Source organism: Gobio gobio (assembly GCF_949357685.1).
Source record: "Gobio gobio genome assembly, chromosome: 18".
Classification (NCBI taxonomy): domain Eukaryota; kingdom Metazoa; phylum Chordata; class Actinopteri; order Cypriniformes; family Gobionidae; genus Gobio; species Gobio gobio.
The window spans coordinates 27,560,248-27,632,336 of NC_137111.1; the positions used below are offsets into that span (position 1 = coordinate 27,560,248).

General features: G+C 38.8%; 1 protein-coding gene across 4 annotated transcripts; it reads right to left on the bottom strand.

Moving 5' to 3' along the window:
• Nucleotides 1-29,598: 29,598 nt before the first annotated feature.
• Nucleotides 29,599-54,958, bottom strand: pax2a (paired box 2a; the record flags this gene model as incomplete). 4 transcript variants are annotated; one of them, XM_079842529.1, is made up of 11 exons in its annotated part: nt 29,599-29,720; nt 30,075-30,161; nt 32,643-32,744; nt 39,900-40,020; nt 42,026-42,201; nt 47,935-47,979; nt 48,804-48,923; nt 49,065-49,150; nt 52,248-52,445; nt 53,117-53,282; nt 54,910-54,952. In XM_079842529.1, 11 exons carry the CDS (start codon nt 54,950-54,952, stop codon nt 29,599-29,601), a joined length of 1,266 nt encoding a protein of 421 aa, XP_079698655.1. The 4 variants fall into 4 exon arrangements, with proteins under 4 accessions (XP_079698655.1, XP_079698656.1, XP_079698657.1 ...); XM_079842531.1 differs by having other exon boundaries at nt 29,663-29,739; XM_079842530.1 differs by lacking the exon at nt 47,935-47,979.
• Nucleotides 54,959-72,089: the final 17,131 nt, after the last annotated feature.

Here is a 72,089-nt window from a genome sequence, read left to right on the forward strand (position 1 = left end):
TCTCCACTCCTGCGTGACAGCTGGGGACTAGGCCGTTGCTATGGTTATCACTCCTTCTGTTGCATTGCTGTGCCCCAGACTGCTCATTTGAGACAGAAGCAGTCCACCACCCAGACACGAAACAGCGATCTGCAGATCCGTAAACTTCCAGACAGGCGGATTTCTTGCCATTTCCCTCCCTCTCTCTCTCTCTCTCTCTCTCTCTCTCTCTCTCTCTCTCTCTCTCTCTCTCTCTCTCTCTCTCTCTGCTTTATTTATGGCATTTGGCTGTAACCGTACATGCTTTGTTTCACGCGTTTGCAACTTTTAATTGCACACAAATTAAAGCAATCGGCATAAAAATGGAAAGTCATTTTTGGAACACTAAAAGTAAATTCCATTCACTCGAGACATCCTTCCTCCAGTTTATATTGCTCTCTCTTACAGAGCACAGTATTGCAGATGGAAGCTTTCCAATTGATAGTGAGGCCACTGATCAGGAAAATTATTTCAAATAGTTTTCACCACTACCCTCCCCACAGCAGTGGCAGAGGAATAGTGAGCATGTTTATGGATGTTTTGCGAAGGGAATTTATTGAGATAATTGTAGGCATATTTTGCTGCATAATAATAATAGCCTAAATAATAATAGTAATGATAAAATGTGTAATATTAAACTTTGTTTTGTGTGCATTGTTTAAAATATAATATATAAAATACAATTTTGAATTTATTATATGAATAATACTGGTTATAATAATATATTGGTTTGTTTTAAAAGAAACATTGCACTTAATTTGGCTTAGCCTATCTATATTTCTGCCTCTTGTTACACATCATAACATTTATTTTTTTAGTTTAATTTAATTTTACATTTTATTATTTATTTTGTTTTGTTTTCATTTTTTTTATCACAAGCTCAATGCACTCCACATTTTGCGTAATGGAAATCCAGTCTGTGCAGAGCTCTCTACTGTGATCTATGAATAAATGTGTAGATATTAACTGGTTCTGGCAGTTTATTTCTAGAAACACAGTTTTTTTGCTAATAGGGGGACAGGCACATATGGATTAATTTTTGTCACCGCTGTCACTTTTAGCTCCAAATTAGTACATCCACCCTCCCTTTGTTAGAAACCCTGAGAGAGACGGCACTCCTTATCTCAGAATCTTCTCAAATCACAGAGCAACACAAGCAGACAAACAAAAACATTTCCTCCAGTGAGAGGCTCGTCTCTTGCAGGGCGAACATTAACAGCTCCGTATGCAGCTGTGCTTGTAATTGTGTTTTTTCTTCAGAGAGTCGTAAAGATGAACTTCAAAGACTTGGTTTAGTGCTTTAAACTAAAGGAGAACCATTCCGATCCCAAAGCGCTCCGCTTTCTCAATTACAGTCGCTTCTTGACTAGATATGTTTTAAACTGATGGGTTAGATGAGGGTTACTTTGATCTCAAGTCTCAAAAGTACATTCCAAACCTGTCCCACTGCAGACGTAAATAGAGCAAGTGGACATCCTTCTGGCAATTTATAGGTCTTCAGTTACCCCCGGTTGTCGTTGGCATGCCTAAACTCCGAGCCTGGCTCTTCCTATCAGCACCTGTTTGTTGCTGGGCCAAAGTGCCTGGGCCGTGGAGCATCTGGAAGTCCCCACAGCGTTAACCTGCCTTTAGCACCTCCTCCGTCATGCTGCCGGCCGGCCTGCGTGAAGGGTAAATTCAGGCCGTGCGGCGGCGGGCCCCACTGGAGCCTCAGACCAGCAGGCTCACATTAGAGGACATTTGTTCCACAATATTGCTGCCTCCTGCTTTCCCTAGGCTGGGCTCGGCGCAGAAGGTAGAGGCAGATATTTGGGTTGTGGCCAATGCATCTCCATAGCCACCTCGCTAGCACTGCAGGTGCTGAGCTGGGCTCCCCACTGCTAGCACTCAGGGTCCAGAGCCCACACCGCCTGACGGAACAAATGCCGGCCGCACGCCGAATAAACTTATCTTGCTTGCATGACAACACATACCCTCGGGTTAGAGCTCTGCGCTAGTTTTGCAAAGCAAGCGAGGTCAGGAGAACATCTTCGGCGCGAGGGGGAGGATGAGGAGGAGGGGTTCCTCCACAGACAGAAGAGAGGATGAAGGATGGCCTCCTTCTTGCATTCGTATTTGGCTCCAATATGCATTTTTGATAAATGAGCAGATACAAAGTGTCTTTTTAAAGGGATAGTCCACCCAAAAAAAGTCAGTGTTTATGTCATGTCATTCCAAATCTTAACTTTCATATGTGGAGCAGAAAAGTTGTCTCCGCGTTTTTTGTCTATACAATGAAAGTCAATGGTGCTCAGTGTTGTTTTGGACCCCGTTGACTTTCCCATTGTTTTGCTTTGAGGGTACCTAACAAGCTGTTATACAGGTAAGATTTTTGAAATTTTTTTCTGAGTGTATACAGTGAAGTGTCTTTTTTGTTGTTTGTAATCATCTGAAATGATTCGAATGCACAACGGAGACTCCATCCTGGCCGATTGCAGTGATTAAATGGGTTTTAATGTGAGATCAATGACTTGAGTTGAAGTATAACGGTGTTGGCATGTGTTGAGTTGAATGGCTCACTTCTCCCCTGCTTTTAGAGCCCAATAAGATTTCATCAAGGTCCTGATGTAAGGGTGCCACAGGCATGATTGATCACCCCTGGCAGATTACCCCCCACCCCACCCCACCCAATCCCGGCCGCGACCACCAGAGGCCAGCCGTGTCTGGGCGTAATGATTTGCAATGATCGGGGGTGAGAAGTTTGATGATGGATGAAGCTTTCTTAAGAGGTCAGACGGTCAAAGGAAAAAGAGCATTGACCATACGGGGTATTGACACAGGCCGCAGAGACTGAATAGCACGGTGCCGTATGTCTTTATCATAATTAAGTGGGGATACTTAACCCTGGAATGATGTGGTTCCTCTTGTCCATTGGGAGGCACGAGCAGGCCTCCTCAGGGAAGCTGTCCCACAATAGCCGGCCATATTGTCAAATGATATGCTAATGGTGATGACCCCTGGTTCGGAGGGCCTATTCCCACATCTGAGAGGTTACTCTCATGAACTGAGCCCACATAATGAAGTTTAGGATATCTTTTCATTATTTTTGTGTTGAATTTGTCTAATATGGAAAATGAAAGCTATCAGTTGGATTTTATCACTGAATATACTGTATACTGAATGAAAGTTTGTGTAGTTCGGGATCTGTTTTTGTTGATTAAATCCTCCCAGATCCAAATCTAGAATGGCTAATAAATAATAAAAATAATATAATATAATAATTGTATTTATATATATATATATATATATATATATATATATATATATATATATATATATATATATATATATATATATATATATATATATATATATATATATAATATTTTTATTTAATGGTGAGCGGTGTATATAAAATATGCCAATATATTCTGTATATATAAATTATACCAAAATGAGCCTGAAATCTGAAACAAAGGCAGTCATTGAGAGGACCCTTGACTATGCTGTTCTAGATAGTACATTGATTTTCTCAATTCATACATCATTTATTTTAGTTTCACTTCTGGGTTTTGGTTTGAAAAATTGTGTGGATAGCAGCGGATATTGATACAGTCCAACTGTATGAGTTTTATGCAGGCGCTGCCTAAGAAGAACCTTGGATTTGGAGGGGTCGTCGCTGGCACACATGAGTGCATGCATCAGAGAGCAGGAGTGCTCAGCCAACTCCCCCAAAAAGCCTGTCCCTCGGTACGGGGAATTACACGACCTCTCTCAGCTCACCGTAACCTCCTCATTATACACACACCAATGAACTCGGATCATATTTTCCTGGGCAGTGGGAAAAAATGGAAATGGGAGGGAGGGTGGTGCCATGCATTTGAACAATGCTTTGCTGTTTTTTAAAATGACTCCATGGAGAAGTTCAGATCCCATGTTACCGTACAGACATTCCCATTTGCATTTTTTGGTATTTTTGGAGTGTTTTTATGCCCCCCATTCGTAAAGCATAGAAAAAAAGTGCAAAACTGGCTCTGATTATGCAAAGTAAAATATAATATTGTGTCTTATGTTCGCAGACGTAATACTAAATACTTTCATATCAAATTTTTTTTCTTTTCTTTCGTAATTGTATTCAAAATGGCATCAATCTGAAAAGAATAACTAAAATATGTTCTGAATTGATTTTCAGTTTATAGTATTTGTCCGTTTTAGAGCAAGAGGATGATTGTAGTGGACACTGTTTATGAGCCTCCTGTGCTGTCTCTGTCCGTGGTCTCTCTCTTTCGTTCCCCCCATTCATTTTCAAATTAACCTCCTAATAGACCTCATCTGTCCATGGAGAGCCTATTAACTAAAGATCTGTTTTCATCTGCTGGACAACTTAGGACAGGAGAGACCCCTGCCACACCAGACCATGCAGCAAGCGGCGTCAGAAACAAAAATCGAATCAAAAAAGAAGTAATAAAAGGATTTCATTACATATAGTTAATTACCTCCCAGGCCCGGGCCAACCCTTTCCTGGCAAAAGAATTAGAGAACCTTAATTGCTTTATCACCCGGCCTGTGAAATCCAGCAATCAGGCGGCTTTCATTTAATTCGGCTGCCAGGGGACAATGGGGTGCGCTCTGCTCTCTACCTGCCCTGGAGCACAGGTGCACGTGGGGTGGAGTAGGGTGAGTCCCAAACTGGCAAATTTAGTGTCTGTGAATTAATGAAAATCAACAGCGGAGTCTGACGACTGCCCCTGAGGTGCGTGTTAGTGGAGGACGCTGTGCTTGAGAAGGAGATGACTAGTGAAGACCTGTTTCGGTATAGCGGTGAGCAGGCAGGGAAAACCTCACACTGGTCGCCTGAGGATAAACGGAAGGAACCGGGGGGATTTGGACAGCTAACGACATCCGAGCAATTAACAGAGACTGTATGAGAAGGAGGAAACCTGACAGTCTCTTGCATGCCAGTATGATTAAAAGCCATATATTAATTATAGAGACATGTTGCTTCTTTATAATAAAATGATTATCATATCATGTCTATGAATTATGTTTTACATTTAGGTCTACTGGGAAATAGGTTCCTACTCAAAAAAAAAATATATATATTTATATATTTCTGTTACTGCTGTAAAATTCAAAGATGGCTTGTCAAGAGCAGTTTTTGTTTGTATTTTTTGTTGAAAACGGGCACAAAAAAGGTCTTGTCACTTTTTGAAATATCCAATAGCTTTTTAGTTTAGATCACAGCTGTGAACATTGTTTGCTACACTCTTAGAAGAAAAGGTTAAATATAGAACCTTTTAGTGGTTCCCATAATTGGGTTTATTTTGTTTTAATTTGAATCACTAGAAAAAAATAACCTGTTAAACATAAACGTATTATGCGATCATTTAAGATATTTCTCCAAAGAGTTCTTTAAAATTGAGATTGACTCTAGGGTTCTATAGGGTTCACTGAGGTTCTATATAGACAGGATAACATATGGAAAAGATAAGTTAACAATATTGTTTTTTTTTCTCAACGAACACTATACATTTTTACAGAGGTGGACAAAGTACACAACTCCATTACTCGAGTGAAAGTAAAAGTACTACTGGTCGAATATTACTCTGTTACAAGTGAAAGTTGTTAAAAACTTTTTTTACTTAAGTAAAAGTACAGAAGTACTTGCTTTTAAAAGTACTTAAGTATCAAAAGTACATTTCCTTTTTTATGTCAATGCATTATTTTATTATTGTTGCATTGTTGTAAAAATGCACAGTGGTTTAAGCCAGTTAGTGATGCTCCATCCGACATGCTAGCATACGACCACCTAGAACTAATTTAAATACTTAAAAGTTACAAAGCTTTTTACAAAGCTGCTGTCGCTTTAAGGCAGAATGCACAGATCCAACACACTGATACACATCCGAAATTCCCCCCAACTGTTTACGTTCACTTAAGACATAATCAACTTTGTTACCGTGAATACTTTCCAAAATGAAAATTTTGACATTTTGTATGTATTGGTCTGTTTAAGTGCGAAAAACACACAAAAGAAAGCTCTATTCAGTCCTCGTGCTCTGGCATCCCAGAGACACAAAAACCAGACTGAGCTCTTTCATCAGGCTTTTTCAGATTCATCCATAAGTCTATGCTTCTCTTTCTCCCAAACATTTACAATTTGCAAAAAAAAAAAACTTTTAAAGAAGAAAAAAATCATCCACTGACTTGCAAAGCTGCTACAGAAACGACTTTTGACTTCGAGGACCTTGATAGAAATGTAGTGGAGTAAAAAGTACGATATTTGTCTTTCAAATGTAGTGAAGTTAAAGTAAAAGTTTCCCTAAAAAATAATACTTTAGTAAAGTACAGATACTCAAAAAGTGTACTTAAGTACAGTACTCAAGTAAATGTACTTCGTTACTGTCCACCTCTGCATTTTTATTTAATATGGTTGAAGTCAACTTATACACTGTAAACCTGAATAAGTTGGCAAAACTCAAAAAAATTGAGGCAATCGGTTACATAAAAATGTTTTAGTTAAGAAATGTAAAGTTTAAGTAAGCAGAACTTGCAGATTTTTACAGACTTGCAGACTCAAACATTTTAATTGCTCTTAACTTTAAATATTTGTGTAAGCTAATTCATACATTCAAATTAAAATGATCAACTTAAATATTTTTAGTAGTGGAAACTTGGCTAGCTTTAACTAGCTAATTCAATAAATGCCACCTTGCTAAGTGGTAACAATGCTTTGATAGCATTAGAATAGCGTAGCACTTGCTGAATGAGTGCAGCAATATAGAACATTTAACATACTGTATATCTGTTCTCAAACAAAGATCATGCTTTACTTGTCACCATGATGGTAACTAGGGATGCTCCGATCACCATTTTTTGCCTCCAATACGATTCTGATAGGCCTACCTGGGATTCAGTATCGAACGATACCGGTCACCGATTTACCTAATAAACAGTATGCGTCACTGTGTGGAAGAAACTGGGATCATTCTTTGGTGAAAGGCGTCATGCATGCTTGACTTAAACATTACTTTCTTAACTTTGTAAAATAAAATTACATACAGACACAAATGTAGTGAATTATTTATTAAATAATTGTGCACCAGTGCATTAATATCTTTACTAGTAGACATTCAAAGTCAGGCTAACTCCTTCTAGCCTGTCTCTACCCTCCTACGTACTTCTGCTCAATTTTAATTTTCCTTCAGTACTCCGTCTGGGATTTTGGTATATTCTCTGGTTTTCTTTGATCAAAATTTAACCGGTCCAATCAGCGAACAGAGGGAGTGGCTGAGAACGATGGCGTTGATTTTGTGTGCTAGTTTGAGTTGTAGTTCAGTAATAGCGGCGGAGAAAGATGCGAGCGAAGCCATTCATTCCATTGTGGCACTGCTACCGAATATCTAGAAATTAAAGCCGGAGCAAGAACAATCTTTGCTGAGAGTTGTTGGTGGCCATGATGTTGTGTTGATGAAGTTTTATTTTCCAGCTCGCTCTGTTAGTGGTGAAGGAGTTGGCTAATGCCCATTCGGACGGTAATTGTTTCTCGTGGGGTCGTAAGGTATTGTCGTCATTTACAGGGGCTAGTCAGTGATTTGATTACCATCCGTCTCCCACCAACCGCGTAAAAATCCCTGGCCGAATTACCAACTATTTTTAGACAAACACCAAGGTCGTGTGGTCATTTAATTGCTGTCCGAATCCACATCTCTCAGTTTTCGAGAATATATCACTTCAAAATTCACTGTTTATATCCTTTTTGACCACTGCAGAGCACCGTGTGGTTGCGCTTCGCTGTAATTTGAATGCATTTTAATCTAGATCTGATCTAGACTTGTATTTCTTGAAATGCTGGCAAGTACAAGAGCAATACATTTCATCACCGCTCAAAAAATAAAATGAAGAAAAGCACATACACATTTGAAATGGGCCGTTATTTACATTTATTCTATATTCATATATACAGCATTTATTCTTATCATACCAAGCATGTGACATTTTATTTACAGCATACAATCATGTTATTGACCACGTGAGCAGCGCATTCCCGATCACAAAACTCGCCCCTCCACCATGAATAAATCACCATCCGAATGCACGATTTTTAGGTTTTATCACTGAGGTGGCGTGCACATTTATTTTTACGGACTTCCACGCGAGAAACAGAGGCGAACGGCGCATGACATACGTCATGACCAAACGTTAGAGATTGGTTATGGCAGATCCAGAGTGGCTCTGGGCAGATCCAATAGTTTTAAACTTCAACAGAGTACCCGCCTTCAAGGAAGTAAACGCTTGTCAATGGACTGTGGCCAGACTCTCTGTACAAATGAAATGTAAGAGAGTCTGGTCGGACCAGGCTAAACTCCTTCATCCATGACTCATGACTTTGTCATGTATTCATGAATGCAAGTAAATATATTTATAGATAAATATATACTATACAATTAAAAGACATTTATTTTAAATGTATAGCACAGCTTTTTAAGAGGTAGCAACATATGATAGATAGGACAGAACAAGCAAGGCTATTAACAATCTTTCATTGCGCAAAAGTATTATAATAGGAAAGGCTCCAATACAGAGTGCATCCCGTGCGCTTGAACCAACAAGGAGTCACAGCGCAGGCTCCGTCCGCATTGAAAAGTTCAAAGCACAAAGGGAGAGATATTATTGTGTAACATACTGTATCTATGCAATAGTTTATTGAGCCTTTTCTTTTAACAGTTTTACATTTCAGTTTCTGTGCACGTGAAGAAAAATTATAGCACTCTCTACTCCAGTGTTGTGTGTGTGTGATCTAACAGACACCTGGGAGAAAGTAACTTGAATTAGAAACCGCAATAAACTTCAGCAAGATAAAGTCCTTTTATGCAAAACCATATACCTTTTATCTACAGAACAAGTATAATAATGGGAACATTGAATCATCTTGGAGAGTTTCATCGTGTTGACTGTCGTAACCGAAGGCGACATTCAGTTTGAATGCTGACCGCTACGATCCGGCAAAAATGGCCGTATCGGAGCCGACGCCCGATCCGAGTATCCCTAACTTAATTTTAGCATTTACTCTTCCTTTTGAATGTTGTTGCTAAGCATGATGAGAAATAGAAATCCCAGCCCAGTTTCAGTTAAATTTAAGTTTAACTGTATTAAAAGAAACAAGTTCATAAAACTCAAAACAACAAAACAATTCAGATTACTTAAAATGTGTGAGTGAACTCAAAAGTAAAAGTTCATTTGATTGAACTAATTTGTTTAATTTGAGTTGACTCTACTCAAACCAATTAATAATTTTTGAGCGTTAGGGTTTAGAGTGTAGGAAAACACTGAATTCAACTTCATGTCTTTAGAGTAGTTGTTTAGTAGCGATAAGATGTCCGGTCGGTTTTATCGTGCAGTCCCTTACTTCTTCATTTATCCCTGTGGTGCTAATAAGGTCAAATTTAAATACGAAATTCCTGACAGTACATTTTCTGACACTGCTACCTTTAGGTTCTGCATGGCTGTTTGAATCAAAGAGTGGTTATCTCTTATATTGAGCTGTTCTAACCTCTGTCCGGTCTGATTAAACAGACCTCTGTGGATTTTCTTGTTATTCAGGACCAGGTTTCAGGGTCACTTACTGTTGAAAACAAAAATGCACAGGCCAGTAAAAGACAGTACGCATGTTAAAACAAATATGAGTCCTTTCAAAGTTTTGATTCAAGTGTAAGGGTTGGCATTTCAATTAAAGTTGGACTTTAGGGGTTACTGTTTTGTTTTAATTAGAATTCTTTGCAATAACACTCTCGTGATGTTGTGAACTTTTGTTACACTTGCATGTACTGGATTTTCATTTATTTATTTATGGGAAGAGGTAGAGGGTTTTCAGGCAGTGATCTAGTTGTCTTTTTGAGCTCCAGTTGCACTTGGCTAACTTATAAAACTACAGCATTACAAAATGCTGCACTTGCCACATTTTTTAATTCTTTATTTATCAGTTCAAATGTTTGGGGTTGGTAAGATTTTGTAATGTTTTTGAAAGTCCTTGCTCACCAACACTGCATTTATTTGATCAGAAATAGTAAAAACTGTAATATGGTACAATATTATTAGAATTTAATAACTGTTTTTAAATAAATTTTTTTCAAAATGTAATTTATTCCTGTGATGCAAATCTGAATTTTCAGCATCTTTACTCCAGTCTTCAGTGTCTCATGATCCTCAGAAATCATTCTAATATACTGATTTGCCGCTCAAGAAATATTTGTATTATTTTCAATGTTGAAAACAGTTGTGCTGCTTCTTATTTTTGATACATAAGATACATTTACCTTGATACTTTTTTTTTCTTTGAATAGAAATTTCAAAAGAACAGCATTTATTTGAAATATAAATCTTTTGTAAATGTATTTACGGTGAGTGAGTGTTAGAGTGAGTGTTAGAGTGAGTGTTAGAGTGAGTGTTAGAGTGAGTGTTAGAGTGAGTGTTAGAGTGAGTGTTAGAGTGAGTGTGAGTGTGAGTGTGAGTGTGAGTGTGAGTGTGAGTGAGAGTGAGAGTGAGTGTGAGTGTGAGTGAGTGAGTGAGTGAGTGAGTGAGAGAGAGAGTGAATGAGAGAGTGAGTGTGTGTGTGGGGGGGGGTGTATTATATACCCCTTGCAGAATCTGCAAGGTGTTTATTAAAAAAATGGTGACCATTGATTTGCTTTGTTGCTTTTTTTTTTATTTAAGCCCTAATGAAACAGATATTAGTAATTCAAAATACACAAGTTATACAGTTCGAAAGGTTATGTATTTGTCCATTCCCTCTTTGTATGTCAATAACTGATTGTAGACTTGTAGTTTTTTTTTTGTCTTGTGTGTAAATATTGATTTAGTAGTTTCTTCTGTGCAGTGCTAAATAAAACAAGAACAATTTTGTATCTTCTAAATACTATTTTGTCTCTTATATACTCTCTCTCTCTCGGTATGTATATATATATTAGGGGTGGCACGGTTCACAAAACCCGCGGTTCGGTTCGTATCATGGTTTTAGGGTCACGGTTTTCGGTTCTGTACGGTTCTTGTTGTTGTTTTTTTTAATCGTTAACACTCCAGAAATTTACTTCAGCATATGATATATAGCTTAATCATCCACAATTGTTATATCATGTAGAAGTTGTTTCCTAACTGGCTGTCTACCGAGTCCGACACATTGGCGTAACATTTTTCATGTTAATCATGTCAATTTTGATCAGAACAATGCACTGTGGCTTTAATTCAGCTGACCTGATTAACAAATTTCATCATGAAGTGTTCCGTGTGTTTCCCAATCACCATATGACATCCAGCGCTGTGAAAAAAAAAAAATACACGAAAACAGAACAGTTTTTGCCCAAACTTCAAAGGCATGTTCAAATTATTAAAACTAGAAGCATATCTTAACTTTTAAATGTTACATTTATCATGTGAACTACTTATATACAACATGTTATATGCATGTATGTATGAGACAGAGGGGAATACGGTCGCATTTGTTGCAGATATATGCTGCCCATCATAAATCAAAGCATGAGACAGACAGGGGTCGGAGGAGAACACCGGAAAATGTGACACAATGGACAATATTTGTCTGTATTTGCAATACACGAGCCGCGGTTCAGCTGCGCGAGACAAACACTGCCAGTGTGTGTATGCACAATGGGCGCGCGGCTCCCGCTCTCCATACACACTGCATCTGCCCTGCCTGCTATACGTCGCTGGCGCATCCTCCAACTCCGGGCAGCCTTCCTTATCTCTCACTTGCATTTCTACACGTGACGTGACCAGCAGCACTCCACTTTTACTTTATTTTACTGTATGTCCACACACACACACACACACACACACCTACCTCTTATTTCGCGCGAAAAGGACACCCACTGTCTGAGGTAACATACGGGCACGAGGATACATTGCGCATGCGTCCGAACCGAGACAAGCGAACCGAACGGTTCGGGTTTTTTTCATGTACCGTGCCACCCCTAGTATATATATATATATATATATATATATATATATATATATATCTATATATATATATATATATATATATATATATATATATATATAGCTTGTGGTTGTTGTGGGTTTTAACTCACATTTAAACAGAACTCATTACACAGTCTCTTCATTTACCATCACCTTCTTTGTCTCAGCACTAGATAACCATAGATTGTCAGCCCTTGATTAAAACGTTGACTTTTTACTCAGAATTAACCTGATTATTGTAATTGAATGTAAAAGCGTGTAGCTCAGCACAGGCCATGATCAGTGGAGATGGATTAGGAGAGAAGGCTTTCAAATTGAATACAGTTTTCCCCTCTCAGCCCATTAATTGTGCCGTTTACCACTACCTGAGTAAGTGACCAGTGCTATTTAGTTTCTCTAATGATGATGCACAGTGGGCTTGGGTCGGAGATAATTAAAAAAAAAAAAAAAAAAAAACACTCGGCCTTTCTCTCTCAGCCTTTACTTTTGGCCCATTGACAGCTGAGCACAAACGAAATATTGAGCTGTCCTCTTGGCAGCATCCTGAATGCCAGCATCGAGTTCTTCAAATGGTCTCTTGTGCTATTTCAAGAGCTAAAAAAACGTATTGGTCTCTGGTCTTCTGCTCATGACTGACTGACGTTTTTAAATGTGCTCTGGTGTTGGGCAGTGTGCTTCTCTTTGACAGTTTTCAAAGTTTTGAGTATGCCTTTTTTTTCCCCCAAACACAACATTAACTTTTGTACTTTTCAATAACAACATTAACTTAATTTTTTTTTAGTAATTTAGGAATTTTTTTAATAGTAAAAATGAATCCACTGCAGTCCACAATACAATTTCATCACACTCATTTTTGGAGATGTCAACATAACAACATTGAATGTTGAATGTTGAAATGGGATGCGATTTGGCAGATTATCAGGCTGCATTTTACAGATTTAGGGACAAACCAGAGAGAGAGGAGGAGAAGAATCTCCTTTCCTGAAGACCTTTGTGAAACGTCTCTTGATCTTCTCTCTCTGTTTCAGCAAGTGTTTTGCTATTCCACACATGACCACAGGCTAAGTGACATCAAGCCTCATTATATTCATCACATGCCACATTTGTAACCTGTTAGGGGAGTAAATTGTGCTAAAATCAGCTGATGCCCCGTCTCTATCCCCACTCTCACAGAGAAGACGTTCTCCGCTATGAGAAGTGCAGCACAGGGTTAATTGGGTGGCTTTGGCCCTGTTATATTCTCTGCCGTTTCTGCCATGATGCCATATCTAACACATTTCAAAGCCTGACACCAGAATATATTGTGTCTGGATGAAAACTGCAGTTCGCTGATCTTCTTTGCAGCAAAATGAGGAATATGACATTTATTTGGAGAGGGTGGTCGGAGGTGCTGAACCTCATCTGTTGTAAACGGGTAACATGAACGGATGAGTCTGTTTAATGAACTCATTTGGTTTGCAGGAGAAATGACTTTTTAACCTGCATTCTCTAGAGTTGTTCTCAGCTAGAATTCAGGGATACATCTTCTGCTATCACGTCTTCTCTTGTTGTTTTAACCTATATCACATTGCGCAGTGCTGTTAGTCTTTATGTCAAAAGAAATAAAGGCCATAATTACAGATCTAGATAAAATAGAATAGAGAGTATAAATGCACTAGTCTTTACCAAACTGTATTATGGTTCAGTAAACAGCTACAAATCACACATTTTACTGCACATAAAATACACACTGCAAAAAAATATGGTAACACTATAAAGCCTTTATGTGTAATTCATTAATTATGCCTTGTAATGCACTTGAAAATTCATTGTGTGAACCACAGTTATAATACATTATGATACACCTTTAGAAAGTATAATGCATTAAAACACAACAAACAACCAATTTCAGATATAATAAGATGTGAATATTACAATTATTTATGAATAGATATAATGCATTATATTTGTACAATATGAATACCTTTTATAATGCATTATACATAAAGGCTTTAAGTAAAATGTTAACAAAAATACTTTACTTAATTAGCTTTTTTGCCTTGTTTTGCAGTAAAAATCAAAACATCATGGAGTCCAAATCATAAGATAATAAGATTGATTTTCATAGACTATATCTGCAAATGGATTTCATATTCCACTGGCAAAAATATAATGAATAAATTAATAAATGCACACACACACACACACACACACACACACACACACACACACACACACACACACACACACACACACACACACACACACACACACATTTTTAGAAATTACATGTATAAAAAAAAAATAGTATTCCAAATAAATACGATGGTCACTGAAAACAAGTTGTAACTTATGCTATATATTTATATATATGCAACAGTGCATATTGTTTATTTGGTAATTGTAATATAAGATATCTTAAATATTATCCAATTAACATAGAATAGAATAGAATAGAATAGAATAGAATAGAATAGAATAGAATAGAATAGAATAGAATAGAATAGAATATTTTAATCTTATATAAGGTTAATATCCATATTCAGGTGTGCTGGAAGCACGCTGTGTGTCAGTGAGTACAGGTGGGCATGTAAAGAAGTCTTGTCATCTTGATTTTTAAATATGAAATCTCACTTAAGTTCTCCAGAGGGGAAACATGCTTCACCCATTCTCTGCTACAGCAGAAGAGAGAGAGGCAGAGAGAGCAAGAGAAATTTATGCCGCCACCAGTGCTGAGCATATGCTGGAATAATTAGGGGGGAAAATCTTGCGCTTATGCAAACTTCCAATTTCCAAAAAAATAATCTGTCTCAAACAAAGGAAAGACCCCTATGGTGCTGGGGTCTATGGTTTCTGTCATACCTATTCCTGTGGGGTTTCACATGACAAAATGCAGAAAGTTGTTTTGTCCCTCTCCCTGTCATGTTACACCCCTTAACCGGAGTATTTTTCCCCCTCTCTCTCTCATCCTCTCTCTCTCTCTCTCTCTCTCTCTCTCTGTCTCTCATGTTGTCTTGCTGTCTGTGCTGTCAGCCCATAGCCTGGCACCTGCTCTCATGTTCCTAATTAGTCTCATTTAATTAATTATATTCTGCTGCACATCTCCTTATCTTCCTCTCGGTTCAGTTTTTTTTATCATTTACATTAGGCTGAGAAATGAGCTGCTCAGCTTTGTCTAATGAATTTAAAGAAATGTAGCCCCTTGTAACACCACTTAAAATAGTATGAATTCTAGCGGCTATGGTTACTTTTCGACCGCAACCCTCTGATGCATGCGATGAATGAATGTTTCTTTATTTGAAACAATATGTACAATGCAATATTACATTGCACAATAGTGTTTATTTTAGATAGTATTATGGATCATAATCAATAAATACATTTTGAGGATATATTTTAAGAGTTTTCTGCCCACTGCAATATAAATTAGAAGAATTATAGGTATAGCCAGCATGCATCAAAGGGTTAATAATTCATGCTAAGCCACGTGTCTTGTTTTCTTGTTTTCTTGTTTTCTAAGCATTGTGCGAAATGTTTCTTTCAGTAAAAAACAATACATTTTATAGAAAAGAATGACTTGCAGATTGAATTCTGCAATCCAGCCGACATCCATACGGTACAAACCATATTGTTTATACTTCTGGGCCTTTATCGTTGGTGTCTTCCAAATTTCCCATGCCAGTTTATTTGTTCGTCCATTTACCAGTCACTTAGAGTCAATCTGATATGCGCCCTCCGTTAGCAATCCCCACGCTCAAGGCCTCAGTGCTTCGCATTTAGTTACTGACACACTCATCCGCCGGCTCTTTACCTTACCTAAGAAAACAAGTCAACTTTAAACACGGCAAGTGAGCCGCAGTCAGGAGTGCGCTTCAGCAAAGACAGTTTACCTAAGCACCTTCTTTCTTCTCGGTTAGTTTCTCTATTTCATTTGTCAGGTTCACTCAGCTTGCATGCCTCTGTTGTCTATCAGGTTTACTGAAGGTGTGATAAATAGCGTTTTTTTCTATAGAGCAGCCAGAATTCAACTGGACCTAATGTGCTGACTTGAGACTAAGATTGGAGAGGCCGTGGGTGATCACTCATCATTTGATCTGCGATAAGGAATTTTGGTTAAGTTCCAGTAAAGTTCGAGTTCAGACAGATCTCAAGATCAGACTCACTGTGATGAGAACTCTGCTGGAAAAGCAATTGCTCAAATTACTGCATTAAACTCATAAATGACTTGATCCCGTGCTGTTGTTTTCCTGATAATCTCTATGCAGTCGACTATAATAACGTCTTCTGCATATGGCGTATATAAACCATAAGACAGTCTCATGGGGTGCTTCCATATTGGACACCTGCAATAAATAGACTCCACTGTTTGGCAGATCAGTCCTCAATCTTTTCATCTAAGAGACGGCTATGGAAGACCATCCAAGGTACTTGGGCTTTCATTCTGCCGATGGAAAAAGCGTCAAATTTCACTTCCTGGTGGTTGAGATGGGGTGTTCCGCAGATGCCTGAGTCCCAGCGCCTTCGGCTAGAGAAAGGGCCCCATCAATAATTCAGCCTCTGATCAGACTTTCCACAATGGGGAAGAACAAACTTTTGGCTTGCCGGCAACCACGTCACACTGATAGTATTTCCCATGCTTAGATAGCTTTGCATTGACCATATGGACATCATAATTACCAATGGGATGAGGCAACAGTCTCTTGATCACCAGGCCAAAAATCACACAACAACCTTAATTAGTTTGGGCTGCTTCAGAGCCCATCCTGGACTAATCTGGCGCTGTAATGATGTTTTCTGATAGGCAAGATACCATAGGTACTAATTATTTCTAATCGAATTTTGGAAAAAAAGAAAACGTGAGGAGAAATTTGAGGTGAATTGTCAAACGGTGATCTGCTTTGGATTTTATGGATTTAGCATTTTATATGTGTGATTTGACAGTCCATTTGCAATTTAGCTGTTTCAATTTTCTACCAAAATGAGCTGTACTTTCTTTACTGTTCTTGAAGTGCATTCTTTAGGCATGCTGGAGAATAGAATGAATACATTCCAGGGCTTATAATGATCGCCAATGCGACAAAAAATAAAAATGAGTGAAATAATTTAAAATCTAGTCAGCATTAGTGTCAGTCAGTAAAACTTGTTGCGCTTGTATAAGTGTTTATATCAGATGTCATGTAGTTTGAGTGGGCGCCACACATGCAAACATGAACACAGGTGTGTGATGTTTGATTTGCAAATAATTTACTCTTATGATCATGTTCTTTTTAAAAAGATTTGCAAAACCGCTTCAGTTGTTTGAATCAGAATCACTCAGTAAGTGAATCGTTCACTCCATAGCTCTATGTCAAATTGGAAGTGAGCTTTGAATTGTTATTGTGATGTTCATATAACAATATGTAATTAAAGATGGTTTCACTGAGTTTTTTTGTAATGTATTCATAAATTGTATTCTTTAAACATTCAAATATTTAAAAAAATATATATATTTGTTATTGGACCAGCATTAAAGGAATAGTTCGCCCAAAAATGAAAATTCTGTAACCACCTTCGTCATTCATCATTGGAACACAAATGAAGATCTTTTGATGATCTGAGAGATTTCTGTCCCTCTGTTGGCAGCTACGCAACTACCACTTTGACGCTTCAAAAAGTCCATCAAGAGATTGTAAAATGAATCCATATGAATTGAGCGGTTTAGTCCAACTTAATTTAGGCTTTTATTCACATAAACATTCGGTAAACAGAAGCTCAAGCATGTTCGCTTGATATGCGAGAACCAATGAGGTTCATTCTTGTGTGTTATGCAGCACGCTTGAGCTTCCTCAAGAACCAATGAGGTTCGTTCTCATGTGTTACGCAGCACATTTGAGCTTCCTCAAGAACCAATGAGGTTCATTCTCATGGGTTATGCATAGGGCTGCAACAACGCGAAAATACGTCGACATGCGTGAAATGCGTCGACACGTCGGCGTCACATTATTTACGTTCTAGAATAGAACAGAAGATCTAGAATAATGGCGGCTTCTGCTCCCGGGCATAGTGAAAATGATAATTTATCATATAAAGCCAGACCGCGACATTCAAAAGTGTGGGAGTACTTTAAACAGAAGCCGATTAAAACTGCTTTGTTCGCCCTGTAACACTGGTTTCACACTGCACACGGTGGCAGAGCAGAAGCTGTGCACGTGGAGAGTGGGTGCCACTCGCGCCCGTTGTGCTTTCACACTGCACGCGGTGGCAGAGCAGAAGCTGTGCGCGTGGAGAGTGGGAGCCGCACGCGCCCGTTGGGCTTTCACACTGCCAGTGTTCATCTCGCGCAGCTGAACCGTGGCGTGTGTATTGCAAATACAGACGAATATTGTCCATTCGCTCACATTTTCCGGTGTTCTTCTCCAACCCCAGTACGTCTTGTGCTTTTATTTATTATGGGCAGCATATATCTGCTGCAAATGCGACCTGGTTCCGCTCTGTCCCAAACACATATGCATAATAACTTGCTGTATATAGGTAGTTTACATGATTAAAGTAACATTAAAGTTAAGATATGCCTCTAGTTTTAATAATATAAATGTGCCTTTGAAGTTTGGGCAAAAACTTCTGGCAGCTTTAGTCGTTGTTTATACACATGTATATCTTCAAAATAGACGACTAGTTATACATTAACACTATGCTGAAAGCTTCTCTATGTGAAGTGCATTTTCGTTTACTATTGACACAAATCACTAAGTAAATCATCCTCAACTACTATAGTAAACAACTTTTCCTAATTAGGCCTACTCTATACATTTTATGATGAATAGTATCATTATACATGATGTTTAAAAAGCTTCTTGTGTTCATATATTTCATTATAAAATGGCTTAAGTACACTACCCTTCCTGAAATACAATTCATATTGTCATCATTCATTGATTTCATGTTAAAATAATATACAAATTCACTACCCTCTTTGAAATACAATAATCAGTAAAAAAGAATCATCAGATTAATCTGAAAAATAATCGTTAGATTAGTCGACTAATCGAAAAAATAATCGTTAGATTAGTCGACAGAAAAAATTATCGCTAGTTACAGCTCTAGTTATGCAGCATATTTTAGCTTCCACAAGAACCAATGAGGTTCATTCTCGTGTGTTATGCAGCACGTTTGAGCTTCCTCAAGAACCAATGACGTTCATTCTCATGTGTTATGCAGCACGTTTGAGCTTCCTCAAGAACCAATGAGGTTCATTCTCGTGTGATATACAGCACGTTTGAGCTTCTGCAAGAATCAGTGACGTTCATTCTCATGTGTTACACAGCATATTTGAGCTTCCTCAAGAACCAATGACGTTCATTCTCATGTGTTATGCAGCACGTTTGAGCTTCCTCAAGAATCAATGAGGTTCTTTCTCGTGTGTTACGCAGCACGTTTGAGCTTCCTCAAGAACCAATGAGGTTCATTCTCATGTGTTATGCAGCATATTTTAGCTTCCACAAGAACCAATGAGGTTCATTCTCGTGTGTTACGCAGCACGTTTGAGCTTCCTCAAGAACCAATGAGGTTCATTCTCGTGTGTTACGCAGCATATTTGAGCTTCCTCAAGAACCAATGTGGTTCATTCTCAAGTGTTACGCAGCACGTTTGAGCTTCCCCAAGAACCAATGACGTTCATTCTGTGTTACGCAGCACGTTTGAGCTTCCTCAAGAACCAATGAGGTTCATTCTCTTGAGTTGCAACATATTTGAGCTTCCTCAAGAACCAATGAGGTTCATTCTCTTGAGTTGCAGCATATTTGAGCTTCCTCAAGAACTAATGAGGTTCATTCTTGTGTGTTACGCAGCACTTTTGAGCTTTCGCAAGAATCAATGGGGTTTGTTTTCACTCAAGTAGGTTTGATTGAGCTTCTGTCTGTTGCTCAAAGATTAAATGTGAATAAAAGCCTAAATTAAGTCTGCTCATCATAAAGCGATCGAGTCTCTTCAGAAAATTTGGACTAAACTGCTCAATTCATATGGATTAGTTTTACACTCTCTTTATGAACTTTCTGAAGCGTCAAAGTGGTAGTTGCATAGACTGTCAACGGAGGGTTTCATCAAAAAGATCTTCATTTGTGTTCTGAAGATGAACGAAAGTCTTATGGGTTTGCAATTTTTCATTTTTGGGTGAACTATCCATTTAAAATTGACTCGACATTTAAGGGACACTTTGCTTGTGTTAAATATTCTTGACCAAAAAGATTAATATTTATAGGGTACAATTGGGATCACTTTGGAGCATCAGATTTGAACTAGTTTATAATAAATACATCTAGAATGCACACAAATATCTCTTTATCACAACCGGTTTACTATGTGTTGTTAAACAGATTTAACAAAGAATTTAACTACACTGTGTATATTGTAAAGAGCCGCTCAGTTTTCTGCCTTGTTTTTCAACTTTTTGAATCCAACAGCCCTTCCACTTCCATGGCCTCATGGAATACTGAAGTTTCTCAGTGGAAGCAGTGCAGTAGGTAATATAGTGTATTTTTCGCCATTTGTTTCATGAATACTGTTTTTTCAGACATACTTCTCATTTGACTTACTGCTTTTCACATACTGTATATAGTTGAGAATTAGGCATACCGCTATGGGTCACACTTTAGATTAGGGTCCAATTCTCACTATTAACTACCTATTGACTATAACTTTTCCCTAAATAAACTCCTAATTACTGTTTATTAATAGTTAGTGAGGTAATTGTTAAGTTTATTGATTAGGGATATAGAATATGGTCATGCAGAATAAGGCATTAACACGTGCTTTATAAGTACTAATAAACAGCCAATATCCAAGTTATATGCATGCTAATAAGCAACTAGTTAATAGTGAGAATTGGACCCTAAGCTAAAGTGTTACCCCGTATGTGTATATTTCCTGCTGTTTTACCAGATCAGCATGTATCCTCCATAAGGACTTTTTCAGTCCATATGGAAGTGGCCATATATATAACGAATCAGAGGCTATTTTCCTATAAAAGAGTATTTATAGTATTCAAAACGATGGGGTGGGATTCTATTCTATTAACCTGAGTGCAGTGTTAAAGGATCTGTTTATGGAGAGGAAATGACAAGAAATGGGGTTGACAGGCCTGGAGTGAGACAGTTAAATGCCCCTCGCTGCTTTGGATAATTAATAAATAAAGCACCAGGGGAGCCCTGCCATGCCTTTCTCTATGACAGGGGCTGTCTCCAGTGCGCTAAAGCATTAAATGACCAATTTCTGTCAGACTAACTTCCACCATGCACTCTCTCTTTCTTTCTCGCTTGCTCTTTTTCTCCCTTCTCTCCGTGGCTTCCTCCTCCGGCTCTCTCTCTCTTCTCCAAAGTAAGCTACTTTGCTCTCTTTGCACTGAGTTTTTCAGCGACTGATGGCTCTAGTTCATTTCTGCTGAATTAATTGGTCCCTGAATGAATTCTGTTGACAGGGCAATTCATCATGTGTTTGGCCTGACAGTGACTGGGTGTTGGGGAGGGGGTGGTGGTATAGAGAGGAACACTGAGCCAGGGGGAGGTTGGGGTTAGGAGGGACGATGGGGGTTGGTGCTTCTTCACTTTCTCTCCTTTTTCTGTCTTTCTCTGTCTCTGTCTTGCTCTCTTTCTCTACTCAGACACTTAACGGGCGAGATGAGCCTCGGCGTGGAGTCTTGTGGACTGTAAAGGGGGGATTGTGTGTTGTTTTAGCCTCTGTCTCCAACATTAAGGGTGCCCTGGGGTTGCAAACACACAAACCCCCTTAGGTAGGGTCTTTGTCGGCTTTCAGAAGATCTCCACTTGATTGGATGGTCGGGTCAAAGGAAAACTCTGCTCTAGGCGCTCTGATTTCTCATTTCCTTACAGGCTAGGTGACATAATCGCGCTGAGAAGCAGATTGCGGTAGTGCTTAATTACATAATGTGGCACACAATGGCCATTAGAAGCGATCATTTAGCCGTTGAAAGAAAATGAGATTTGGCTGCTAATGGAAGTGGCCAGATTTGGAGGCAGAGGGTCTCCGATCAGATGGGCTCCTGTAAGATTCCTGCGCTAATAATACAACTAATAAAACCACCCCGTTGTTTGGTGCAAAGGCCGAACCTGGTAGCTCTTAGCGCCACCCACACGGCGCTTTTTACAAAGCTAAATCAATCAGTGCTTGCTCATTAGGACGCTCACCAACTTATGTAACCGTCTCTTGGATGAGCTCACACAGCTTGGGCAAAAATGACCTCATAATCACAGCGCAGCCATCAAGACAGCGTCTGAGCGCCAAAGCCACTGTGCTCGCAACAGAGATGATGCTGGGAAAACTTTTTTTATTTCATTCCCATTATTGCCACAGGAAAGAAATCCAGTGTTAAATACATATTAAAAGGCGAGGTTAATTAAAAGTTGGATATATTTAGTACTTCGTATATACCTGCTACATACAGTCAGAGAAAGTCTGTTCACTCGGCGACCATATTTGAAATGCCTTCAGGCCTATTTACTTGAATCCTGAAATCTAAAAAACTACTCACATTTAAATAACATATTTGAAATCGGCAACAAATCTTATATAAACTGTCCAATAAATCGTGTTTCTTATGCTCGAATAGCATTTAAAAACTTATATTTCAGGCTAGATCTGCCAATGCTTATGTTACGCTTATGTAATGCTTACTATTCTTATAGCAACTTGAGCTTCTGACAGCAGCTACAGTGATACGATGATTTTACCAATCTCTGATTGGCTCTTTTATTTAGAAGTCGGGACTTATTCCGCCATATTGTGCGTTGCACTTTCTCCCCATTCATAAGTATGAGTGCACCGTCTTTGTACATCTAAAGTCTTTGATACAGTATACACTCACGTAAAGCAATATACAGCAAATCTCGGCTGCGTAATTGTTTATAATGTCGCAAAATATCACATAGCTCTTCACTTCTCTTTAGTAACTTTTTCCACAAACATACACAGTACACTCATGTCAAGTCAATTTATAGCAAATCTCAACTTCTTCATTTTTTTTGTTGCAAAATGATCAAATTAACCATATTATCGCCCATCTATGAAGCTGGATATATAAGTATGTCCAACTTTATCCGCATGCATACAGTATACTCGTGCATAATCTCAACTACTTGATTGCTTGTATTGTAAATGTAAATGTAACACTTTATTTTAGGGTTCAATTCTCGCTATTAACAAGTTGCTTATTCACATGCATATACTAGGATATTGGCTGTTTATTAGTACTTTATAAAGCACATATTAATGCCTTATTCTGCATGACCTTATTCTACATCCCTTAATCTTACCCAATACCTAAACTTAAATGCTACAAAAACTACCTTACTAACTATTAATAAGCATAAAATATGAGTTTATTGAGGCAAAAGTTGTAGTTAAAAGTTAATGTGTTCCCCATACTAAAGTGTTACCATGTAAACTATATTATCGACCAACTCTAATCTGCTAAATGCAACTATAAAGCATATTAAGATACACTAATACAGTGCTGGGTAGATTACAAATTGCAGTCAGTTACTGATTCCAAATTACATGGTAAAAAATGTAATGTTAGTAATGTAATTTAAATTACTAATTTTCGGTAATGTATTCTGACTAATTTTTGATTACTTTTTAGATTACTTTTGACCAAACTCATTTATCACATTGATTTGAATAGGATACTCTTGTACCATATTGATATATACAAATGCAAAGAGAAAGAAAATATATTCCATTCTTTGTTATTAATGACATTAAGTGCATTAAATGTTACATTACTTCAGGGTTTCCCAGAGTGGGATTTGTGATGAAACTGCAGGTTGGGAGTGAGTTTAATGGAAAACTATTAAGTAATTAAATTAATAAAAAAATGTGTTAAGATCATCAGAGATCCACATCCGAGATCCATGAACTTCCTTTTTATTATGATTTATTGTTATTATTAACCTAACTTATTAACTTAAAATCTAAGGGCTTATACTTCATGTAAATATATTAGGGCAAAGAGGTTCAGCTGACAAAAAAAGTTGGGGAATCTCTGCATTGCATGTAAATAGGAAATATGTGAATTTGTTCATTTTAAAGTGTTTGAAAGACAACCCTGGAAGACCCTCTGAACAGATATAAGCATTAGGCTTTTATTCCCAATTATACAGATATGGTACAAGGCTCTCATGACAAGATGCACAACTATCCAGAAGACACTCACAGATGTTTCAGATAGGAACAGGGCATGTAAAAAAATAAATATATATAATAAAAAATTAAGCAAAAGTAGGTCCCAAACATCAGATCTTTGGTGTCATTTGTATGCAAGGATGATTATTTTTTTTTTATTATTATTTATTCTTAATAGCAAAAGATTTGCAGCCTGATTTATCCACATTTTTCCAAAAGGTGAAGTCCGGAGAAATGACTAGCAGCCCAAAGTAGAAGAGTTTTGCGTGCTCAGACTCATTGCGGGCCTGTGTTCATTTCATGGATATTTAAAATTACACCCCCTGTTCTTAAGTAGCATGCAAAATTAGCTCTTGTCATCGACACTGTCTTGATGATATACAGTTCCTAAAAACTCTCCATTCCCAGATATCGTAGAAAATTTCATAATTAGCGTTGTCCCTAATGAGGTGGATTTGATTGACAGCCCCAGGTTGGCCTTTCCCCTCCCCAGCATCAAATATGACAGCAGTGATGATGACGAGCACATAGATGGCTGACAGGACTTAACAGTGAGTGCTGTCCAGTGCAACTCCTCTGGTGCTCCTTCTCTCTCCAGTGTGACACCCCATGACAGATGATGCCGTTTTCTCCCCATTCAAGCCTCAGAAAACAACCGACATTTTCCCATTTCTTATGAATAATGTGTCTACAAATCTTTATTGTTCGTAGGAAATTTACATAGAACTACATGGACACATTTTCCGTGCGATTACCAATGTGACTAATGCTTGATGAGATGCAGGCGATGTCACGCTGGCCTGTTTCGTGGTAACGTGTATGTTTCTATGTCAGTGATCAGGTTATTCTTGTAAAACCAGTGTAATACAGTCATACTGCAGTTCTGGGTTGTCAGATAATTGGAATAGCGCTTACATGATGTGCGTTTCTGTAGCATACATAAAGTTTATTTGGTTTACGCTTTATTTTAAGGTGTTACACTGTAATTATACATTTAAGTACTGAGTAATATTACTATGTATTACTATAGGGTAAGGAATAGGATACGGGATTACACTTTATTTTAAGGTATCATTCTTACAGTGTAATTATATATTTAAGTACTGGTACTTACTATATGGTTAGGGTAGGATTAGGGTTAGTTGCATGTAATTATGCATAATTTGCTGTTATTAATATGGTAAGTACATGTAACATGGACACTGTAAAATAAAGTGTTACCGGATTAGGGTTTGATTTGGGGTTACACTTTATTTTAAGATTACAGTATTACAGTATAATTATGTATTTTAGCACTGCGCGATATTAAGTAACTACGTGTACTTACTATAGGGTTAGGATTAGGAATAGGGGCTGGCTGCTTGTAATTATGCATAATTTATTACATGTAACATATGTAACACTGTACAATAAAGTGTCACTGTTTCTTAACAATTAGGTTTTTATTTAGGGCTGATAGTTGCACATTTTACTGCGAGTTAAAAGTTTATAATACTGTGAGAATGTGTTAAAGGTTTATCTTATAATTTCACAAGTTCCCACAAAAGTGCATTGATGTCAATTATAAACATTTAAACGTTCAGGATCTATAAACTGCAATGTAAAGTTCACTCTCCAAAATGAGTTGACGTAACCTGGAAAAATTCAGTTGAGAATGAGACTGAACCGTCATGCATTTGTTTGTATAGTTGTCTCCAGTAGTACTGAGCTCGGGCCCCTCGCAGTGTTTGAGGAGCCGAGAGGATGACAGGTGCTTTTTGTAATGCCTTGCTGATGAGAGCCAATCAGCTGATTCCATTCTGCTGCTTTTTTCCCCATCTCCCCTGTTGTCATCTGGCATGCTAAAGTAAAGATGAGCCTGATTGACAGATGCATCCGGGTTCACAGTTTATTGGTTCCAGCAAAAGAAGCAGATATGCCAATTTAGACAGGGGAGTGACAAAAAAGTTTCCATCTAAATGGAATAATTTTACCACTGGGAATTCTCAGCTGGGGGAAGAACAGAGGCAGGCCTTTTTCGTTATTTTAACAAGGGCTGAATGACAAACATATACGACAGTAAGAGGCTGACAGAACAGCAGCTTTTGATGCTTCACAGGGGAGCCATGAAATAAACAATAGGCAGAAAAATTGAATTACAGCAGGGTAGGATTGTCTGCTCGGGCTGGAGGAGAGCTGCTGCAGGCAGCAGTCAGCTGCGGAGGGAACCCAATGCATCATTAAATAGTCCACACTCTGTTTTACACCCTCACTGTGACGACTCCTCTCTGCTTCCGTTCCTCCACTGTTCCTTTTACTTGCTTACACTTTCGCTCTCGCTAATACTCTCTTTGCTCTCATTCTTCCTCGCTTGAACTTCTTTTATGTTTGCATCTCACTGTCTCTTCCAGCCTTAAATGTCCTCTTGTGTCCCCTTTGCAATGCCATGAAAGGGCATATTGATTTAAGAATATGAAGGAATATATATGTGTGTGTGTGTGTGTGTTTATTTATATATATATATATATATATATATATATATATATATATATATATATATATATATATGGATCTGTGTGTATATATAATATGTATGTGTATATATGTTGATTTTAATTAAAATAATTTTTTGAGTACATATTTTTAAACCAATATTACATATATCAGCACATTTTCAAGTACTGTTTTAAAAATAGGTATCATTTTTTACAATATTTTTTAATTAAAAAATAGGTATACTTTTATATTGCAATTTATATCTAATACACAATTAAAATCAACAATATTTTATATTGTCCGTTAAATATTTGGTTATTCTAGCTCTGTCTTCTAGCCTCACTTTATTTACTGGACACCGACAGATGCGATATTTTCATAACTAGCATTTATACAAACTGGATGTCTCACGGTTTGGAGTATCCTTGAATGACTCTTTCATGAAAGGGTTAATAATCACCACTACGGTCACAGGCTGACATACAAAAAATTTATTTCTCATATGCACAAAAAAAAAAAGAACTGGACAGAGGTGGAATAAAGTGATGGCTAAGGCCATGTCGCTTTTTGTTACATATTTTCATCAGACATTATTTTTATGCTTGCAACAAATTTTGCATTATTTTAATGACGGGAAAAATCTCCCCTTCTTGCTCTGCTGCCGTGGGCTTGTTTTAAAATGAAGAATTCTGTCAAGAACATGTTTCCAAAAGTGAGTGAATCTCTTCGTTCTATGCGGGACAGTAGTTTAACTTAATAGCTGAAATGATAAATTACATTTTTTTTGTATTGTGTGAAATAGAACTTGTGGTTGTTCTGTGTGTACATTTATGTACAGTTGTATTTATTGTGATTTTTTTTCTTCTTCTTTCATTTGCATGCTATGAATTTCGAATAATCTGGTCTGGTAGCAAAATAACTTTAACTTAATATTTGCAACAAAAAAAAATCTTGAATTGTACAGGAAGGTTCAAAGTACAAAAACAATCCACAAAACCAGGCATGTGAAATGTATTTGTTCATTTCTACAGGCTTATCCTCAACACAGGATTCAGGGATCATTTAAAATGAAGGGTAGAATTGAACGCAGTAATAAATCAGAATACAGAATACCATTTTACTTGATTTGCATAGAGACTTAAACAGTATGAACAAGTTAAGTAAATGTGAACCGAAACAAAACATACAAACAGCCGCACATGTGGTGATAGCATCTGAAACCCACCGAACGACACAGGTCGGGTTTCAAACTTTTTGTTGTGCGTCTCTGCAAAGCACAACACATTGAAGACACAAATGTAATGTCAATCTTTTTTTTTTTTTTTTCAATTCTCATATCTACAAATGGAATCAGTAAATTAGTACGATACTGCAATGGTGAAATGTAGATGATCTTATATACATAGAAGAATTGTTTTCACATTATACACAAATCATTCTACAAAGCAGCAGTTTGTTGCAAATGACATACCTTTAAGGAACAGAATTCACCTTTTCTGTGTACATTGCTGTGGGCCTAAGATGGATCTTTTCCTTTTTGTTCAACATTACCACATACAATCAGTTTTGACTACTATTAAAACATAATACTGTTTTATTGACAGATACAGCAAATAAAATATTAAATATCAAACTAAGTCTTTGGCAAACGTGGTATAAAGTACATTCACTTTACATTTCCAGGAGCGTATGTATGGACCCTTTCCATTTCTATCCTCGGTTAACATTTGGTGAAACGTTTGTTCGACCACACAGAGGAATTACATGCATGTCTACCTCTCAGGACCATAGCCAAACCATAAAAAAAATGACAAATGAAATTAAAAAAGCTGTAAGGCATTTGTTGAACTTGTTGTACAATTGACTGCTAATGATTACTTTGGTACTGAGTCAGTTAGAGTCGTTCTGTCTCAGTTACACGATACAAAAAAATGGTTCTTTTAAGTTTAAGGAATCATTTATGATCCACACGGAAGGACAAAACTAGTTTCTAACATAAAGCAAGTGGATTTTTGCCCAATGCTGCTGTCACTTTGTCAATTGGAGTAGACCTTTTTGCTTGAATACAACGCGATCTGGCAAACTTTCGAAGATAATTGCAATTCATTTGTACTTATAAATCCAGTAATGCAAAATAGTGCAAACGAGAAAAGAGCGGCACCGATTGTGATATTGTAGATTACACATGATGATAAAATGGAATATCCTGAAAAGGTATGACACACACAAATGCACACACGCACACAAACCATCAGCTAAACCAAAACAATAATTTAATATACGGTTTTCTTTTCAGGTCATTTACAGCAACAGGTAACTTCTTCTTCAGTGTCTGACCTGTTTTATCTTATCTTTTTTTTTCTGTTTTCTTTTCCCCCATTTTGATTGTGTATCACAGAAAATGTTAAATCAAGTTGGTAGTTTCATACCACGAGTCAGAGATGGCTTCTAAGACTGTTACACTTGTCTGTTTGACAGAAAATGGAGCAATACTGCAGTTTTCTGACGCGTCGCTGTTCTGTCCGTGAGAGGTAAGACACTAGTGAAATGGTGTAGGACATGGGCAAATTACTTTAAAGGCCTCAGGCAACCTTGTGTGTGTGATCTGTTAGTGATACTAAATACAGTATGTAAAGGAATGTATTGATTGATTTAAAGAGAGAACAAAAAAAACAAAACAACAACACATCAATTGTTACTTCGTATTTCTTCACACGGTTCGTCTTGTTTTATATCTTGTATAATATATATATTTTTGTAGAATCTTTCAAAGTCTTTCAGGAAATAGTTCAGTCATTGTTCAGCGATTTAGAGAATGAGAGCCTTAGTGTTGATGTTGCGTGAGGGGGTGGGGGGGAATAGTCGATGTCTGGGGGTTTTGGGGGGGGGAACCCGCTGTTGCTTGACCCTCCTAATCCGATCTCGGCCCCATGAAACTGAAGACCGCGTAGCCATCTTCAATCCCTCTGACCTTAGCGCCATTCAGACTGGTATGATATGGAGGCTGCGGCCATGGTCCTGCAGTTTGATTGGGTTGCCATGGTAACTAGTGGCGGTCATAGGCAGTGGCAGCAGTGGGAGGGGCGGAGCCCCGGGATGCGGCACTATAATAATAAGGGGAACCTGGAAGTTAACAGAAGAGCGGAGCGTTTGAAACCACAGCAAGAGCAACACTTACGCTCACTCCTAATGATTTTGCTTATGTAAAATACAATCAAACTATTCTATTACGTTTCTGAAACCTCGGCACACATAAAAAAAACACTTGCCAAGGGCTTATGCGCATCTTAATTTAGAGATGCAGTGTGTTATGACCTTGCTAATCAAAAAGAGAAATAAAACTGTAGCTAGTTTAGTAAAGCTGTATGCAAATAATGTCATTGTAAAATGTGATTATATTAATCCCACTTTAAAGCGACTAATCCCATAAGGGATAAGCAAAAAGGGTTAATACTCACTTAATAACGCGGGGTTGCTGAACCGCCAAGCTTCATTGTAAGTTGTGTACTGCGGGTGAGAGTAGGGATTTCCTGAAAAGTCGCTTCCTAAAATCAAACACAAATGACAGGTTAGCAATAAAGCAAATGGTGTATCTTAAAAGCATATTCCTGGGTTCAGTAGAACTTAAGCTCAACTGTCAGCATTTGTGGTATAATGCCCTTTTTTATCACTGAGGTCACACTGAGGAATTTATATTGGAAGTAAATGGTGCCAATTTATGGGAAATTGTAAAGCATTTTTCTAATTTCATGTTATTTGAGCTCTAAAGCTGTTCAAATCTTTTATTTTATTGTTGTTTTAGGGTTTTATTGGCAAAAAAAGTTGTTTTACATTTTGTGGCTTTACTTTAGAAACATTGAGTATTTTAACGTTTACACAGATTTGCCCCCTTGCCTCACTGTACAGTGAAAAAACATTCACTCTGAAATTGGGTTGCACTTTATTTTATAGTGTACTTACAGTGTACTTACCTTAGTACGTACTGGGTAATATAAATTAACTACATGGGCTAAGGTTAGGTTTAGGGGTAAGTTCAGGGTAAGTATTGTAATTACTATCATAAGTACAGGGCTGTAAAATAAAGTGCTACCCGAAATTGCTTGTAAATTTCACAAGGAAACAGCAGGTAACATTGAATTAAATGAGAAATTTCAAACGACTGAAATAGTATTTTCATGTTCATTTTTTTTTACATTGTAAGGGACAAATAAAAATGAATTTGGTTATATTCAACATTATTCCACCAATGCTTTCGATCGAGCTTAACTGAGTTACAGTAATGCTGTACTTGAAATATTGCATCACATTAGTTCAGCACATCAGAACTAAAGGAACTGGCATTGTTTCGCCGCTCTAGATGGCAGATGGCTCGCCCTGTCCTCTTTCCTACGCCCTGGTGCTCGGCCATTTTGGCTGAATTTGTTACATTAATCCTGAGCTGGGTTTTGAAGTTTCTTTTCTTTGATTCCGCTGTTGCGCTCTTAAGATTCTCTTTTCTTTGGCCGCACCAAAGCCTGGCTTCAAAAAACCTCCCCAATGGATTCGTTCTCGCACACACTCGCCCCTTTTTATACGGCCGAATTCGACTTTCAGGAAGCGGCCCTGTCCATGTCAGTGAGCAATGCTGTTGGTCCCCCACGTTTCTTTCTTTTATGAGACAATAAAGGCTGGGTTTTATATGAAGCTGGTGAGGAATGGCTTTTGCTTTAACAGTGTTTGGGGTCTGTCACTAAATCTTAGTCGTTCGAGGGCCAGATGAATGGAAGTGCACACAAAACCCATGGCTCTAGGATTTAAGAGGATTTCTCAGCCTGTGTGACCAATGAAAATGAATCTTTGATGAAAACATATTTGATGTACCTGTAAAGATATGTTTGCCCAGCAAATGAATCCTGTCACTGAATTAAATTTGCCCCTGCGAGCCATTCATGTTTGTGGGCCGTGGAAGCCCAAGACAGACTTGAATCTATCTGAGGCACTCAACGGTGACCGAGAGAAGAATCCCTCTCTGTGCCTGATGTAAAATATTTGTTTTCCAATTTTCGCACACTGCATGTTTGTGCTCGGGCCCTGCGAGTCCGACTTTGTGAGCGCTGATGTTATCCCCTGGCTCCGCGTACAATTGCATTTGCACTTTTCCAACTTCTCTGCGGCATCTCTCAGGCTGCCCGTTTGCATACGCATGTGTGCGTTTGTGCTGTTTGGGGAGAGGGCACCGTTCTTGCTGCCAGATTGCATCCTGTCCTGGCAGTGAAACTCAAGTCAGGTCCCTCCGAGAGATAGTGATTTAAATATTTACAGGCCTTCCCGCCCGCTGTTTTGTGACCCTTAACTGTTTGCTGTGAACCTGAACTGCAGGTTAAGTAGAGGGGAAAAGAGATACGCTCTGCAGCACTGGAGGCAGGGCTGGAGAAAGCTGTGTTTATCGATGGCCTGTGAGAGCGTCGAACGGTTGGGGAGAGGGAGGGAGGGGCGTAATGAGCGCTGGAACCCGAGTGGAACTGAGAGGAACTGTCCTATATCCCGCACTTATGTCCCTGATCACTTATTGAGAGGCGCTAATTTTCTCCTCAGCAGCCGATAAGCCGAGGCTCCTACTCGGGTTATTGACGAGTCAAGATCGAGATTCACACTGCCTGTCATTGTCTTTAGTTAGACTGCAATTCTGGCTCCTCATTAATCTTTTCTTCTTTAATATTATGCTCCTCATTAATATCATCCTGTTTAATAAACATTAGCATCATGGGCTTGTAGCTTTTGTGTCACTTCTCTAATAAAATGTTACCTGGTATTCTACACAAACATAGTCAAGCTTTTAAAACATAAAAAAGGAAGCTTTGGGCCAGTGATAATTGAATATTAATGCACGATTTCTTTTTGTTTTCCAAATGCAGAAGTGCAAAATCAGGTTGGCTTTGCATGACCTCAGGTTTCCTGAAGATGATCAATTGCAGAGGACTGTTCCCTGAAAATATTACGAGCTCTCTTAAAATTAACGTCCTCGTAAAAATAGTAATTACACTTACCAGGAACCATTCCAGCAAGTGTAGAGGTGGGGTAGCTGCCCTGCCCAGTAGGGGGAACGTGAGGTGGGTACCCTGGTAGGGTTGTGCTTGCCATGTCTCGACCTGTAAAGAAAGTAACATTTATAAGCGCACAAAAAAAAAATAGAATAAAATAAAAATTCACTAGGCTATAAGTGATGAAAGGGTGCTGGATATGTGATTATCCTAAAATCTTTAAAATAAAATAAAAATTAAATTGCTTCAAAAGTTTTACTACAATTTTTTAAGTTAGGCAGAATTTTTTGATTAATACCAATATTAGTATTATTTTTCATATGCTGTAAAAAAAGATCAGGTGAACATCACATATTTTGGCACATTACAACATAAAATTGATGCATAGAATAAAAGTGCTCTAGGCATTAAGTGTTACAGCATCCACATCAATAATAATAATACTCAAGCATAACCCTGAAACCATCTTCTCTGAAAATCTGAGAAGTCACCTCAAGCTTATTTGTTGTAGACAAATAACAAGAAACCCCACATGCCAAGCATGCATTGGGTAAAGTTCACCTCTCCTTAAATTCACAACCTGAGAAACTGTTGACCCTGCAGAAGCTAAAAACACCTCAACTGCTTTTTTTTTTCTCTTCTAGGTCGCTCGGCCTTTTAACTTCCTCTATTACACAGAGTGGCGCTGCTGGCCTGTTTTGACTGAAGTGTTTTAAATTGCTCGACAGAGAGAAGCACAGAATGCCTTCAGCCTGCTGGTGGCATTGCTGCTGCTAAAAAGCCCAAAACATCACGAGACTGCAGAGCGCACATTGCCTCCATATTCAGCTCTGTAATTGGAGGTGACGGCTAGCAATCCTGCTGGATGTGCTGGCTCAAACTTTAGAGCACGTAGGCCTTGGTAGGTCCCGACTGGACCCTTGTGAGGTTCCGCATCATTGTTTGAAAGGGGACCATTACGGGTCGGAGGGGGGGTGGGGGGAGCATTCCCCCGGTCTATCTACTAACAAGAGAGCTGCCAGTCAAACAGGCACACCAGGATGGTAAGCAATATGAAAACTTGTGTTTTACTGTGATATTGTACTTTTTGTTTAATTAACAAGAACTGAAGGCAAATTATAGCCATATTGTTTGTGGTTATTATCTAAAGCACAGGAACAAAATTTGCGCTTATAGAGTATCACATGAGACCCAATCGCACTCATACGTTAACAAACATGTTGAAAAATACTAGTGCACAGACTTTAATCATAAAAAAAAAGCAAAATCACAGAACTAGATACTAGAAAAGTGTTATCGGTACTTCTCAGGACGGTGCAGGACATGAGCTGTCACCAGAAACGCCATGGAATGTGCCCCAGTAGATTTGTACAATTTTGTTGCAGTTTTATACATAAGTGTATACTCTTTTTTTTGTTTTTTGAAAGAGGTCTCTTATGCTCACCAAGGCTACATTTTATTTGATCAAAAATACAGTAAAATAGTAATAGTTTTGAAATATTATTACAACTTAAATTAACCATTTTTTAATTGTAATATATTTTAAAATGTAATTAATTCACATGATGGCAAAGCTGAATTTTCAGTATCATTACTCCAGTCTCCAGTGTCACACGATCCTTCAGAAATCATTCTAATATGCTGATTTGGTGCTCAAGAAACATTTATTATGATCACTGTTGCTTAATATTTATTTGGAAAACGATACAATTTTTTCCAGGATTCTTTAATGATTGAAAAGTTTAAAAGAACAGCCTTTTTTGTTTTGTTTTTTTGTAACAAAGTAAAAGAGTCACTTTTTAATTAATATTATGCGTACTTGTAGATATAACTTACTCTCCCCAAATTTTTTAAGGGTAGTGTAACACTTAAATGAAAAATTAGTTAAAGAGTGTAGGGCACCAAATGACCTTGGACTGCTATTGGTGCCGTCTCAAAAAGAAACAGATGCATGATGCCTCTGGCTGTTTCCCCCATTTACCAGCGCAAGGTAAGTTTCTATTCTTTCTTTTCTTTTTCCTTTTTTTTTGTTGTAGGGCTGTACCTGCTATAATAGGTTGGCTTGCATACTGGCTGTAGCTGGGGGCATGATGGGCATAGGCACCGTAGCAGGGGGTGGAGGCATCTACTGACACGCTGGGCTGGAGGGGCAACAGTTCCGCTAGACCCGAGACTGCCAGTGAGGAAGGGGTGAAAGGAGCCAGGGAAGCCTCATGCGGCTCCTGCTTAACGCATGCGGAGGATGAATGTGACTCTGCCAGGTGGAGAAAACAACAAAAAAAAGCCACACACACACAATCAGACAATGCACAATCGCTCGCACTCAGCAAAAAAAAAAAAAAAAAAAAAAATGAATCATGACAGATGGAAGTACTGAATGGGAGCGGTAAAAGAAAAGGAAAATGAAGTTTGGCTGACAGTGTTTGGTGGTGCTGTGATGCTACATTGCGTTTAGGAGGAAAAGAAGGATTTATGTGAAGTTCCGACTGCCGTAGTGTTCTGACTCAGTTCCTCGGGTGTGTTCAGGAGTTTTAACAGAGCCTCCAGAGGCATTTCTACACGCACGAGGGGATTTGGTCATGGTAAGCCAGGAAATGTTACTGTGCTATGTGTGGGTTTTATGTGCAAAGACCGATCCACAAATAATTACATCAAAGATGCTTTAAAACTGTTGCCACACATATTTGTGGGCTATATATATTTTTTTTATCATTAGAGCTGTGCATTATTTCTGTAAACCTATTTGACAAAATAATGATTTATTTGTGTATATTTACAGCTGGCATTAGTACTCCCAGCAACTCTCAGTGAAACATTGCCTCTCACAATAAACATTAGGATTGATATTGTATTCCTTGTGGTGGCTTGGTACCTGGAATGTATCTCTACATATTCAGGAATTGCAACATTTGATCAAAAAATACTTTACTGTGGGCATTTTTGTAGATGTAAACATGGTCACTGATTTGTATCTTCATTAGACCATTTGAATCTCTTTGATTTTGAAGAAAAAAATAAAATCACATTTTCCATTACGTTGCAAAAATGTTTTTAATTCTAAGAAAAGTTACAGGCCAGCTGGCCAGTTTTATTTGACTAAACACAATTTTCCTTGAATTGTACCTGCTTTGTGAGTCTTAGTTTTGGGCCCTGCTTACTCACACGAACAGAATAGATTAGAAGTGAAAAATATCCTTTTTTTTTCTTGTAAACGGATCAGAGAAATCTTTGATTGAGCTATTTTTTCTCAGAATGGAATGCAACGTATAATTTGCTCCATAACAGAAGAGACTTTCAAAGTCTTCTATCAACTTTAAATTTATATCTGAATCTAAATAAAGCAAAATTTTTATACAAACCTGATTAGAATTATTTATCCGTTAAATGAGCAAAAAATGAGCAAATATAAACAGGTAAATCACTTACAAACAATATCTTGAATAGCATCAGCAAACAGCAGCATTGCTCGCAGATCAATCAAGCTCAAATACAGAGAAATTTCCCTAAGGTTCGGAGGTAAGTGTCGCATCTCCAAACAAAAAAGCCTGCGAATCGCGGCCCCTTTGCATAGCCAGCCTTAATATCATTTGGCTGATGAGGTTTGGCATTTTTCATCTTAGCGGGTTTGCCACTGCAGCTCAAGCAATCAATGTGAGTTCTGTCTTCATCTCTCTCTCCACTCATCCTCTTTAACATCCTCTGCTGTTAACATGGTCTGTGGGGAGGGCTCTCACAGCTTCATGATAGCCTCATTAGCTGTTTCCCAACTATTGTTGTTTTACAACTGAGCTATGTGCGGAGAGTCGCTCATTAAGATAAGGCCTCCTTGTTGTCAGATGCAACCCTGACAACCCGTCCTGACCTAACGCCAGGAAATCAGGCAACTTAACTGGCCTCTTTCCCACACAAATCAATGGCAGATTTTTCTTTCCTGTGCAGGTCTGGGACTCACAGCCGAATCTTCATACAGTGGAAGCAGGATAAACATGACGTCTTTTTAATCGAGAGACCCAATGCAGAAACGAGGCTGTTAGATGACTATATTTCAAAGAGGAAGATGATGGCCATAAAGCCTAACTTCAAAAATAAAAAAAAACCTTAGAGGCCAATAAAGGAGAAAAGGAAGAGAGGCTGTCGGAGGAATTAGGCCTCGCGTTTTCACGGCCTCTGCTTTGCCGCTGTAAAGCAGACAAGGGCGTTCGCTACACTGACCGAAGCCCAGTGTTCAAGATCACTGAACTCTGAAACTAATCAGAGGTGCTGTTGCTTATTGTCCTGGAAACAAGCAAGACCTGCAAAAAGGAAGGCTGTCAACCTCCTGATTACAGAGATGGAAGATAAACACTGGTCTGTGGAGGCGCATCACATCTCAACGTGAACCAGCGCTATAGAGTTCTCTACGTCTGTCTCGCGAATGCATGGTTTCACATGGGTGCTGTAAGAGAGAGAGGAATGACTTCTTTTTTTTGAAAAACCCAACAGTTCCAGCAAAGTCACCTGTCTGTGTTTTGTAACAGTACTGAAATCTTTGACCTCAATTTTCAACATTTTCTCACAAGCTCACAGGAAAAACGAACTGCCCCCCCCCCCCCCCCCCCCCCCCGATCAATTACAGCAATGTAATGTTTGGACGGCCAAATTGCTTGAATCCCCAATATAAGTTCCTAAAGTCATTCATTATCAAATGTGTGCTCAAAGGTTAGTGTGCTATTGTGAGGCTGAAATAAACATTAATTTGGGCTCTAGGGCCTGCCGGGGCTTCTGGTGACTCAAGACAGAGGCAGTTTGTCACCGGGCCACACATCAGGTACCACAGTCTAGCCAGCAGCGTGTTGTTTGCTGCTCACTGGAGAATAGCGGGCCACACTTAAAAAATGGCTCTCTGTCGGATATATTTCAGCCGGAGTTCATCAGCCGCATAAGCCGACACAAAGCAGTCTTTTCTTTCACTCTGCCTGCGTATGCTGCTTTTCTTTCTTACTTTTCTTGCTTGTTTTTTTTTTTTTTTACAGACATGGAGCTCTGTTGCTTTCAGGCCCGGGCTCTCAGTATTTTTTTCTCCCCCCTCCTCTCCTTCCATCTCTCTGAAGAGATTTGGAACAAGGGGGATCCCTTCAGCACCTGCTCAGGTTTTCAGCGGGTCGGAGGGGTGCCCATTTACACGGTACCATCCTACTGGCACCAGGAAGACTTCCATTATATGGCTCGGCAGGAACAGTGCTTAAGAATCCGCACTAGTCATTCATTGTGAAGGTATGTGCAAACGGCCTTTTTAAAAGGCTAGTCATATCTGGACAGCATCCAGACTTTTTACTGCAGTTTGAATAAATCATGCCATTGTTTTTCCCCCCCTCTACTACAGTTAATACATGAAAGTGTGGAATGTGCATGACTCATTGGGGCAAGTACTGGCCCTGATGACAACTGAAGGTCAGATTAGTCCCTCATATAACTCTATCATCTGTACTTTGTGCTATTTTATGAATTAATAATATTTATTTATTTTTAAAGTGTGTTTATATATTTATAAATGGTTATTAATATTTTTAAGTATGCATCTATTCCATTATTTAAAGGAATGTACTTATTTGTTATTTTTAGTGCATTTCATCCAACGTCATAAATTTCAATCCATTACATAAGCTATTTTAAAATGGCTTTTCCTTTAGGACTTTCGGTACAGAGCAGTAACCCCTAAAACTAATTGGGTAAACAGTTAACACAAAAAAACACGTCTCCTATGCCTCGTAGTGCCCTTAAAATTCCAATTTCTGTTTTGTAATGAAGAGTTCATTAATCATTCATCTTTAATAGATTATGCAAATCGCACGACATAAAATCAACAAGATCAATGGCAGTGTGAATTTTAATTGGCTCAGGAAAACATTGCTGGGAATGAGCATAATCTCCAGCTCTATCCAATGAGAGGGAGTAATTTATTCAGAAATGGCTCTCAGTGTAAATGCGTAGGGTAATTTAGCACCTCCTTTAACTCTGTCCTTATTCTAATTTCCAGTTTATCACATGCGAGTACACCATAACATTGCGTTATTGCGTCTTCGAACTGCTTTTCTTGCTTTTTTTTTTTTTTTTTTTTAAATAAATGAAGTTATTACTGCCAAAAGTCATTTAGAATACGACATGGAACAGTTAATATATAAGACTCTCAAGAAATGTCATTTGATCCTAGACATTCTCAAAGAGCTTTCGAACATAATTACAATTGTTTTTTTTGTTTTTTTTCTTCAGAAAATGATGAATTCAGGATGCCAGGGGTAGGTATTCTCATCATGCATGCATAAACCAACACTGTTTTGAAATCATTACAACAATAAAAACTTAAACAACCATTGAAAATCTCTCTAGCAGGGCCGTTCCTGTTCCAGAAGCAAGAGGTGGTCTACACTAAGACCCCCAGTGTGTCCCATCCCAGGTGCAAGAAAGGCCACCTGCCATGAGGGTGCTCCCTAGACCGAGACTGCTTTCATACAAAGGACAAAAACACACCTTTCTTCTCCAGAGGCCCAACTTTCTGGAGGGAACTCTACCTCCCACATATTACAGAGGGGGGAAAAAAGCCCTTTCTTTTCACATAACATTATCCAGCTATCATTTGAGAAGGGGGCACAGCAATTTTCAATCATCCTGTCCTCCGCCCACACAGAACTCATTGGCTTTGATGGCTCCTGCATAATTATGTGAATTTTATTAAAAGCTCAGCATATTAATCTCAGCCCGACAGTTGGCTATCAGTAAACTTAACCTTCTCTGAGGTAATAACAGCCGCAACAATGAAACAATCTTTCAATTAGCCAGGCTGACATTAACCACCGCATACCACAAGAAAAAAACAAAAACGATGCAACAATGAAGGCCAAACCATGCTAGACCGCCATATTTCTTTCTGGGAACTATGAGCTGAAGAAGTTTCCAGTACACAATAGTAAAGTGGTAAAAAAAAAGAAATCCATTGGTTTTTGCACGGTGAAACTGGCCGACAATTTTCCATAATCACTTTGAATGATTGGGTCTTGCATGCAAGTAACGGCGCCTGTCTGTTTCGATCGCCTCTTTCTTACACGGCCCCTCAGAGCAGGCAGCACTAATCCATCCACTTTAGATCAACATGTCACATTCCACTCTCACCTGTCCGCTCAACTTATAAAGCTCACTTTACCACAGAAAACAGTCACATAGACTAGAATATGAATGTCCTGCCAGTATTCTAATGGTCAGCTGGGACAGTCGATCCAGCGCTCTTACCTGTCACTACCGGGTAGCTCTGTGACACGCTGGAGCCCAAATCTGAGCTGACGCTGGTTGACAGACTGGGCTTGACTTCGTCCAGTCCAGGGTTCAGTGCTGGTAGCGAGTATTCATTAGCCTGCCAATGAGGGGAGGGGGGACACTTTAAGTAGATATATCTTGGGATCCAAGCATCACTTTTAGGTGTCCAATTAGAAAGCTTTCTGCCTGTGAGCTGCCAGTCCTGTGTTATTTTAAAACAATTTCTCTCCTCTTTCTTATGATTTAAGGAAGGGAAAGTGTTGTACACAAAGTACCAGGGATTTAATATAGTGGCGGCTCAGTTACTGTGGCTTTGTAAATGGGCACCTGAAATCCAGTTCTACTAAACTTGCACATTATTTCTATTTCCCCCAGTCAGAGAGACGTGCATGTGTGTTTTGGTGGAGTTAATGTGAACTGTGTGCGCATACATTAAGGTTGTGAGCGGGACAGAGAGAAGGATTTGGAACAGACTGAAAGGAAGGGGTGTCAGCTGTCTCTTTGTGCTTGACTGCAGTCATTCCCCTGACCAGCCAAGGGAGGAGACGGGTCCGCTTTGTTAGATTACCAACATGGCCTCGTTTCGAGACCATTTGAAATAGTTTTCTTTAGGATGAGAAAATGATGACACGAACATAAGCCCCAAAACAGCTCTCTATTATTATTTTGAAATGCTAAAACATTGACGCTTATGTTGTCTGGATTTGTGCGCTGCATTTGAGGTACTACGACTTTCTTCAAATAGATTTCTTTGTAACTAATTCAACAAACGAGAATAGATTTCCGGCTCCCATTGTTCCTCGCGTATTAAAGGGCGAGCATACATATGTCCGCTCTTATGCGTATACGTCTGCGTGCGTGTGTGCGTTCGTGCATTTGCGCATCACAATAGGCCTGTGTCCCAATGGGAAATGCTGTGACCCCAGACTTGTCTGTCTCTATTCCAGATAAACTCTAATTGTCTGCTACAAATGTTCAGTTGGCCAGTAGCGGATGTTCCTCTCTATTTGGTCTGGCCTCAGATGCACAACAGCTATTTTATCATGCAGATAGGGGCAAGTTGGGCGTGGGGCAACTGAAGAGCCATCTGAAAAGGATGACCAAATGGCTGGCAGAAGTGTGGGAGGGGTGAGCCCATTGAGTTTAGCATTTCCAAAATGGCTTTTTAATGCCCGGCCTCACACACCAGACATGGCTAATAGGTCCGCTCTTTCAAGAGTTAAAAAGGGGCCACAAAAACGGACCAATAAATGGGAATGTAGTCTGATTAATATTACATTAAATTAAAAGTGATTTTTCTGGACTGGTCCAGGGCTGTTTTTTCCCTCACGTTTAGCCTCTTTCCTTGCCTTTTTTAATACCTTCTTGGCTTCTCTTTGTGATTGCAAGTCATTTCCAATTCGTTTTAGTATTGATCTTCCAGTAGAAATCAGTTTTGTAATTAGCTGCAAATTAGGCCCTCTACTAGGGGTGAGGGCTGTCCCCCTGATTTATCACCAGTGTAATTCTCTGCGATCGGAGAGAAATTAAAATGAACTCAATTAGGCCACTGCTTTTGCTTTATGGGCCTCTACTTGGAGTTTCAAGGGAAAAATTAATAGTCACTGGTTGTTTGATAGTATAATGAAAGTAAATAAAGCTTATCTCTTGTAATAAGCCAAAAGCTTTAAATAAGAGCTTGTTTATACAAGGTGGTGTTTTTGTTTTTTTGGATTGTTTTTCGCAGCATCATTTTTCGTGACCGAAGATTTGTCAATTATTTTTCATATTCGTATCGGTGGATTCATGTTGATGCGCATTTATTAAAACTAAATTAATCTGGCTTTAATGCACCTTACACTATTTAATGCATATATTAGTGATGCTTGGGCAAGATGCATCATTTAACATTTGTCTGGGATTAAATCGTATGGTGACTTGATTTTACTAGTTTATCTTAGGGATTTTTATTCCGAAAAATAAATATCTGTCGTTTCAAATGAACTCTGCTGTCCGCTCACACTCCGCTTTAAAATTAGTGCTGCAGATTGTCTGACAATCTCCAGTTTTTGGTTAATGTATTAGTTTGTTAGTATTCGTCCATTTGCCTCAATATTACTGACCTGCTCTGGCTTGATGTGTTCTGACGTAGGGAAGACGTCGGGGTATGACGGCCGCTCAAACACCCGATCCAGAGCCTCCAGCTGCTGTTGAGTGAAGGCATCGGCCCTCAGGTGCTTCCGTAAACTCTCCACACTACCCTGAGAATCACTGTTTGGGCCAGAGCCATCTGAACCATCTATGAGAGGAGAGAGGGACAAGGCCACATGCTAGTACCAGTCGTTATGGTCCCATTGCTCCCCGGGGCAGGCACCCCGTCCCTCCCCCCGCACCCCACATAACAGCTACGTCTAGCACTGTAGTGCACCTCTCAGCACCGCTAGATGAAAGATTGGAGTATATCAGCTCAAATTCAGTCAGCGCTAGCCTCAAACTGATCCTAATAGCTGTGGAAAGATAGAGCACATGAGGCTGGGAGAGACAGAGAGGGAGGGAAAGATGTGGACGGTGCAAAGTGGGGGAGAGAAGACCCACACCTCCCCCATCCCAGATCAGCATCAGCACCGTCATCATCTGATAGGCCTGCAGTAATTGATGGATTGCCTTCAGAGCAAACATATACTTGTTGGGAACGTCATGTGTTTTAGTGTGAGCCACCTTGTTCTCTTTCCCGTCAGTGGGCCGGTGGAAAACGAAGAGCTATTATTTAAAAGGCACAATTTCCTTTAGAATGTAATGCTGCTTTCACTTTCAGATTGCTTTTCCCTGGAAAAATGGGAGGCCAGTCCCGGCTTGAATACAATTACGCAGCTTGACTGCCAGCTTATGTATTTCCCTCCATCTCGCTCTCTATAAACAAATGAACAGTTTCCCCTCAGACCGTGACCTCATCACCCTGCCGAAGCAGGTAGCCTTCCTTCCCCAGTGCCTCATTTTGCTCCTCCGGAAACCCCTTCGCAAACATTCGGCAAACGTCCGTGCAACCCCGGCAGCCGTATTTGCAGCCTCCCGCCTCTGGTGGTGGAGGGGCTTTTTTGCTCCCTTACAAATCTGTCATTCTAAATTTGCAGCAGATTATGTTCTCTCCTCGGCGAGAGCGTAGTGATATATGATATGCAAGGCCCCTATTGATTGCCTGATCTGGTGGCAGGAGAGAGGCGAAATGAACTTGAAATGAACATCATGCCTCAACTCATTGTGCGTATAATACTCTACTTAATCCCACATTTTTCTGTGCTATGGAATTCAATTGATCAATCATGTTCCACTGATAGTACCATTTCAGGGGCTTTATTGCCATTCTACCCGCCAGCTTGACCTTTTTTCAATGGCTGAGGCCACAGGATGAACTGACTTTCAGGAGAAATGGATCCACAGAGAGGTCTGATAAGAGGCTGGGAGATATTATGTGTGTGTGTGTGTGTGTGTGTGTGTGTGCATGCGAGTGTGTATTTAAGCTACACAGAGGTGACATTTTTTCTCTTCCTATTAAGTTGTGGTTGTTTTGTTTGTGTGTGTTTTTTCTCCTTGCATTATCTGAGTCATTCCATATCTGAGAGGAGGCGTTTTTTTAGACAGCTCCCTTGGGGGCCTTCTATAAGGCTGCGTGTTGTTGCCGTATAAACCTCAATTGTTCTCTTTGGTACAGAAGAAAATAGAGTCATTAATTACTTTCTATCAGCTGGTCTAAGTGCAAACTGCGATCAATAAGCAGGCATTTGTCATTTGCTTCGGTGCAGCATGTTTGCCATACTCAAAAGCCCAAAGCGAGCAGGGCCGCTAGTTGACACAGGGGACAGAGCTACGGTTTGAGCTGTGGGGGGCTGGGCTGTTCTCTGTGGCGTTACAATTATGGGAGATTTAGGTTAGATCAAGGTTAGATCAGCGTTTCACGGTGGAATTTTTGACATTTCACAGGGATTCACTGTGAATGCAGTAATGTTGTCTAGACTATGTATATAGCTCCGCTCCTGTTTACATCAGTGCTTGTGCTATATTGATTTCATTGGAACACTTGAGTGTGTTTGTTTTGACATCCCACTGCATTAGCACTTTGGTGCTATGGGACTAGAGCTCTGTCAGATCAGATAACCAGAGTCCATAAAACAGGCCTCCCATGGGCTTCCTCCTCTGGAGAGCCCAGTTCAAATAAAACTAAGAACAAGAGACAGTCAAGGGCTTATCATGGTGAACTTGTCATTTTAATAGATGCACTGTACGAAGTCAATGTCTGTGTGTGTGTAAGTGCGTTTGAATATTTAAAAAGTAAAATGTCCTAAATTTGTGATATGAACTCTTGAGAGAATATGTTAGGTTTTTAGGAAGTATGAGTTTAGGGTTGACTGGGTAGGTGTGACATTCTTTTAAGAGAACAGTGCTGAGTTTCCTGCTTTCATCTCATCAGATAAGGCTGGCTTGGATGAGAGAGCTTTTTGAAAAGCAAATGAGGGTCTCGTGACCCCTATGACCCTTGACCTGATATCACACGTCCCTTGTTTTTATGCATTACTTTTACTGTTATAGGGATAATTCACCCCAAAATTGAACTTTTATGATCGTTTACTCGCCCTCATGTTGTTCCAAACCTCTGACTTTCTACAGTTTTGAAGAATTGTAGAGTATGTTTTTTTTTCATACAGTGAAAGTCAATATGGTCCAAAGTTGTTTAAGGTTCTATTGACTTTTAATGTATGGATTTTTTTTAAAGACAAACAAGTCAGGTTTTAAACAACATGTGGGCAAATAAATGATGACAGAATTTTCATTTTTGGTTCCGTCCTATCAAAATGTTATAAATTCTGATTATAATTTTTTTTTGTTTTTAGCTTTTGTCCTAATAAAAAGTGAAATGTATTATACTTGCTCAAAACCTAGGAATGTGTGTGGGTTTACACTAATTATATATGCTGAAGAAGCGAATAGAAAAAGGTTTGGCACTCCTGTTTATGAAATCTACAGTGCGGCAAGACTGCACAGCAAGTAACTAAATCAGAAGAAGACAAGACAATAAGAGAAAGAACAAGAGAGAGAGATGGAGGGAGAGAAAGGGCGAGGTGGCGGTAGCAGCAGCAGCAGCACAACCGGGGCTGTTAATTTCCTGTTATGTTACAGCGTGTTTAAAGGCTTTATTAATTCAATTTAGCGTCGCTGAACAGTGTGCAGGCTGCCAGTAGGAGCTGCGCTTTCTCTCCTTTTCCTTTTTTCTTTTCTCAGGCTACCGCTGTCAGCATGGGTTTCTCCTCTCACCCATAACACACATTTCTTTACTGTACTCACACCCGGTCCGTCATTTAGCACATCGGCCTCATGTGACGCAGCGTTCTGGAACACAATTAATGAATGCGTATCTCCCTCGCTCTCACTCTCTTTCCTTTTAAAATCTGCGTAATGCGGCGCACCATTAATTCTCAGCGTCAACGTTCATAATTGACTTTTCTCTGACATGATGCCTCTTAGAGAGAACCACTCTGTCCTTAGATGTTTTGGTGCTGCAGATTTTCGTGTTTGCACTATCGGCCAGGCCGGGGCGGCGGGTCTGCTTGAATGCAGATGTATCAGCCAAGCGGGGGCATAGACCTTTTGTGTCCTTTGATAAGGAGCCCGGCACCTTCTTCTCTGCCGGTTACGCTCTGCAGCCTCGCTCAAATCTGGGCTTTCTCTTTCATACAGAGGCCATCATCATGATGAGATCGGTGGGATGTTCTTATTCGATTTAGACTGAGGCCAATCCATTTCTTGGTTTGGATGTATTTCATTTCTATTCTTTTTTAAAGTAGAATCCATATTGACACAATAGAATCTCACAAGCCATGAAATGGAAGCACAGGTTAAAGCATTCTAGCTGCGGGCCAAACTATTTTAGCATGGGGATTTGAAGTGTGTTGTCGCTCACTCTCAAAGCAATACTTTTAGATGAACAAACAAGCTAAGCTACAAAGTAAAACTTTTGCGTACTTGTACCATGATGGCACGGATGTAATCTCTTTATCAAGCTAACGTCAAATAAATATGCCGCTAGGCCTTATAAATCAACCCTCTTTCATGTGAACGCACGCTCCCACAGCTGATTCAAGCGTCAATCTGTGTTTTTGCATGTAATTTATTACAACCGGCCTACTCCCCCTATGTAGGTTACGTTTGGACTCATACAGATGGAAGAGAGCTGGGTCACACCAACCTGCTAATCAGCCGACGCAAGGACAGGTGAGAACGAAACGGCGTGGAAATACGCGCCTCGTGCATGTACGCTAGTAATTAACTCAGTTCATTCATTTGTGTCATTTTGTAACAAAGTATTAACTCTGACAAATGAGAAATCCCAAACAGGCTTAATTTCCCTCTTTTGCCATTAATGCATTTGGCAAGAGAGGCATTCTATTTTCCATAATGAGATACACAAATAAATCTGGCAATGGATTGAAGGGCCTGTGAAGGCAGCAATAAGGTTGAGGCGCATTCTCTGTGCTGGCATAATTGGTATCACTGCTTGCAGACATATAAACCAATCTTTACACAGATAGGGCTGTGTCTCTCTCTTCCCCTTTAGGCTATTTCTTTTGTCTCCTCAATAGCTTGCACATCCACGATAGAGGAAGGGGGTGCTAATTTGTGAATTAATAGCTTTTCTCTGCAGAATTGCAAATTCTCTTAAATGTCACTATGTTCAACTTGCAGGGAGCTATTGCCACCATAGAACTAATCTTGGGAGGCTCCCCCCCAACCCCTCCCTCTCTCCCTCCGAAGGTCCGCACCACGCCGAACGTCACCCGTAGCCGGCGAGCAACACGCTACTTTTAATTTGCAGTAACACATGAAAATGACAGATTAATGACTCTTATGACACCTGTGTCCCTGAAGCTCCTCTTGGAAAGACCTGGTGTACATAACGCGTGTCACACTACATTATCTCCATATCACTCTTGTAATGGGGACCCTTTTTTTTTTTAAAGGGCACTAGCATCATCAAATATAAAGACTGTGGATGCCTACGTCTCTTAAATCAAGCACTGAATGACTTTTTCTCCTCCCCGAACTGGCTGTTCTCAACCTCGTTTTACACGTTACGTGTTTCAAAGTGCATTTGCTCAGCTCTTCCTAAAAATCGGATTAGCATATTTCTGTTATGTCATCATCTAATGAAGGGAAGATTGGCTGCGCCCAGCCAAATAAGGCTCAGGTAGCCCAAGGCTGCTGGGCTGCTATGAAATTGAAACCATACACTGGCTGTCGCTCTGCCTCCCTGATGTCTCGGTGTGAAATAAGGGCTAAGTTTAAATAACACAAAGCTTTTTAGACATTTGGCACTGCATCAAATTACCAGCCATGAGCTCTTCATCAGGGACACGGCATGACATATGCCCTACAAATGTCTCGGCACACCTTGAGAGACCTGTGTAAGGTTGTATGATGCCAGGGGAGGGGAAACACATTGGCAACAACAGGAATATTTACTCTAGTTGCTATAATGAAAGGTAATCCTCGCTGAAACGGTATTAAATTTGATATTGCGCGCATGCAAGTAAACTCATGTTTTCCCGCCTAGTGTTTTATGATGCAATTACACTCAAGCTCTTCATCCACTCTTCATGTTGTGTCAGTTCCAATCAAACGAGGAATAACTACCGGCGCTGGCGTTTGTCTGGGTAATCCCCTCTCATCACGTTATGTCCTTTCTCTGTTTTTAGAAGCAAACGGTCTATGACAGAGACAGAGGAAAAGCCACACGATGGTCTCGGTAAGAGCAAATGTGATTTGCCACAGTCGCTTTCTCGCAGTGTTTATATATGATCCAGAGCTCTCTCCATAAAGATATCATTAAGCGTCAATGCGCTCCGTTTCATCCCCCTCCCCTCGACACACAACCCTACACGTACACGTGCACACACTCACACACACCCTCACAGAGCACTTGATCAGACTCGAGTGGCTCGTGATTGAGCAAGCAAGAGAAAGGTGGGCTAACAAAACTTACAATATCCTATTTTCCTCCCATCCAAGTGGTTGCCACTCCAGAGAACTAAAGAGATGGAAACATAAAAGAAGCAAGTAGCCCTGCTTTGATAAATGTTTTAAGAGATCATTTCCAACCACTTCAACCTCCCTCCCTTTGACTACAGCACTTTCTGTGTTCCCGTTCGGCCCCGTGCCACATGGATGTTTATTCACTAGCATTCAAAAGGCGATTGTATGAAGAGCTGATCAGCCATTAGGCCTCAGGCGGTATGTGCCCTCTCATTTATAAAAGGAGAGAGAATGTTGGCATGAGCAGGTTGGCAGTTCCCTTTTTGCTGCTATTTCAGTTCTTCAAAAGCAAAAATACACAGCCAGAAAATTGAGATCAATTAAAATGTCAGAATATGTCGATTATAAATCGCACATCAGGTAGTTTTTGCATTATATTCTGCATTTCCAGTCAGTTTGGAGCACATTTTTTGCCATTTCTTTGTCTTCATTTCCATTGACCTGTATTATTTACAAAAGCATTAAGCCGTATCCCTGACGCACTACCTAAGCGCTATGCTGTCATGATTCGGACCGAATGATAGCATGTAGGCATATTCTTGTTTGCACAGAGCTACTGTATCATCAAATAAAATGTGCTAGAGCCGTACAAACGCCATAGTATCAAACGGCTGAATGTAACAGTCCAATCTGCTTTACTACATAACAAGTCACTTGAGAGCGCTTTTTTTTTTTTCTTCTACAAAATGCTTTGTCCAGTGCTATCAAAATGCCATCTTCATCTCCCCACACAAATTGGAAATTACAGGGGGCTGTAGAGAGGCCTAGAAAAGGAGTGAGAAGGGAATAAAAGCGATGGAGAGAAATCCAGTCTCTTACCATCATCGCGTTTTCTCTTTTCGCCGTTGGAGCGAGGGATTCCTAGGATGCCATTAATAGAGTAGGACCCCACGGGGTCATTGGAAGCGCTTGACACAGGTGGGGAGGCTGTGCTGGGCACTGAAAGAGCACAGGAATAGGTTAACGTATATGGAGTGCTCTCAAGATCACCTTAAAAGAGAATGAATTAACATTAGGTCACAGGCATAATTGATGTCATTATGATTTTTATGTTTATATGCAAAATGTATGCTGTCTCACCTATAGTGTGTCCCGCTGTGCTGAGAGGCGTTCCTGTGCCGTCGGAGGATGGATGGAAAGGCTGCTGAACTTTGGTTCGAATTATCCTACGAAAATGACAGTTAAAAGAACACGATGAGTTGCGGGAGCAGCTGATTCGCTGGATCATTTTACGGTAAGCTTTCACATAGCCTGATGCGACCATTGCGTGCGTGTGTAAAACTCAAGTGTTGTTTTGGGGCCTTCCTATATAGATGCACTGATTCTGTCACAAATAACCAATTTTAGGGTATTAGGGCCAATCATGGAGTAGATGTGCGAGGCAGAGTGGGAGCTACCGCGGAGAGAGTGGATTCAATCAAATGGGATCCCATCTTTAGAAATATGATAAAGTCCCACTACCTCGAAGGTGTGATATGGGGGAAAGTCTTCATTGCACTTTGGTCTGAATGATCTTGCAAACAAAGCATGAAATCACATCAATTCACCTCAATGATGAGCTTCACTGCCCCGAACTGGCCTCAGCTTTAATAATCTCTTGCTCTCTCTCTCTCTCTCTCTCTCTCCCTCTCCTTCTTTATCTATCTCAATCTCTCCCTCTATCCTCCTCCTCACTGAAGCAAGTGAAGATTGCTTGTAGTGTGTGGATACTGACTTTCCAGATCCAACATTTTTTCCCTAGCACAAACATTCAGGAGTGCCAGCATGGATGAGGGCCTATTGATTGGGACTTGGGGATAAAAAAAAAAAAGTTGGGAATTAGAGGCAGAGAAGAACAGATGCAAATAGAGGGCTATAAATTATATGTGACAGGAAAGCAATAGTGTCTTATTGCTTCACCAAAGCCCACTGCAGCATCTGATGTCTTTAATCTGGGACACACTTTTGAGAGAAGAAGCTGTCACCTCATTCTAGGAACGCATTTATTCTCGTTGGCTACACGTTTTCACATTTGTATAAACTATAATATGGCTGTAAATTGAATTACAAAGGAAATCCTCATTCTGAATGTGCTCAGAAAATCAGTACTTATGACTAAGACTTGATTCAGTGAACTGATACACACACAAAATATTATTATTATTAATTGAATTGAATGGCAATAAAATGATTATTTTAAATTTAAATTGTCCTGCTGCCAAAAGAGCAAAATCTATCTTTCTGAACAAACACTATAACAGTATCTTGTGACATTTTTTAACATCCATCCAAAACAATGATTTAACCCTGTGTCTAGCGTTAACACAAATTCAATAGCTTGGATCCATGTTCTCACTATCGAATGAGCTATTTGGAAGGTGTGAATTAATGACTTGCCAGGGTGCTGAGAATTCCCTGTAGAAATATTAAAATATGAATCGATGCTATTGAAAGGACGCTTAGGATTCAGGCAATAGAAGGGCTCAGAACTGGTTGTGTGCCAGTGGCTTCATGCTGTGAGGAGGACACGGAGAACACCCCAGACAGTGTGTAATCTTTAATAATTCATGCAGAGAAAATGTGCTTAAAGCTGGGACATCTTCTAATGTCAACAGAGCAGAGGTCAACCTCTTAAGCGCTCAGTGCATGAGGGTCCTGCCTCTGAAGTCTGCCCACTGGGGAGGGAATACTTTTAGACAGGGTACAAGAACACCTGTTTGAAATGGCACAAGGCTTACATTTTGGCTGGACGACTACAGCTTGTTATAATTATAGGAAATGTTCAAATATTGTATTTGCATTTTTTTTTTGTACTTGACCGCTTTAAGCAGTCTCAAAGTTAAAGGACAGTGGTGCAGTACAATCCAGTTCACTTAAAAACACAGCCCACACTGATGTTTACTGTAGCAACATCTAATTTATTAAATAATACAGGCAAGTTTTGAAATAATTAGCTCAGGTGTGGTTTCATCCGATTTGTGGAGCATATAAAACCCATCTTTGTATGATTCAGAATAACAGTCCAAATAAATTTCAGTAACATGTATTAATTTCATACATAAACAGAGGTCGTTACAATGCCCTCCTCTGAGGTGATAACTTGAACATCATTGGAAACAAAGATTTAGTGGCTCTTCTTTCATGTCATTAATGCAGATTAAAAATGTACCACATACATGTGTTGAGACCTGTTCAAATTGCCCTTTTTAAGCAGCCATAGTGCATGAAATGAATTTTTTCAGCCTCTCTCTCCCCCGTTTTTTTTTTTTTTTTTCGGGGAAATGTCTTGTGCGAGTCGGCCCATGATCTCTCTTCAGCTCATTAAAATGTAATGCTTCTGGCCAGCTCTATGGAACAGTGCCTTCTAACCAAAGTTCATTACTCCTGCTTGCAGGTAGGCCTTTTTCACCTTGTTCTTCCACTCTTAAACCCCCTCCCACCGTCTCCATCTCACTTGGGATAGTCTTGCTAGCCTTTGTATTTTAATAAGAATGAGGATGGTAACTTAAGTCTATTTATTTTCAACTGACTGATTTATTGTAGGTAGGCATAGAAGTAAAGTAGGACTGGATATAATCTCCTTTGCATTATTTACGATAACATAAGGACTGCAGGGCCTGTTTGTTAGTCCTTGGTAAGTTTATAATTGACTAAAATTGCATTCAACTGCATTCAAAAAATATTTCATGCACTATTCTTATTTAATAATATTAATAATAATTTTGATTGATTAATTTTAAATGTTATTATTAATATTATTAGTTCAATTAAGATCTCTTTTTTCAACACTTTAAAAATAAGATTTTAATTTTCTTAGAACTATGAGATTCCGTATAAAGCAGTGAGGTCTGTTCGCGTATTTCCCAGTGCCACTGGATCTGGTTACAGGGTATTGATTGGTTTTCATCGAGACAGATGTGATTTTCGCGACCTCAACTATAGATCCTCTGCAGGCTGTGGACAGATTTGGGATTGAATTGCACATTTGAGACCACCCCGAGAGCAAGAATTAAAAAAAAAAAAAAAAAAAAATGCCAAAACATCACCCATGGAATAAGCATTGTAAATTAGAAACGATACGTAGTTTTCAGTACAAGGCCTCTAAAGGATTTTAAATTAGCTGAAGATAATTTGGCCGTTAGTGTTTGGAATCGCCGTTTTAACAGTCCCTGATGAAGGTCAGTAGAACGGAATGAACAAATAGTTCTGTTCTGTCAATGACATCACGCTTTTCAAATACATTTGAAATTGAAAATGTGAAAATGGAATTTCTAAGCGCTTTACCTGTTTATAGATGAAACACTCGGTACTGTGTCGTTGTCACAAACGCCCTCGGCCAGGAGTCGGTCTCGGATCTCCCAGGCGAACATTGTGGGATTCTGCCGCTTGTATTCTGCGATTTTATCCACAACTTTGGGCGTCGCCACTTTTGGTTTGGACCCCCCAATAACTCCAGGTTTAATACTGCCGGTTTCATAATATCTGAAAAAGATGAACGATATTCGTTATTTAAAAATTTCCTCACGTCATAACAATGGCGATTTCTTTTTCTAGCGTGTGGCATTGAGCATTATTTATCAACAGTGAGTTATGAATAGCTACGGCCCATACTTGTATAAGATTTAATTATATTTTGACTTTTTAATTATCAAATGTTATTTTTTTCCCAACCCCTGCGACGGGAAAATGTGTAATTTCTATTTTAACACGTACATTCAATAGATTTTGCGTCTTCAATTATTAACATTCGTAGGCTGCGATGTAAAATCGCAATCATTCATTTATCAAACGGTTTCCTCAGCGACTGATATATGTCCCATGCACCCCACGATTAATACATGCCACCAACACATCTCATAATTTCTAAGGAACATTTAAAGTGCAGAATACCTTATAAGATCCTTTTGATAGCTGAAAAATATTTCACAAAATTCAAAAATCTATAACAGTTTCCTAGAAAACATATCCTTCCTTCTTCACAATGAATTTAACATTACACCTTTTCACTAAAAGGAAAAAAAAACTTACTAATACGACACATTACAGTACAATAATGTTAATGATAAGATGTTTATTTACATGAAGCAATAACATTTGATTAGTATTAGCTCTTTATAACTGGACAAATTTGCTACATCTGTAATTTTTCGTACCTTCCGAGAATTTTGCTGACACAGCCATGGCTGACCCGTAGTTGTCTTGAGATGTCACAAGGTCTTACTCCTTGGTGCGCGAGCTCCACGATTCTTTGCCTGACCACGTCAGGTAGGGGTCTGCCATTCACAAACACCCCTCCTAGCTGGTTCACACCGCCGTGCCCTATATGGGATACAACAACACAGACACAAAAAGCATAACATTACATACATATAGAAGAAAGGCTGCGCCGTTAACATGGCTACCACACAGAAGCGTTTAATTTTCTGTTTCTCCCCTCACTCTCTCTCTCTTTCTCTCTTTAACACTCTCCGCATGGGAGCGCGCGCACACTCAAACACACACTACCTGTATGTGCACATGTGGACAACCATAAACAATTAGACAGTTAGCTATAAAGCATATATTAAGGGAGAAATAGGATAGTAAACGTATACGTAAAATGTTAAGACCTTGTTCTTTTTTGGTTTGTTTGAAGCCTACTATTTCTGTAGCCTACTATGACAATATTAATAAATTATCATCCAAAGGTTCACGGAACAGTAAAAATGTTTTCCTCATAGGCTACAGTTAAAACAAATTAAATGTGTACGTTGGACAGTATTTTTTTATTTCTAGTTTGTTTAATAATTTCCTTTATGTTTATACATTTGTCAGCACAGTGAATAACTATAAACTACTATAAATAGTATTATTATACAGTTGTACTGATGATGATGATAATAATAATAGTAATATATTATTATTATTATTATTATTATTACTACTATTATTATTATTATTCCACCACTCATAACCCTCTTTTTATACGCAATCATGATTGTAAACATTAGCAAAACGTCATGTGCTATTCTACCCACAAGACCCGCTGCAGTTAGGCAGTATATTCCTCTTCTATTCCATTGCAGCCAAACACATGTCGCATAGATTATGTTTCAACCTGTTTAATTTTCCTTGCACAATTATTGTAAATAATTAAAAAGAGCTTTGATAACTCATATTACAACCATGGAGTAGGCTACTGCAAAATAATTAAGAATTAATTATTTAAATTATACCCAGGCCTTCCGTTATCTTGTTTCCACGCCGTGTTTTCAACAAATACATTACAAATAACTCCTTTATAAAAAATAATATTGTGCATAATAGCAAACATTTTCTCTCTGATTTTCAAAAGAGCACATTTCATTTGATTGGAAATCCCGCGCTTTAAAATGTTGGCTACAGTTTTAACGGTCATTTTCTTGTCAAATAATTTAATCTTTGGCAATTTACATGGTATTTTCGCATTGGCACGTTAGATATTTCTGGCGATTTTGCTTTATATTTTTGCAGTAGCTACATCTCTTGTCACCTCGCATGTGCCAGTAATTTACTCAAGCATTGTACTTAAAAATAAGAAATGTATTGCGTGAAATATGCACGAACCATTTACGTTTGACATACAACGCAAAAATGAGTAATTTAAAATGAAACTACGCTAAATATTGTAATCGACTTTTTGAACGACTTTTTGTCGGAACAAACGACTAAAAGGCCGCTTAATACATAACAAGCGATCGCTGATAAAGGCTACGGTGACTACTTTCCGTATTCGCTTTACTGAGCGAGAAGTAGCCTAAGCTATAAAATATGAAAACAATTATTGAAAAACTTGGTAGGAGTGAATAGCTTAATGCGGACAGGTTGAAGTCTACAAGCCAACTCTGCGCTAAACAATTTAGACTTGATTTATGCTAAACAAGGTAGAGATTTTGAAGGGTGAAAAAAAAACTGATCTTTTACTCACGGTGCATCGCCGAGAAGGGGTCTGCTTTGCAGTGAATATCCATGGGATAGCAAAGGAAGGAAAGATAATCGACTGAGGTCGCCGTCTCGCCTTGATTATGTAGCTATAATTGGAATTAATAAAGATCGCTATCCGTTCAAAGCGCAGTGCTTCCGATGCCAGTGGAGGCTACAGGAGAAGTTGTTCAGCGAGCGACGAACTTTATCTCGTGCCGATCAGTCCATTCAATGAAGACACGAGGCTGGTCAGGTGCAGATCATGTCCTGCTATAGTCTCTCAAAAAATCTTTTACGCAGGAACGTTAGCGTAATCAGTCGTTCAGTTAATATTTGTTAGCTACATATTTAAGGGAACGCAAGCATTAGTGGTTGCGTCTCCTCCAGTGTCCTCTGGTGAAACTGCAGTGTAAATTCCTCGATATGGAGAAGCGTTTCTGGTAAAGTCTGAGGGGTACAGTCAGATTCGTCCGGGGATGACAGGAAAAAACATGGACACGGCGAGTGTCTCTCGGTCCCCCTCTCTTCAAGAATGGGATGTGCCTGTTAGAAGCTTTGGGCTGAGACTGAAACCCCTCTTCTCAGTGTGTCTGTTTCTAAAAGCTGCAGTCCACCGCCCCCCTCCTTCCCAGATCCCCCCTCGCATAGAGATGGATGACATGTCAGACAAAGGCAATAGATTCCAACACTTTGTGATTCGCCAACGCAAAAAGCTGGAGCACCAAATGAGGAGGTCTCTTCATCTGACACTTCGGAAGGGGAGGGATGCAAACAGGGAAATGAGGAGAGATGGGTTAAAAAAATCGAGGAAATTAAAAGACAAGTGGAAAGGAAGCGGTACCACCAGCGGCCAGGCATCGTGGTATTTCTAAACTGTATGTTGTCAAACTACATGAATCATGTTTGAATCATATTGGTGACCTAAACGTTGAGACTGAATGTATTTTTGTGTGCGTGTTGTTGATGTTGTCATGATGAGACTAGTTAAGGATGACGGAAGGTCTTAATCTTCATGTTTTCTATTTCTTCTGTATTTTTTCTCTCTTTTCATTATAGCCTATAGGTCTTGTCGGATGTTTTCATATTTTTCCGAACATCGATTATAATGCGTTGGCGTTAAATATTATTAGATTGTTAAGAAATATTACCCTCGGTTGCAGTATTTTTTTTCTTCCTAAAACAGGATATAGCCCTGCGCTGTTTTAGGAAATACGGAATATGTTAACAATACCTACCATTTAGCATAATTATTCGCAGTCTGCAGATATAAATAGGCCTAAAAATAGCCTATAATCTCAATTTCTGACAAATATTTGCTAGTGCATCTGACAGCTATCGGACAATGGATTATTACTATATTATCGTTGCATTTTCTTCTATAACAACACTACTAAGTTTGGCCTGTCAAATGTTAGTGAACGGATTGTCTCTTTTGACCATGCTGTTTGGGCTGCTGTATTGTAGGCATTTCTGTAGATGGCGCTGCTTAGTTTGCTTTATTTCATTGAGGGAGGCTCTTGAAGTTTGTTTTATGGCTATCCAACAAAATTCTTGATTGCTGATGATAACTGATGAGCTTAATGTTTGTTCATAATGTGTAAGTTTTATTTATTTTTCTTAGGCTACTTATTGTTTTACTTAAAGCTCAAATGTATAAGATTTTTTTTAGAACTGATATCGTTCTTGTTCTTCGTTGACTCGTGGCTTTGTCAGTTTGTTTATGCTATAGTTTATTAGAGAGTGTACGTAATATGCTTCACTTGACGTTTCACTTTTTTATTTTAAACCCTATCTATCTATCTATCTATCTATCTATCTATCTATCTATCTATCTATCTATCTATCTATCTATCTATCTATCTATCTATCTAGGCTACAGTAATTCGATATAAAAATTGTATATGTCTTATCTCAGAAAAAAAATATTTCAGAAGAATCATATAGGCTAAGTTTAAATCCTGAAATTCGTATTGAGCACGTTTCATTTTTTTCCACTTCTGAAGCAAGTGATAAAGTTAGCTTCCTATTTTAAATTTCATTTTTTTCTGGAAAATGTATTTTTAAACCGTTAAAATACAAATAGAATCGTATGCACTCATTTTACGTAAATCGCATGCATTCAATTAATTATTATAGCCTGTTATTATTGTTGCCATTATTATTGCTTTTACTGTTTTCGTTTTTAGTAAAATGGCACGTGCACATATAGCTGAATTTTAGCATCCTAACTGCTGTTTAAAACAAAACAAAAAATGTCTGTAGTAATTGGTAAAAAAAAAAAAAGCAGGCTTTGGCTTGACTGAAGAAGGCTCTTACACGTTTATAAAGTGTTCGCAATGTGACCGTTGTAGGTTCGGCTAAAAGAACAGGAGGCTATGTTATGTTATGCCTCCTGGCTAAATTTGGGGACGATTCTTCTTTTTGTTAGTATTTTTGGAGGGAGCTTCTGGTACAATATGTAACACCATGGGCTGTAATTTCACACTCGACTACACATTTCCCCTAAAGCTGCTTTTATTTCCCCGCAAGACCCCAGCTTTTTGCCTCCACTCCCCTTTACTATATTAGTTACTTCCTCTGCTAAATGATAGGAAAACTAATTGCAACTGATCATAGTGGCCATTGAATACTAAAGGCGGGCTGTTGGGACTTTTATATTTCACGTGCTCTGTTACAATTTGTTTTTGTTTTCTTCTATATGATATGCGTCCTATCACAGCTGGGCAAAGGGAAATGTGTAATAAATTGCAAGCGTGCCCTTTTAAATAAACATGTAAATATTTGTGGAGGTCTGCTTTAGGTGTGTCTTTTCCACATTTTGTATTCTTTTAGATCAGCCCTTTGTGAACAGGAGGTTTTACTCTTAGGATAACTATTGGGAGAGAGTGATCGAACGTGTCAAAAGAGAGCTAGACAGAAAGAGAGAGAGATAGGCCTACTCGAAGGTGCAGTGATATAGTGCGTCTGTTTTGACAGCCTCTGCTATACGCCACATAAGTTTGTTAGTCAAAATGAACAGCGATGAACGTCCAATGAGAACGCAGAAAATCACTTCTATTCGACTTTCCAATATTTCTATTTCCACTTTTAAAAGCCCATAGGTTTCAACTCATTCACTGTAGCTATATTGTCAACGTCACCAATCGATACTTTCCACTCCACTGGACCTGCTGTCCACGTCAGTGTGCTATAACCTAGCTGAATGCAAGTATCCTTAGCTTTTTATAGCAGGAGGGGTTATAATGAAATTTTAAGGAGTCCGATACGCTTACTGCGATTTTCAGTCGCTGGATTGCTTTAAAATAGCGTATTTAGTCGATAGGTATTAATTTGTCACAGACTGAAAAAAAAAAACAAGAATGGATAAATCTTTTTGTTGTTGTTGTTGTTGTCATTGCCAAACAATTTTTCCTTCGAAAAAAGTTTAAACTAAAAAGTATAAACAATCTCTGGTCAAGATCAAATGATTATCATAGAAATTAAATAGTTTGCCGAATAATATGCCTACTGGCATAAATATTAATATTAATAATAATAATAATAAAAATAGTAATATTTTTTTTGTGTGTTGCCCAAAATACCTAAATTATAACCTACACACACACAAAAAAATATCCCCAAAATTACTATTTCCGATATTGAGATGTTTTAAGATCTAGTAGGCTAATTCAATCAACAAAAATAAGAGGTTTCCAAATATTTGACCGCTGTAACCAAAACAACGTAACGGCGTTCACAACGCCAGTCATCATGATATCAGCTGTGTCTTTAGATTACCCATTCATGGTGTCTATAGAGTGAACAGATGGACCATCAATTGAGTTCTGTCCACAGCATCAGAGATTGATTTTGTACTTGCTTTTAATTTTACCATAATTAATTAGATTATTACAAGTGTTATATTGATCTTCACATTTACACCCAAAATAGAAAGGTGAATTAGCATATGATCTATGTTTTCAATTAAGCGAACTGCATAAACAACGACGACAACAATATTAATAACAACAACGACAACGCTATAATAATACTATTTAAAACATCAGTCTATTTGTGCGATAGTAGCTAATATTGCCATAAAACTATGCTATTGCAAAAGGGCTGACGTTTGGGGAAAAATAAATTAATATTTGAATTATGCTATGGGAAATCCCGCGGTAATACTATTATGGATTACAGTGAGCACTTGTGTCAACACACGGGCCCAGCTAATAACACCGCATAATAACATCATTCCAGCGTGAATCAGTTGCACTTTAAATGTACAGATTGGCAAGGCAAATGTCAGACTTTCCACCACGCAAATTACAACCGACTGCGCTTGCAACACTATAGGGTGGTCAATAAAGGTTAGTCGCTGGTCAAGTAGTTTGCGTTTGAAAAGCACTACACCTACTGTATGTTCTTACCTGAGCTGACGGCGACTCATCCCTACCGCTAGAAAATAAACACTCACACTGTTTGGCGAGACGAAAAGAGAGCCCTGCGCTTACCTGATCGACCAGAGCTGTGAGCCATGGCTTTTCCCTGTCTAATGGTCCGTTTCGTCGATGCAGCCCACTAGATCTGTCCGGCCTCCTGCGTTCCCTCCTCGGCTGGGCGTCCTGCCTCTCCCCGCTGCTTTTCACAACCTTTGACCGATCATCCAAAACTAAACGGTTTAGACGACAACAAAAAAGGAGAGCAACCTCTGCTCCACTGAACTAGATTGATAAAGGAGGGAAAATAGCAATCAAAGCAAATAAAGCGTTGCAGGTGTTATATAAAAAGAAAGAATAAAACTTGTCTGCTGGAAGTAAAGAGGGGACTAAGAGTATGGAGATATGCTAAGATCTGCACGCAGGAGTTTACGTTTAGGAGACTCAAAGGTATGACTTGTACCGATAAATATTCATGATCTTTTGGAAACATAACTATATGCTTAACGTGTGAGGGCTACTTAGAAACTTGACATTTTCTGATCGTAAACTTGCATGAAGTTTGCTCAGAAGTTAGGCTGCGTGAATGGTTGTGATAACTGATTCGAGCTGCTCATTGGCTGAACTTTAAGGTGAACCTGTTCTCAGTAGGAGGGTCTATAAACGAGCTAATACGGAATTTGAATTCATGTTAATGTATTATGAGGTCAGATTAATTACATGTTGTTGTATTAAGTAGGCTATTTTTGACGTGTGTGCGTGCGTGCGTGCGTGCGTGCGTGCGTGCGTGCGTGTGTGTGTGTGTGTGTGTGTGTGTGTCTGTCTGTGTCTGTGTGTGTGTGTGTGTGTGTGTGTGTGTGTGTGTGTGTGTGTGTGTGTGTGTGTGTGTGTGTGTGTGTGTGTGTGTGTGTGTGTGTCTGTCTGTCTGTCTGTCTAATTCGTTATATTAACTTTAAGTTTAAGTATAATCATAATAATAATAATAGGCCTAATAATAATAATAATAATAATAATACAGCTCTGGCAATATTGCACTATACTTACATCAATGTCAATAAAGCTATTTATAGATAGATAGATAGATAGATAGATAGATAGATAGATAGATAGATAGATAGATAGATAGATAGATAGATAGATAGATAGATAGATAGATAGATAGATAGATAGATAGATAGATAGATAGATAGATTTAATTAATTTCCAAAATTGTATAACATGGATCATCAATGATGTTGAATAGTTATCTCTATGTTGCATATTTAATTGCCAGATCAATTGAATTAACGCCTTTTATTACAGTAGTATGCAACTGCGCAGAAGTCATATACTTTACACTAGTGTTTCGTAAAGCTTTAAAATGAGTTAAGAGACTATAGCCACTTTACAGCAGAGTAATGCTTATCCTACCCGCCTCACCAGCCGGCAGAAAAAAAAGGAAAGGCCAAACTTTTCAGTTGAGCAGTCAAAGGTGTGCTCCCCCCTGTCACGGAAACAAGCCTTTACTCATTTGTTGGGGATGATAGTTGGTTGTATTTTAAACCAGTGCAACGTTTCCTGCTTTGCACTAGAATAACGTTGCATCTTATTCCTTTTTTTTTGGCAGTTTTGTTAGAATTCTAAATATGCCTATTGTATTTTTCGTTGAGGATATAATTAAGTCATTTTTTTGTTTGTGTGTTTAAAAATAGATTTGAATAGCCTATATTAATGCCAGTTCAAGTAAAAATCGTTAAAAAAAATAGGACAACTCTGCAAGAATAACTTTAAAGTTTAAAATAACATTTGTCGCCGAGGGATCAGATTTATAAAAAGAATCTTGAGAATGTCATGTCTGTGTTAAGGTTGAATGAAACCACTAGTCCTGCATTTCTGTTGCTGGCTTTATTTCTTAGAAACATTATAATAGTTACACGTCTCTGTCACTAGTAATTAACATTCAGGACAATTAAATTAGTCTGATGTAGAGCATTGCACATGTAACAAGGCGTCCACCCATGTTTTAATGAAATCGATTTCGCCGGCCCTCTGGCTTCAGTAACCACAATTCTGACGTTTTAGATCCCTAAACTGTGACAACAGCAGATTCACACAAAATGTTTGTTAACCAGGCGAAGTTGAGGCCATAATAATTTAATGTACAGTTTTATGTCTTTACCACGCTCTGTCGTACTTTTAGGTTTTGTAATAGGCTACGGCATATTTGCAAGTTACTTGTCTGTTAATGTTCCAGTTAGTAGACTTTATCATCCCGTTCCTCTTTTCTCTTCGCGTTCGCTCGCGCTGTTAAGCTCTGACGGAAGTTCCCACTCATCCGCTCTACTTATATGTGCATTTGTGAAGGGACTATACATGCATCTGCATCGAACATTTGAGCCATATTGCTCACAACATAATTCCGTGTCATTTTGCTACTTTAATGTACTGAAGCCTTGAGTGGCCGCGCGACTGTTCTCCTCGCATAGTTGGCGTTTTGCAATAAACCACATCTATGGTTTTTATGTCGAATCAGATGAATACGCGTGTTATTCGTTGTAAGAATGGTTCAATGCAAAGCTGATGTACAGAAATAAATATATACGAAAATTACTGATTTTATTAGTTTCTCAGTAGATACAATTATTTTAAATTGTTGTAGCCTGTGTTTTTCTTTTTCAGCAAGAGCTGGTTACTATTATTTATGGATTTTAGCTTTTCTTTTCCAAATGTTTGGATGAAGCAAATAGAAAGAGTCACAAAAAGAGATACATATTAACTTGAACATTAATTAATATATATATATATATATATATATATATATATATATATATATATATATATATATATATATATATATATATATATATATATATATATATATATATATATATATATATATATATATATATATATATATATATAATGTGTATATATATATATATATATATATATATATATATATATATAATGTGTATATATATATAATGTGTATATATGTGTGTGTGTGTGTGTGTGTGTGTGTGTGTGTGTGTGTGTGTATATATATATATGATGCTTATGGTAAATAATAAAAAATCAAATAAAAACTCATTAAAAATCTCATTAATTTATAAACACACATATTATGGTTAAAATACATTAATACAAACCATAATGTATTTTATTATTTCTATATAATGAGTTTCCAAGTGCAATTTGTGTGTGTGTGTGTGTGTGTGGTGTGTGGTGTGTGTGTGTGTGTGTGTGTGTGTGTGTGTGTGTGTGTGTGTGTGTGTGTGTGTGTGTGTGTGTGTGTGTGTGTGTGTGTGTGTGTGTGTGTGTGTTGGACCCTGAGGCAGCCCAGGGTGCTCTCAAGCCAGCTGCCACTGTTCAAAACAGACAGGAAACAGCTTCCACTAACACGACTGCAATATGGAAAGCAGCGACCTCCTCAATGCACCCCATGGCATGATTCTAATATCCCCCTTCACTCTTCACACACACACTTAAATACATGACTTTTGTTAAATGCAGGGTTAAATGGTTTAATATCTTACCCGGTTTGTCATTTTATATTTTCGACAGCATCATACGTTTGATATTTTGGAGATCATTCATAGGACCTTGACCTGTTTCAGCAGTCGCCCAGGAGCATTTGGGAATGTGTACCTGGAGTGCGATAGAGAGAGACTTTATTTCCCTGTGCTGTAGAGATGCTTTGTTTCACTGTAAATGTGTGTGCGTGTGTGTGTGAGTGCATATCTATTATCCTTCTGAGAAATACAGAGCCGCTCGGCTCCCACACTGGCCTCTGATCATCGCCCTGTAAATGCAGCCTGTCACCTTCAGTGGTGTAATGATCACAGAAACAGTGACCTTGATCTATGGCAAGCCATAACGGAGAAGAGCGAGCATCTCCCACACTCCGCACTCAGATATAACAGTGATACAGGGGAAGCCAAAGGAGGGTTCAGAACAGGGCCATTTGATTGGCAATAAAGGTTGTTGGAGTGTCTGTAATGGATGTGAGATCTCTCCTGTTATCATCCATTTGGATAGGGCATCGACTGAAGACGACGTGATTCCAGATTGAAAACTCAGGGAGTGGCTGATTATGGTTTTATTGCATAGTCCATTACACTGGTCAACACTACACACTGTTTCTCAAAGCAGAGGCTGTGGTGGATTAATGGGGCAGCGCTTCTGTTCTCTCCAGCCCCCTCGGACATACGCACCTTTCTTTCCCTTCAGCAAGGCTTTTTGAATATGTCCCAGTTCTTGCCACATTTAGCTTTAAATAAGTTTCACCCTCCCTTTTTTCTTCTTGGAAGAAGGGCGCAGTGGGTTCATGCACCCTGTGAGTTCAGCACTCATCATTTATCATCCCTCTCTTTTTTGGAAACGATGAACAATATTATGTCATAGACTCCTCTTGTGATGGAATCTATATTAAACTGTGTGAGAAATGAACATGTTGTCTTTATAAAGGCTGAATAACATTCGGGAAATGTTAAAAGGATAGTTCACCCATTATTAGAATTATCATCATTTACTCACCTCCATGTCATTTTAAACCTGTATGTAATTTTTGTGGGTTTTTCTTAAATGATTTGTTTATTTTGTCAATACAGTGTAAATCAGTGTCGTCCAATGTTTGTTTGGACCTCATGCAATATGTACAAAAACATTTGAAACATTCTTCGAGATATCTTGTGGTTCCATCCCATTCTCTTGCTCTCTCTGTAAACTGTACAAACAAAGGCAAAAAATGCCAAAAATAAATGTATATAAAAATGAATGTAATCATTTATTTAAATTAATATAATCAATTATTTATCTTTTGTATTCCAGAAGAAAGTCAAATGGGTTTTAGAAAAAGAGGGTGAGTCTATGATGACAGAATTTTGATTTTGGGGTGAACTTCTAAAGTAAAAGTTAGTTTGAACAAAATATGTTAACATAAACATTTTGCAAATGAAATATCTCAAAATCAGATATGGTGACAGAGTCAGCTGGCAAAGGGCATTAAAAACTGTTGTAAGAGACAATAAATAATGCAGGAAAAAGTACAAAATTCTCCCTGTGGAAATCTGGATGCTTTTGTGAAATCTGGTCCCCACAACAGCGAGCCCCATCAACTCATCTCCCCTTGCCAGCTTTTCATATTTAAAGCCAGTACGGGTTTAATTACCAAATGATGACAGTGTCATATGGTGCCATGATGGCACAGGATATGTGCGAGACACTGACTGACAGTAGGAAGCTGGAAAGCAAAACGGGGGAGAAAAAAAAATAGCTGAGACAGTAAAACATCTGTAATTTGCAATTCACTGGTGTTCAGTGGTTGCTCATGGATTAAAGATTAAAAACTATTGTCTAGCAGATGGAAGAGAGGGAGAGAGAGAGAGAGAAACATGGAGGGAGGGGGAGCTTCTAAGCAGCCCATTTACATTTGTATATAAGCAGCACTGTTAGGATAATCACATGGAAAAAATAAGCTGTCTCCATCACACACCCAAGGCAATGCCTCCATTAGCCCCATCTCCAGATGCAGATGCTTCTGTTTTCAGATCGATTTGTGGTGACAGCATGTTGCCCTCTGTAACAGCTTGGCATATAGTTTGGTACAAGTACGGAGAGAATCTTTTAGTTATTGTCTTTGAGATGCCACGTTGCTAAATGCAGCCATCTACATAAAACTTCCTATAATATGCAATACGCTGTGTTTCTAGCACAAAAAGTGAGCTAGTTTTTCCTCTGTTGGTGAATGAAGAGAGCAGCTACACCTGATCTTTTTGTAATTGTAATTAATTAGTGTTTTGTTAGTCTTGCTGTGCCTTAATTAGTTAGCACTGCCCAGTAGAGAGAATGAGAAACACTACCTGGTGCACAGCAAATAATTATTAGGATGGCTATAAGCTAATGCTTTCACTGTGAAGTTGACCCTACTTGGATATGCTCATAGGTTCCTTTGATGCATTCGGGTGTACGGGGGTAACGGGCAGCCTATTGGAGCGTGGCAGACCACCTGAGAGTTGTTTTCTGGACTCTGGGAGGTCACCTGACACCAGTGCTCTGGAGAAGGTGCTCAGCACTGGATTTCACGTGAGTTAAAGGACCTCTTCAATAAAACATCACCAGCTTTCAATGGTGCACGCTTGAGCTGCTTGTGTAATTGACTTTTTGACTTTTTTTCGGATTTGCATGGACTCTTCAAAAGTAGCTCACCTGATAAGTATCGCTCTGCTCCAAAATGACATTAGCTCTGTGTTATTTTACAAATAATACGATTTCTCCACTGGCTCACCTCTTAAGGCTCGTTCACACCAAGAACGATAATGATAACTATATTAGCAGCATCCTCACCATCGCCAATAAAGTTCTGTTTTTTATTATTATAAGAACATGCTGCAGTTCTGTCGTCTGCTGTTTTAAATTCTCACCCTCTTTAAAGTCGTGTTGATTGATTGGCCGTCAATGTTTTTAGCGTTCATCAGCTGGAAAAAAATCACTGTGAAAGTGATTCTGACGAAATCGCTCCTTATTTTTATAGCCTATGTGTGGTGTGGACTCTGCAATTCTTTTAAATTTAGGACAATTTTTAAAAATAGACCTAGTTATCAACCTTGGTGTGAATGGGCCTTTGGACAAGCTATAGAAGATAAATGAGAGCATTCTCATATCCATGCAATTCCAATAGTGTAAAGTAAAGGCATAATTCACCCCAAAAAGAAAATTCTGTCATTATTTACTTATATAATTTTACAAACAACATTGGACCCCACTTTCAGTTTCATTGTATGAAGAAATATATATATACCAGTCATAAGTCCATTGGGTCTATTTTTGGCAATAGCCAACAATACATTATATGGGTCAAAATTATTAAGTAAAGATCATGTTCCATGAAGATATTTTGTCAAATATTTTTAAAAATGTATTGTTATTAGTAATATGCGTTGCTAAAGGCTTCATTTGGACAAATTTAAAGGTGATTTTCTCAATATTCCCAATATTCTTTTGCACAACAAACCATACATCAATGACAAGCTTATTTATTCAGCTTTCAGATGATTATTTTTATGTTCCACAGATGAAAGAAATGTAAAAACTTGCTGTAAAAAACAGGACAAAAAACAGTAGCATACTGTTTTCCATTAAAACGGTAATATGCTGTAAAAAACAATGCATTCTGGGCAATATTTTTCACGGTAAGCAACTACTGTTAATTTACAGGCCATTTTCAACACTAATCTACTGTATTTATGCCTTATACGGTTTAGTACCCAATGTATTGTGGGAAGTAATAGCATAATGGCGCTGTAGGGTTGTTTACAGGAGTTTGAATACGAGTAAGTCTTCCTATCTGTGTTTGCGGCACTCATGAAAGGAATATGTGGAAAATTGAAAATAATTAATCGAAGCAGAGAGGAGAGGGAACTTTGAAATTGACTGCAGCGAGAAGCGTATTCTTTTAAAACTGGACCGGTGACTGTGTCGAGCGGGAAGAACTGAAACGGAAAAAGTGACGCCTGAAACAAACTTGTTAAAATGTTATTCGAAGTTATAAGATTTTGATTCCCTTAAGAGAACTGACTGCAGCAAGGAGAGCATTCTTTTAACATTGGAGGTTTTTGTCCGAGTGTTTTCTCTCACATCCAAATTACTCGACCGGTGACTGATAAGCTGGAACCGAATAAGCCAGAATAGCGCTTGAGAGTGCTTAAAGACCTTATGCGCCAGAGAAACAAGTCGTCTGCCATCTTTAGAATTTTGTCTTTGAAATTCTGTTTTTGCGGAAGCTCAATATATATTTCTATGGCATCGGAGTCGAAGAGTATTTAGCTGGTGTTGTGGATTTACTTATTGTTGAGTTAACGAAAGTTATCATGAGCATTATAATGTTTGAAGCGGATGTCATAACATGTCAGTAGACCAGGAAGATTTAAAAACAAGTGGCTCATTAATAAATACATAAGATCTTACCTTCATGCTGTGGAAATACAAACCAGAAGACAGAACACAACGAGCGCAGTGCTGAAAAGAGGCAGGGCTATATAAGGTCTAAAATCCTGCCGATTCACTTTAATACACAATTTATTCCCAAATTTCAGTGTTTATTAAAGGAACACGCTGACTTTTTGGGACTTTAGCTTATTTACCGTATCCCCCAGAGTAAATCCATACCCTTCTCATCTCCGTGCATGCCATAACTCTGTCTGACACACCCACCGCTAGCCTAGCTTAGCACAAAGACTGGAGGTAAACGGCTCCATCTAGCCTACTGCTCAATAAGTGACAAAATAACACCAACATTTTCCTATTTACATGTTGTGATGTGTAGTTACATTGTGTACTAAGACCGACGGAAAATGAAAAGTTGCGATTTTCTAGACCGATTTGGCTAGGAACTATTCTCTCATTCCTGCGTAATAATCAAGGACCTTTGCTGCCATACCATGGGTGCAGCAGCGCAATGATATTACGCAGCGCCTGAAAATAGTCCCCAGCACACTCCCTGTGCAAGCAGGTTGTCACGTTGGTAATGTTGACTGAGGTTAGCCTATTTTCAGGCGCTGTGTAATATCATTGCGCCTGTGCACCCATGGAACAGCAGCAAAGTTCCTTGATTATTACACAGGAATGAGAGAATAGTTCCTAGCCATATCGGTCGAGAAAATCGCAACTTTTCATTTTCCGTCGGTCTTAGTACACGATGTAACTATACACATCACAACATGTAAATAGGAAAATGTTGGCGTTATTTTGTCATTTATTGATTCACTTATTGATTGTTCTTAAATATTATTGATTATTAAACTTTTAAAATGCAAATTTGTTTAATTGTATAAGCTAAAACAGATTTTGAGTTTGTATTTCTTTTCTGCACTTTCTCTTAAAAATGTTCAAGTTGCTTTTTTTGTACATTTTGGGTGCTCTTGCCTATAAATAAATAAAAAAAATTATTAGCCTACTGTTGCCAGTGTTTTTACTGTCATTTCCTGTCTGATTTTAATTTCCAACCTATTTTGGGGTTCCTTTTTTACTTAGAGCTGTGTTTCCAAAATTACCCTAATTGGGTTGTTTTTACCTCACCATCTTTTATATTGTAAATTGAAATAATCACAGAAATGTACTGCATGTATTTTTCTACAGTAAATGGCTGTAAAGTAATTTCTCAGTATTAATACCGTAGAATTACTATATATTGAATGCGTCTCTGCTGCCAGTATTTTACTGGAAAATAAAAAATACTGGAAAATACTGAATTAAATTTTTACGGTAAAAAGCTGTAAAGGAATTTCACAGATTTCACACCGCAGAATTACAGTAGATTGCTGGCAACTCTGCTGCCAGTATTTTACCGTTATTTTGCAGAGATTTTTTTCTTTACAATGTTGGAATGACATGAGGGCGAGTAAATGATGAGAGAATTTTCATCTTTTTAATATAATTTAATAGCTGTTAAGGCCTCTCAAATGAAATATGAGATTGGAGAATACTATAATTGCATTCTCTCTGAAATGATGGAAGGCTCAAAGCAGGATGCTCTGTAGGTGAAATTTAACATGGGCAAACCATTTTAGCCATCTTAGGAGCGAGGTGACGAATCATTTCTGTTCTGAATGGATGATTCAGAGCCAGAGGTGAATCATACAGGGGTTTGTTTGTATCTGTGCCTTTGATCCCCCTCTGATAGTCCCTACACCGCACAACATCTGTCACGCCGCATGCCACAATCGCTCACATAGAGCTTTAGGTGATGCGGGTGTATGGTTATTCCTGCCACACGGTCCACATGGGCATCCCCAACGCCAACGCTCATTAGCAGGCAGGTGGCGTTAGAGCTTCGACTGGGGCCGAGACGAGAAATAGAACCTGGCAAACTGGGTTGTACGTCCGCATCGGGTAATCCCCGCCAGATTGCCAGGATATCAGAAGTGACATCACAAAGCCAACAAAAATTAGCATCCCTAATGGTCTGCCAGGCCAAACATTATTCTTCATGATGAGAAGCAGTCATGCCTGCCCAGGGCTCCTGATGATTTGGCCAAAAGCAGTGGAGGCCCCTAAGTTCTCAGCTCCAGCCAAAACCAACAGGCTCTATTCTCCAACCTATGAAGACTGGTTCTACACCACCGCAAAGGAAGTTCCTGTGAAAAGCCCTTGGTACATCTCCATCATACACTGCTGATGCTTTCAGATTCTAGAAGATCCTTGGAAATATCCTTGAAGACTATATATTAAAATGAGACTCTCACCTGGCCCTTGACTACCGGTGAAAAGCACCTTGACTAGATTTAGAAGCTAAAACCAAGAAAGATCAATGAGAGGAGAGGGGGAGAGTGGCAGATTTAATTAATTACTGCACATTAGAATGTTTGTTTACAAAAGTGAACAGTTACAAGGGGCCTGATGGTAATTAATTTAAAACGTACTTCCCCCTGTCCCTGCCTCGCGTCGGCAGTAGACGTGGTTGTTTCATGGCAGGTAAGCCTACGTCTCATTGGATTTCCATCAATTGCTCAAAGGTGTGTTTGAAAACAAAGATGCATGGTGCGCAAATTAGCCTGAATGTTAACATGATTGCATATTAAGAAATCTAATTAGTATTCCAGGGAATCAAAAGGGAAGAGCTCCATGATAGTTTATTGAAAGTTTGACCATTTCCCATGTATATTCTTGTTTATTCTCTATAGGATTTAAATGTAACTTCACTATTTTAAATAGATCTGTAAATTCTCTCTGTGAAGATGACTTTATTTCCCCAACGTCACAGTGGTTGCATGTGTGTGTGCTTTCATCTTTGGTCAGGAGGTCTCTCAAGGTCCCCCTCCAGGACAATGATGTATTTAAGTCCCCTAAGAGGTCAGATGGACTCTGTCCAGAACATCACCTGCAATCAATAGTGTTGGTAAACCAGGCTCAACTGAGTGGCCATGAAGACTCCCCTTATAAACACGCTCACAGAGAGGCCGGCATGGCCCATTGCTTTGCTAAAACCGCAACCAACATCCTGACACACACACACACACACACACACACACACACACACTCAACACATGCCACCACTCTGAAAACAAGTGTTGATGACAAAGAGAAGAAAAATAACAGCACCTCAGCGGTAAGTGGAGAGCCTCCAGGTGATGAAATCCTCTCTAAAGTGACACAAAATTGAAGCAAATTGACAGCCATGTGAATGTGTTTATAAATGCTAGTGGGTGGTACTGACATGGAGCGAGCCCACTGGAGGGAGGGCTTTTTTATTTATTTATTTTTATTTATTACTTTTAATTTGAATTCTATTTTATTTCTTCTTTTTTATTTTATGTATAAAAACCGAATTGTGAGATTCACCTTATACTCTTCGTAATGGCATTCTGCTTCATTATTCTTGCTATTTTGATAGATAAAATGTGCATAAATGTATATTAGCATTATTTCTAAAAAGGTGAAAAAGAACAATGTTTTAATGTACAGTTTTTACATCTTGACATGTCTATTTATTTGCATCTATATCCACTTTGCCTGATTATAATAATTTCAACTTTTTGTATTTTTATTTACCAGCAATATCCCTTTGCATTCAGCTTCACTCTGTCATAGCAAAGGTTGTGCATTCTCCTTAACGCTCAGGTGAATTGGGTGCACTGATTCAATCAAGGCTTCACTATTGGGTTTGAGAGTCATCTGAGCCCAGACAACAAAAGCAAACGCTACAGTGAGTGTCTCTACTGTAAGTGGCTTTTGAAGAATTGGCACAGTCATCTGGCGAACACCTCACATCTCTCACAAACAAATGAAGGCCTGGCGCTTCAAAGTGAGATTGATATCTCTCTCTGAACTTCAACCAGAATATTCTGAATATTGAGAGAGGTGCACTCCTCCCACGGGACCGCCGAGGCGCCTTTCTCCTCCCTCGTTCCGCCAAAGAGGGGAAAAAAAGATTGCCCCTGTAGATCTTCCATGTTCATCAATATTCACTCATTCATCGTGAGCCATGGCAGCTGAAATTTGGTCTTGTATTGCTGAATGGATGACCCAGGGATCCACTTTGCTGCTATGAGTTTTTCTGCAATTGAGCTTTAGGATTAAAACAGAACAATTCACAATTTTTACAACTTCATCCATATATTTTACGTTGTGCCAGAAAACTTTTCAATTTGCTCCGCAAGTTCTTAAGAGTACCCAGCCATTTAATAAGACTAGAACAGATGAATCTGCTTTGTTCTGCTTTCTGACTGTTTGCCAAATATAAATTTTTTTACTTCTCCATTTTATTTGAAAAACATTTCCAAGTAAAAAAGAAAAGGAAACTACTGCTAAAAAAAGGTTGTCATAAATCAATATGTATTATTTGAACGTATTTAAGCTGTATTGTATGTGTAGTATAGTACAGAATTATTGTTATTAAACTAAACCTTGCAAAAAGTACAAATGTTTTTGCAGTTGCAATGTACGTGTAATGTAACCACAACTGATCAACTAATTCTTAAAGTTTACCATATAAAACATCCACCCAAAAAATTATCTTATAATACATCAACCCAGGTTTGCTTCTCTGTTAGTATCTCCACAGCTCAGTGCATTTTTCAAAGAACTCCTTAGTAGCCAAATGAAGAGGCAAACACAGATGATGATGATGGTCGTGACATACATCATTGAACCACTTCAAGAGGAATACCAGCAGAAATGGTGAGAAAATCTTAAAATCCTGTAAAAACAATCTTATATGAACTACATACAGGATTACTGAATTATAAGAGTTTACTGCATAAGACCTACTAAAGCAAGGAGTGCCTTAAAG